The 72,089-nt window shown below is 41.8% G+C and overlaps 1 protein-coding gene across 2 annotated transcripts; it reads left to right on the top strand.

The window, feature by feature from the left end:
* Window positions 1-26,139: 26,139 nt before the first annotated feature.
* Window positions 26,140-55,035, top strand: SOCS6 (suppressor of cytokine signaling 6). Of its 2 annotated transcripts, XR_007455291.1 has the most exons (4): window positions 26,140-30,046; window positions 47,936-48,067; window positions 49,062-49,175; window positions 53,189-55,035. XR_007455291.1 is itself a non-coding variant. In XM_049619627.1 (1 exon), exon 1 carries the CDS (start codon window positions 28,559-28,561, stop codon window positions 30,164-30,166), a length of 1,608 nt encoding a protein of 535 aa, XP_049475584.1. In that variant the 5' UTR covers window positions 26,140-28,558; the 3' UTR covers window positions 30,167-34,379. The 2 variants fall into 2 exon arrangements, 1 of the variants encoding a protein (XP_049475584.1); XM_049619627.1 differs by lacking the exons at window positions 47,936-48,067; window positions 49,062-49,175; window positions 53,189-55,035 and having other exon boundaries at window positions 26,140-34,379.
* The last annotated feature ends 17,054 nt before the right edge of the window (window positions 55,036-72,089 follow it).

Genomic DNA, 72,089 nt, shown 5'->3' with positions numbered 1-72,089 from the left:
ATCCTGAAGACGTCACTATGCCATCCTGAAATTTTCCCCCGCAGGTAAATTTGGTCATCTTAAGGGGCATCAGTCTACATAGAGCACTTGAGTGACAGCATGAGATCGTATTTAATACACACACTTGTGCTTAGGGTTTCCCTTTTAAGAGAACGAAAAGAATATATGGTTCCTATTAGAAGAGATTTCCATCAAAAACAATTTTAAGAGTTGAATGTTACTCTTTGGAACTATTTAGAAAAGGTGTGTTCATCAAGGACCCTAGGTGGCCTGCTCTTTGGCACTCCTGCTGGTGGTTTTTTCAGTGATTGGTGTTATTCTGGATACACCAATAACACGGGATGGTTGAAGCAACAGGGCTGATATGCCTGTAGCGTAAGGTAAATTCTCATTGGTAGACTTGTTACTTTGTATGATTTTCCTTTTGTGAATTTTGTTTTGGTGTTTATAGTAATGAGATGTTTCTTATTAAGGCTTAATTTTGGTTTTAAAGGAAATATCTTCATTCTGTGACAATAGTCGTTTTCATCTGTTGACATTGCTTTTGAAAGTGACAACCATATACTTAGGGAATAACATTATTACCAAATATCAGAGTGTCAGAATGCGTAAGCGTGTAACATACATGGAATTGTATTAGGATTTTAGTAGTTTTGTATATTTGCGGAATTACTGCATTTTGTTGTTTTTTTTTTTTTTTAAGTTTATTTATTTTGAGAGAGAGCGCACACGTGTGCACGAGTGGGGAAGGGGCAGAGAGAGAAGGAGAGAGAGGATCCCAAGCAGGCCCCACATTGTCAGTGCAGAGCCCGATGCGGGGCTTGAACTCACAGATCGTGAAATCATCCCTGAGCCGAGATCAAGAGTCAGACGCTTAACCCACTGAACTACCCAGGCACCCCTGCATTTTAGAATTAGAAGGAACCTTCTGATTATTGGTCAGCTTCATCTTTACACAGATGATGAGGAGACTGAGACTAATAGCAGTTAACTAATCTGCTCAAAGTCATGGACCACATTTCTAGCAGATTTCAGGAAGGATGGAGTCTGATGTCGGCGACTCTTCTCGTGGTTGATGCAGGATGTTTTCATTTGCTCTTAGGTGGTGAGGAGTTTGGATTGTGTCTTTGCGGATGATGTCACAGTTGAGCTGGCTCTGGGAAGGTGACCTTTGTTTGGGAGGAGCCCTGGGTGGCGGGGACGTTATCTCAAACAGGGTGAACAGCAGGAGCTATAACATCAACGTAGAGATTCTTTTCTCCCTTTCCTAAGCAAGGTTACCTGTGTTCTGTTTCTTAGTTTGCTTCCTTGATTTGATGGAGCTCATTCTTCTAATAACTTCCTGAGAAAGGAGATGGGGGAGGTGTTTTTTTTTAATGACCTCGTGGGAAACCATGTATGTTTCACATAATCTGACTTCCAGTCTGGCTGCATACACAGTTCTGGGTGATGAGTTTAGTCAGGACGGAATGGGTGCTGCTGCAGTGACAGATGAACTCTGGGGTTCGCGTGTGTAAATACAGGCTGTTTCTTACTTTCCCCATGTCCGCACTGGGCCTGGGGCTCCTCTGCCGTTTTCCTTTGGACCCAGTCTGCTTTCGCCTGTGGTTCCCCGTTGATCACCCGTGGCTCTGAGGCACCACAGCAGGTGCAAAGGGGAGCCGATGGGTCGTATGCTGGCACTGAAATGTTTGGCCCAGAAGTGACACATGTCATTTTTCTCACACATTTACCAGAACCAGTCACGTGGCCCTGCAAGGGTGCTGAGAAGTGTGGAGGTGCGCAGGAAGTCACTGGCTGTAAATGTACGCTGTGCTGAAAATAAATGTTCCCTTGGAATTTTGAAGACATTGCACCACCAGCTTCCAGCGTTACTGAGTTAGTTGCTATCTGTTTCCCAGTCGTCTGTATGTATTTTTTTCCTCTTTTTTGGGGAACTTTTGGTACCTTCTTATTATCTCCTCTCCTTCTAAATTTTAAAATTTCATTACGGTGTGCCTGATTATATCGTCTTTTCTTCTTTGGCTGTACAGAGCATCGCATGGATCCTTTCAGTCTGTAAGCTTGTGTTGTTCGGTTATGGGAAAATTTTTTAAATTTCTTTTATGATTTCTTCCCTTTCGTTTCCTTCTCTTGACTGAAGCTCTTCTTCATCAGATGTTGGACTTCCAGGATCGGTATATTGATTTTCTTAGTTTTTGCCTCAATTTTTTAAGCCAGAATAAAAATGACAACAGCAAACATAGATCTTTGGGCCTTCCTTAATTGTTAGTAGTTTGTAAAAAAAATTCTCAAAGGGTCTAATCTACTGGATACTTTAACCAGTGAGGCCTTACTTTGTCATAGGCAGTGAACACAGTGAAATTTTGTAGGGAATTGACAGAGATTTTAACTTTTTAATACTTTAAATGTATAAATGTATACCTTAAAAATTTAATCTGTATATACCTATAGACAGTGATGAACGGGTGTAGAGGTGTGCTACTTTTTTTAAAGATTTTATTTTTAAGTAATCCGTAACCCAACATGGGGCTCGAACTCACAACCCGACCCCAAGATGAAGAGTTGTATGCTCCATCCAGGCACCCCGAGTGTGCTACTTAAAAAATTTTTAAATACTGAAATCTGAATTACAAAATTAAAGAGTGAATTTGCTTCATTAATCAGTTCTTAGGAGCCAGTTCGTTAGCATTTTAAATGATTGAATTTATGAACATTTTCATATTCAACTTAATAGAAATATGTTTGACACAGTTAAAAAGATGCTTTGAAATGCTCATGGAAAATTTGTTCCCTGCAGGTTAAATTTCTAAGTCTCTGCATATTTTTACTTCCATTGAATCAGGTACTTTTAGGGGTGGATGTGCTTTAGAGGTCAACCTCTTTATTTCATGTGGGAAAACAGACTCAGGGAGGAGATTCACTCAGTGTCACCCAGCAGACTGGTTCTAGTGCTGCCCTCTAGTTTTGTGTCAGTAGCCTATAAAGTGGGAGTGTATTGGGGTGCCCGGGTGGCTCAGTCGGTTAAGGGTTCGACTTTGGCTCAAGTTGCGATCTCGCGGTTCGTGGGGTCCGCGTCGGGCTCTGTGCTCACCGCTCGGAGCCTGGAGCCTGCTTCGGATTCTGTGTCTCCTCTCTCTTCCCCTCCCCCACTTGTGCGCTCGCTCGTGCGCTCTCTCTCTCTCTCTCTTTAAAAAATAAATAGATGTAAAGTGGGAGTTTATTTATCACTTGAAAATTTACTAGAGCTTCTTAACTCACTAAATTTGAAATTATATGGCAACTTTAAGTCCATTTTTCTTAACTTTGTTACCTTTAAATTTCTTTACCTTTGTAACCGTGTAAATATTCGTGTTACTTTTTAAAATGAAGCTCATTGTGTAAGATCTAGAGGCCCTGAAAGAAGTCAAAGCAGTTCTCGTAACGACTTTTCATTTATCTTTATTTACACGTAGTCGTGAAGAACTGACGAGTAGGAAATCTCACCCTGTGCTCAAGCTGGCAAGTTAGCCTTGATGGGTGCTGCCGCAGGACATGATGCCCCTGGGTCAGAGATACAGGACTTCATTACGCAGGTGCGGCACCGTCAGCCTTCGTGCCAAGTCCCCACGCACCAGGGCTGTGTTGGGAAGGGAATGTCGGGGCAGAGGACAAAGCAGGAGACGAGTTGGGTGGCGGTTAAGTAACGTGGACAAGACGGACTAGTAGGCGTGGAGCAGTGTGGCGGTAACAGGTGATCGGGCTCTGCGTACATTTCGAAAGTAGCTGAGACGCGACCCTGGATGCGGTGTGTGAGGAGAGCCCCGGATGGTTGTGGACGTTTTCATCTGAGCGGTCGGAAGGATGGAGTCACCGCAGACCAGAGAGGGAAAGGCTGCAAGCAGAGCAGATCTGGGGCTGGGACCGGAAAGAGCCAGAGTGTATTTTGGAACATGTTACCTTGGATATCCCTAAGTCAGTGAATGGCAGTGTCGAGGAGGGAGCTGCCCGAAACCAGGCTGAATAAAGATGCAGATTCGGGAGTGGAGGACACAGCGGTGGTGTTTCGGGCGTGAGGGTGAGCGACGTCACTGTGGGGCGTGAGTGAAGAGATTGGAGGCACAGCGGTCTGAGTAGGACTGAGGAGAGCGTCTCAGGTCGGGACTGAGGACGGGTACTGGCTTGGCAGTGGGGACGTCATGGGTGGCGGTGACCAGAGCTAGACGTCTAGCTCTGCCGTGCTAGAGGTCTCTGGTGTGGGTAGAAGGGAAGATGGGAGAAAGGGAATAGTAGGCCTCGTGTGCCTGTTTTCCCAAGGTGTTTTGTGACAAAGGGGATTAAAGAGATGGGACCACAGCTGGCGGAGAAAGGAGGGTCAGGACAAGTGTGCTTGTACAGGTATATGGGAAATGTCGTTTTAGGAGCGATCCGGTAGAGCGGGGAAATGGTTGGGAGGTGAGGGAGGTCTGGTCCATGGGGGGGGGGGGCTTTAGAGAGGTGTGTGGGTCGATAAAGTAACAGGATGGTTCTGTCCGATTTTCTCCTCACATCCTCAGTGCTCTCAGTGAAGTAGGAAGCTGGGCCATCGGCCGAGACTAAAGATGGAGGAGTAAGCGTTAAAGGTGTGAGGAAAGATGTGGGCTGGTTGGTGGGGGGCCGAGTAGAAATGCGGTGTGATTTCCAGGCGGCATTAAGGCGCCACCTGGGAGGTTCATGGTCAGGACTGTGCAGTGGGGCCCGGCAGAGCGGCTTCGTGTTTCTCCAGCCACATTTCCCTGTCAGGCGTGGTGTGGGCGGAGCTGCATGTCGCCAGTGCTGCCTCTGGCCAGGCGAGCGTTTCAGAGTGAGCGTGGGGAAGGGACTTGAGGGTATATGCTACGAGGGACTGTGATTTAGCGGGGAATGTAAACCGAGCAAGGAGTCAAGAGGGTCATTGAAACGCTGGTGGGCTTATTGCTCGTTCCGAGTTCGTAGTCTATACTAAGTCTGTGTTAATTAACTCTGCAAAGCTTAGATTGACTATTTCAGGCCAGACCCTGTATGCACTCATCACAATTAAATGTCAGATTGGCAGAAACTTGTTTTCGGTGGGGTGAGGAGAAAGAGAAGGCTGCCTGGGTTCTAATGAAAGAAAAATAATATAATATTCTTACCTGTTGATTTGTGTTTTTGTACGGTCATGGCCAAACTGAAAGCCAAGAAAAGGCCTTGCATTTTACTCACCATACCCTTTAAAAAAGTAAGTTAAGAACGAACAAACTCACAGACTTTATTCTTTAAAAAAATTTTTTTGTTGTTTTTTTTATTTTTGAGAGAGACAAAGACAGAGTGTGAGCAGGGGAGGGTCAGAGAGAGGGAGACACAGAATCCGAAGCGGGCTCCAGGCTCCGAGCTGTCAGCACAGAGCCCGATGCGGGGCTCGAACCCACGGACCGCGAGATCACAACCTGAGCCGAAGTCGGGACGCCCAACCGACTGAGCCACCCAGGCGCCCCGAGACCTTATTCTTTTAAAAATTCTATATTCGTTATAGAATATTTTGAAAATAAAGTATTGAAAACAGTATTTACAGAGCATTCTGTGCTCCAGATGGCTGTTCTGCTCTATTTCTTTCTGGTCTGCTGTTCCCCCCTATTCTTTCTACATAATCGAGACCACACTGTACATATGATTTTGTTTCCTGTGTTTTTGCACTTAACAAATGAACAATATGAACTTCTCCCTCATGTTATTTATAACCCTGTATAAATTCAATGTTAGCGGTTCCCTAAAGTTCCATTGTGTAGATGTGCTAGAATTTTGTTTACAGTTCTCACACTGTTGGAAATTAGAATGTTTCTGATTCTTAAAATTTATTTTTTATCATATATAATAATGCAGGAGACATTGTTATGCTTTGGTTTTATGTTATTTCTAGAAGAGTTATAAAAACGGCATTATGGTGTCAGAGGATGAATACTTTTTTTGAAGTTTATTCTGAGAGAGAGACTGTGGGAGCGAGCAGGGGAGGGGGGAGAGAGAGAGAGAGAGAGAGAGAGAGAGAGGTTAAGAGAGAGTCCCATGCAGGCTCCGCGCTGTCAGCACAGAGCCCAGTGGTGGGTCTCGAACTCATGAAACTGAGAGATCATGACCTGAGCCAGAATCAAGAGTCGGACACTTACCTGACTGAGCCACCCAGGCACCCCCAAAGAAGATAAATATTTTTAAGAGTTGCATAAACCAAGTTTTTTTTTTTTTACAACTATATTAAGACATTTTCAAGTGATAAATATCATCATTTAGAAAAACGTTTGCTGATATGAGTTGTGAAAGGTCATTACTATTTTAATTTGCATTTCGTTGATTCTTATCGGGGTGAGTATTTTTTTGTGCACATGTTGAGCCAGTTGGTTGTCCGTGTGGAAAAACGCAAATTAATCCTTTCTATAAATCAATACTAGATTAATCAAGGATGTACACGTGAAAAGCAAAACTTCAGTACTTTTATAAGAAATACAGAAAGAGTGTATGATTTCAGTACTGGAAGGATTTCTTAAGACAACAAAAGGGGCACATGATGAAAGAAGCCAGACCCAGGCAACTGAAGTAAAATGAGGAACTTCCTCATGGTGCCACAAAAAGAAGAAAGTCAAGGTACAAGTTACTGTACAGCTGTAGGAAAAAGAAGGTAGACGGTTCATACGAACTGATGCGGACTGATTTCTAGGTGTCTGAAATGTACCTGCTGTGTCTTAAATCTTTTTGTTCTGTGTATTTAATCCCTCGTTTAATCATTTTCCTCACAATAAAGAAAACAGAAAAATGTTTGAACGTCACACCATTTTGTATTCCCACCAGCGTGGTTCCAGTTTCTCTACATATTTGCTTACAATGTGTGTGGTATCACGGTGGCTTTAATTTACGTTTTCTTAATGACCAGTAACATTAAGCACCTCTTCATGTGCTTATTAGCCATTTGTACGTCTTTGATCTGATCCTGTCTTCTGTTCATTTAAATTTTTTTTTTTTTTAAGGTTTATTCATTTTTGAGAGATGGAGAGTGACAGCACAAGTGGAGGAGGGACAGAGAGAGGGAGACACAGAATCCGAAGCAGGCTCTAGGCTCTGAGCTGTTGGGGCCCAAACTCACAGACCTGAGAGCATGAGATCATGACCTGAGCCAAAGTCAGACGCTTAACTGACTGAGCCACCCTGGTGCCCCTCTTCCGTCCATTTAAAGCATCGGTGGTCTTATTCAGTTAAAGAGTTCTTTATCTGGGTGCATGTGCTTTATCAGATATGTGATACACAAATATGTTTTCCTGGTCTGTGACTTGCTCTCTCTTGATGTGTTTTGGAGCGTAAAAGTTTATAATTTGAATGAAGTCCTGAAGTTGAGTAGTTTTCTTGAAGTAGGTTTCTCGGTTGCACGCTGTTCGACCAGCGTGATGGAGAGAGGATTTATCAGCCTTCTCGTTCTGTCATGCCGAGAGAATACTTGCTTGACTCCCGTTTCCAGATGAGGAAACTGAAGCGCCGATGTCCCGGTCATTAGGAAACGCTGGCTGTGATTTGAACTCAGACAGTGTGGCCCTGCGATCCGTGCTCTGGGTCGCTAGGCACCTGTCCCTGGTGTTATGCTAATACAGTCAGAAAAGGTGGATGTTTCTAGATGATGCACCCCGTGTCAGCGCTTGTCTGTTACTTGGCCCCTTCCCTGTGACTTTGGGCAAATTGTTAAACTTCCTAAGGGTTGGCTTGCCCTTCTATAAAATGGACATGAAGATAGCACCTTGCAGATAGAGCTCTTGTGAGGATTCACGAAGACTAACGTGCATCTTTAAGGACAAAGTCACCTCCGTATGGGCGGCGGATGTGCTGGTATTGCTAATGGAAGTCCTTTGGGAGCAGAGGTGCTGAGAGTGGTGGCAGGACCGGCTCCTCTCCTTCCCGGGTGTCCTCTGGACGCGGATGGACATAACTTCCTCCGCAGCGCTTCCCTCAGTCTTCTGCAGATGTCTGTTTGCTTACCTTCTGGACTAGAATCCAAGGGTCCTGGAGGGGAAGGACTTCATCTGTCATCCCCGTGTTTTTACTAGGGCTGGAGGCTAATCTCCTTAGACTTTTCAAGCAGGTGCCGTGTTCTATCAGTGTCAAGACAAGGATGTCACCTGGAGTGATCAATGAGGCAGAAGAGGAGGCACAGAGATGGGCGTAAGTTAAGGAAACTTAGAGAAATCCTCGTGAACGATGAGAATCTGAGCAGCACTTGCTGTATGGGGCGAACCCCAGGGGGGCATGGTTGTCAGGTGTCGGGGATTGGGGCTGGATGAGGTATCCGTTCCTGGTATCTGTAGGGAGCAGAGCCACTGGAAGGGTCCCGTGGTGAATAGGGAAGCAAAAAGACTGAAATGTGAGAGTGAGGTACACGGAATGAATGACACAGGGCATGAAGGGGAGGAATTTGCATCTTGAGATTAGCAGCTAGGGAGAATGGAGAACGGTTTGGGAAGATTTAGGGAAAGATGGATGAGGAAAACTGTGAGACCTTTGACCCTGAGGGCATCAGACCCCTGCTTTTCTTGCTAAGAGGTTACTGAAACACACAAGTACATATTCTTTTCCCTAGACAGACTATTGTCTGTTAATTTAAATTTTTTAAGAGAGAAAGGGAGAGAATTGTAAGCAGGCTGCACACTCAGCGCAGAGCCCCATGTGGGGCTTGAACCCGTGAACTGTGATACCATGACCTGAGCTAAAATCAAGAGCTGGCTACTTAACTGACTTAGCCACCCAGGTGCCCCCAATTTTTTTTTTTTTTTTTTTTTTTTTAGAGCAAGCAAATGGAGAAGGGCAGGGGGGGAAAAAGACAGAGAGGGAGAGAGAGAGAACATCTTAAGCATGTTCCATGCTGAGCATGAGCCCAACGTGGGGCCGGATCCCACAATCCTGGGATCATAACCTGAGCCAAAATCAAGAGTCGGACACTCAGCCGAGCCCCCCCAGGAGCCCCCAGGCCTGTTTTCTCAGTGTGCAGCATGGTGGTGGTGGTTTTGTAGGAAAGTGAAATGCGCTTACTGGGTACAGAAAGATCTAATGCAGGATTCCCCTACTGTCTGAAAGCAGAGCATTCCTACGAAACCTTTTGTAAGCCAAAATGGTGCAAACTGAAGAAGCAGGTATCATTAATTTATATGGAAAATGTTTTGAGCGTTTCCAGACCCCCAAAATAACCTTTTACTTCTCCGATACCTTAGAACACATCTTGCAAACAGATGCACAAAATTAATCGAGATAAAGCACACGTGCTCGCACAGTTCACAGCTCTGGCAGCTGGATGCTGAGATGCTGAGTGTGTTTCCCGGGGTTCCCGGGGTTCCCGGGGAAGGAGCTGGGTGGCTCCGCTCCTACCGCCTCTGTACCGGCCCGCTGCAGAACACACACCGAATGCTAGTTTTGCTTTTCGCCTTTTCCGCAAAAGCAGAAACCCTCTCTGGGTTTCTTCCAGTCGGCAAAAGCAGGTACTGATGTAGGTCTTTTTGTGAAAGCAGCATGGCCTAAGGCACAGTTTGAAAGCGGAGGATACCTGGGTAGAAAACGGCGCTCTCTTGGCCTTCCTGACCCTGTCCCTGGTCACTGGAGGTGTAATCATCGATATGTGGATGTTCTTTGAGAGGTTCACTCCGTGTACGTAGGCATATAAACACGTGCACACCGGGACCGTGCACGTTGGCGTTTCACTTTGCAGCTTGCCCTCCACCAGCCGTGTATCTTGGGCCGCTTTGTTTATCTGCATAATACTCCATCGTACTGCTGGGTTATCACGTACTAAACCAGTCCACTGATTTTCGATGTATATTATTCTTGTTACCTGATCTCTAGGCTAACTAACTCCGCATTTTTGCCAAAATAAATCATTCCGTAAATGTCTGCATAGTGACTAAATGGGCTCATTCTGTAGAATCCGTTCTGTGATCTTAGGCATGTCCCTTAATCTCTGCCTCAGCTTCCCCATCCATAGAGTGGGTTTATTATTGTTTTTACTAGTACTCTTAGCTGCAGACACCTGTGTGGCCTGATATGTGCCAAGTGGTGTTGTGAGGACACATTTAAACCTCACAGCATCCAGCTTGAGTGGAAGACACTGTTATTTCTAAGGTCACACACTGGTAAACGGTGGAGCCAGGAAGTATGTGAGTCGCGCGTTCGGGTTCCACAGGAGTGCTTGCCACTCTGTGACACTGCTTCCTGCGCGGTACTGGGATGACAGGGTTAGAAGGGTTAAATGGGATGCACTATATTCTGAAGGCTTAAACCAAAGCCTGGCATGTATCAGGCCGATATGTGGTCTGTACTTACCAGTACTGGGTACATGATCAAGTAATGCTAGCTTTTGAAAAGATTTAATGCTGTAGGGAACATCAGTTTCCATATGTCCTTGCTTTGGCATGAGTATATATTGAAAACGCAAATTCCTAGTCACGTAATTACTTGGTTAAAGCATATGTGAATTTAAAATTTGATAAACATTTGCAAATAATTCTCCACAAATTGTGCCAGTTTAAACTTCAACAGTAAGTAAGTGCTCAGTTTTTCATACCCTTGCCAACATTGTTACTGATGTACCTTTTTTCAGACTCAGCGGTAAAATATATTACCTCGTTTTTTTTAAATTTCCTTTTCAGTGGCTTTAAAAGAAAAATGTTTATTTACTTACTTTTGAGAGAGAGAGAGAGCATGAGTGGTTAAAGGGGCAGAGAGAGAGGGAGAGAGAGAATACCAAGCAGGCTCCACACTGTTAGTGCAGACCCCAATGCGGGGCTTGATCCCACGAACCGTGAGATCATGACCAGAGCTGAAATCAAGAATTAAACGCTTAAGTGACTGAGCCACGCAGGTGCCCATCTTTCAGTGGATTTTTAAAGTTGAGATTGAATATACCTACAGTTAAAGTCTGTGGAGTTTTAACAAGTGTATTCAGTTATGTAACCGTGGCAATCAAGATACGGAATAGTTCCCAGGACCCCAGATTTCTTTAATTTCTTTGTTAGGAATGAATGGAGGCTCCTCTAGGATGGTGATGGGTCACTTGAATTTGTTTTCTTTCCCTCTCCCTCCCCCTCTTCCCCCTCCCTCTCCCCTCCCTCTTCATATCTCGTTTTCTTGCCATTCTTACTTCTGTTATTCTTTTTTTGTGAACTGTTCTTTTGTATATTATGCCCATTTGCTTACAGGATAATGTGCCTTTCTTGTACTGATTTCTAAGAGCACAGTCTGAGTTACAGAAATTAGTTCTTTGTCATGTGTTTGCAGTTTTCCTCCAGTTTATCTTTGGGCTTTAATTATGCCATTCTTTTGGCTGTCCAGAAATTTATAAATTTTGCGTTGTTAGATTGTCAGTCTTTTCCTCTACGGTTTCAAGGTTTTATGTTATGCATAGAAAGGCTTTCTGCAGTGCTGAGATTTTCAAAAAGAGTTTTCTCCAACTTTTGTATTATTTTTATTTGTAATTTGATCCTTCTGCACAGTATTTTTGTATCAGAAAATAAATGCCTTGCTTTTTCCACCACTTCCAAATGGTTATCCAACCTGTTTGTCATCATTTCTTGGATAATCCGTCTTCCCCCAATAGTGTCACATGTTCTCTTGGCCACATACTCTTTTCATCTGTGTCTTGGCCTATTTCTTGGCTTTCTAGCCTTTTTTTCCCTCCCAGTGGTAAGCTATCTCATTCTCCCTCAGTTGTTCCTTTAGATTTTTTCTTAATCTTTTCATTGTTCATATGTCCAAGTTTATTTCAATATCATTTTGTCTGGTTTCTTGCAAAAATATCATTGATGTTTCTGTGGGATCTTGAGTTAATGTTTTGACAGGATTTAATTGTTTTTACCTACGAACAAGATGTGTCTATGTATTTGAGTCTCTTATGATCCTCTGAGGAGTTTTAAAGTTTTTCATGTAGTTCTGGACATTGTTTAAAAATTAATTGAATCTTTTTTGAAACTATTATAAATAGGATCTAGTCTTTTATTATGTTGGCTTACTAGCTTTTTAAAAGCAAATATTTACTAGTGGTTTTTACATCATAAATTGTGTAAGCAGTTGGTGGAGTGAGGTTTTTTTTCCCTCTTTTTTCCGCTCTTGGCTGTTCAGCCACATGTGTTATATTCTAGGTGTTCAGTCATGCCATCTGTAAATAATGCCAACTTGTCTCCTTCTTTCCAATATTTATACTTCCTTCTTACCCTTATCTAATTAATTAGGTAATATGTTGGAAATAATGCTAAATAACACTTGATAATTGGCATCCTTGTTGGCTTTCAGTGTTTCTTTTTTACTCATGTGAATCTTAGTTTTGTTATATATAGCATGTTAAATGTCCATCTACTTCTGTTTGAAGGAGTGTTTTTGAGGGGGTTCGGGTTGATGTCATTTTTTTCTGATCCATTTTGTGATTTATAGCTGTGGTCATATGATTTTGCTCCTTTGCTCTATGGTAAATTATAAATTTGTAAGTTCTCAGCCGTGCTGGCAGTCCTGAGATGCGCCTTACCTAGTTGAATCCTTTCCCTCAACACCCCGTTTTTTGCTGATATTTGAGATTTGTTTTTCAGGGACGCCTTGGGGGCTCAGTTGGTTAAGCATCTGACTCTTGATCTCACCTCAGGTCATGATCTCACAGTTTGTGGGATCAAGCCCCAGGTTGGGCTCTGCACTGACAGTGCTGAGCCTGCTTGGGATTTTCTCTCCCCCTCTCTGCCTGCTCCCTCTATCCGAATAAATAAATACAAAAAAAAAGTTTTATATATCAGCATTCATCAGTGAGATCAGTGGGTGTTTCTGGTTTTGTTTTTTGCTTTTTTTTAATGTGTTGTCTTTGTCCAGTGGTGATATTAATGTTCTTTGGCCTCAGAAATAAATTTGGGAGGTTTCTTTTTCTATGTCCTGACGTAGTTTAGTGAGTATTTAATGTCTTTATTGACTTGTCCCTTTTTCTCCCTGAAGAAAGAGAGGGCCTTCGTGTTCTTTGAGAACTTTCTCAAGTTCTTTGACAGCTTTTAGCCTCTTTTGGATTCCTATCTCTTCTAGTGCAAATTTTGGTAATATATATGTTTTGCCGCAAAATTAGCCATTTTATCTGAGTTTCCAATTTTTACTGAGTTTTCAAAGTACTCTTAACATATCTTGATTTCTCACAGATCTGTAGTTACTACTGTCTTCATTTTAATATTCATGTAAGTGTGTTTTTCCCTTTTCCTTGACTACGGCAGCCAGTTTTTCACCAACTTTTTGTTGTTTAATCAAAGAATCAACTCTTGTTTACTACTACTTTTTATTTTCTATTTCATTAATTTGTGTTTTCTTTCTTTTTTTTTTTTTTTTTTTTTTGTGGCTCAAACTGCTGGTTCCCTGAATTGAATGCATAGTTTGTTTCTTATGATTCCTTACTGTTTAGTTTTGTAAATGTTTAAAACTTCTTTAAAGTTTTCTGTGAGCACAGTTTTAGGGTCTTTCAGAATCGCATTGATTTTGATCTGTAGCATTTTCATTATGTTTGTGAAGAGTATGCCATTTTTGTTCTCATTGAGATTTCTTCTTTGATTCAAGAGAATGTTGGGTAATTTTTACTTATTTTTTCTGCTTTCCTTTTCAGTTTTATTGTCTAGTAAAGTGGCTAGTAGTCACTTGCCGAGGTATTTCTGATTTTTTAATTTGCCAACATTTTCAGTGTGGCCCACTCTGTTGTTACATTTAGTAACGATTCCATAAGTTCTTGAAAAGGAGATAATATTCTCACTTTTTAGAGGATAGAATCCCAATAGAAAAAGTAATGTAATTTAAATCTATATCCTTCATTTTTGTTTATTTTATTTTCTTGGGCCGAAAGAGATACTTTAATGCTGTTCCATTTTGTGTGTAAAGATTTTTGGCACTTTTATTTTCTTTGTGGATTATACCTTATGTAATGTGCCCTGTTTTATTTTTGTATGACGATTTTTCTTGAACGTAATGCTGTCTTATGTTATTATTGTTACCCTAGCTTTCTTATTGATAGCATTTTCCTTTTTCATTCTTTTTCTGTTAGAATATTTTTCCTGAAGCAGTTAGGATCGGCGTTTGTCAGTTCATTGGAAAACTTCACTGACGTATGGATCCATGTACTTTTAGACATTTTATTGTATTTTTAAAGTTTATTTGGGCGGGGTGGGGGGGGGGGGGCGCAAGTTGGGGAGGGGCAGAGAGAGCATCCCAGGAGGCTTGGCACTGTCAGCACGGAGTCCAGTGTGGGGCTTCAGCTCACAAACCAGGAGCTCGTGACCTGAGCTGAAATCAGGTGTTGGTTGCTTAACTGAGTGGGCCACCCGGGTGCCCCTAAACATTTTATTTTGAATTCAGACAAGCAGATATACACTCTTTCATTAATGTCCATATGTGGGACCAGTGTTTTTCTGTATCTATTGACTGAACTCTGTCAGCCTGAATTATGTAGAATCTGTCCTTAAATAATGCATTATATGTTAGTTTCCAATTTGGCACTTCGAAAGGTAGAATTAGAAGTTAGTTACATTTGAAAAGCAATCTTTGTTCTGCTCAGGTCTGATCTCAGGGTCCTGAGATCCAGCCAGGTATTGGGGTCCGATGGCACAGAGCCTGTTTAGCATTCTCTCTTTCCCTCTGCCCGTCCCCCACTTGCGCTCTTCCTGGGGCTCACGCGGGCTTGCTCTCTCTCTCTGTCTCTCTGTCTCTCTCTCAAAAGAAAAAAAAAAGGAAAGCAATCTTTTTTTTTTTTTTAATGTTTATTTATTTTTGAGAGAGGAGAGACAGAGCGTGAGCAGGGGAGGGGCAAAGAGAGGGAGACACAGAATCCGAAGCAGGCTCCAGGCTCCGAGCTGTCAGCACAGAGCCTGATCTGGGGCTCGAACTCCCAAACTGTGAGATCATGACCTGAGCTGAAGTCAGATGCCTAACCGTCTAACCGACTGAGACACCCAGGCACCCCAGGAAAGCAATCTTTGTACAAAGGCCTAGATTTGTTTAAAGTAATTTTTTCTAGGCTTTTGGAGTGGTTTCGTTTACACTTAAGTCTGCAGAAGATTTTTTTTTTTTTAACCAGCTGCATTTATTTAGTGTTTACAAATCAATTGACTGTTTTCATAGGAAGAACTTTAAAACAGAATTTGTTTACATGCTTAAAACATGCAGTGAATTTAAATTCAGAAAAATTAGGGTGCACATCAGCCATGTCCAGGTACTATTTTAGGTACTGGGGATATAACTGTTGACAAAGACTGATCGCATTCCCGATCTCAAATAGAATGTGAGTAAATATAATTCAGCTGATAGTATAGAATGATCACAGGAATGCTGAAGAAGAGGATAGTTTAATAGAGGTGGCTAATAGAGATTTTACCATATTTTGAAACTTTCTGAGATGGTTGGTTTTAATGTGTTTCTATATATGACTGGATTTTTAAAAATATTTCTTTTTTGTTTTATTTTATTTATTTTTCATTTTGAGAGAGAGAAATAATCTTAAGCAGGCTCTACGCTCAGCCGGAGCCTCACATGGGGTTTGATCTCATGAGCCTGGAATCCTGACCTGAGCTGAAATCAAGAGTTGGACACTCAACTGAATGAGCCACCCTGGTGCCCCTGGATTTTTAAAATCAGATCTGAAAATCTTTTTTCTAATAGTTGAGTTTATCCCACTCATACTTAATAGCATAACCAACACTGAGACCTAAATTCTATCATATTTCATGTTATATTGGCCATTGCCCTTATTTTCTCTTTTATTATATAGTCTATTTTCCTTACTTTCTACTTCTATCTGGAAACTTTTTTATAAAGTTAATGGCAAGTAGTGTAGATTCAGGAACAATGGAGAAGAATCCAAGGACCTACAGTGGAAAGTCATGAACCATGGCTTCCTGAGAAACTGGCAACCTTTAGGGCAGAGAGATATTTACAACAGTGAAACTCTTTATCTTGCTAATGTTTTGTGTGGATGCCTTGCTTCCATTAAAGTCTTTTTGTTCTTGTAAGCTGGTAGCTCCAAGTATGGTTTGTGGATCCTCTTTGATAATAATGCTAAAACATTATTTGCCTCTTTCACTGCATTGCCATTTTTACCAAGGGGGCAAAAACAACGGTGGGTAAAATTGAAGGTGCCTTTCCACGGACAAGGAGTGGCACCAACTGTTGTGATGGAATTAAACTTCCATAGCAGTTTTTTGTTTTTTTTTAAAGAAAGTAATGATTTTTAAAATTTTTAAAATATTTTTATTTATTTTTTGAGAGAGAATATGCTAGCAGGGAGAGGGGCAGAAGGAGAGAGAGAGAGAGAGAGAGAGAGAGAGAGAATGAGAGAGAATGAGAGAGAATGAATGCAGGGTTTGATCTCAAAACCCTGGGATCATGATCCGAGCTGAAGTCAAGAAGTCAAGAGTTGGGTGCTCAACTACCTGAGCCACCGAGATGCCCCTTTCATAGCAGTTTTATATTCCTTACTTCTAGACATTTGTGGTAAAAAGAAAATTACAGTTACATTTAAGAATGTCACTGATGAAACTGTAAAAATGACTGCATTTATTTAATCTTGACCCTGTGTACACATCTTTTCAGAATGCTTATGATGAGATGCAGACGTGTAGAACATGTTCTCTTCCACATGCTGACCGAAGAAGGGAGCCTTGTGCTGTTGTTGTAGTTGCTGAGATAGCTCGTGTTTCGTGAAACACCACGTTTACCTGGCTGGCTCAGTCGGTGGTACGTTGGACTCTTGATCTCGGGGTCATGAGTTCAAGCCCCATATTGGGCGTAGAGCTTACTTTAAAAATAAAACAAACATTAATAAGAGAATAGTTGATGCCGAGATCCAGCCCCAGCAGGTCCAGGGGTTCCCGAAGGGTGAGAGGCGTCGGCGAAAATAACAAATGGACACAGACAAGAGCAGTGGGTTCGACTGGCTGCTTTACTGTGGCAAACGTGGCATTATATTTGTTAGCAGTTTCCTTGTCGCGTGCGTCACCTACGCTTCTCGGCTTTACCTAATTCTAAAAACGTTCCTTTGTGTAATCACCCATTAAGGAACCTCATGGTTATTTCTTTGTAACGTTTCCTCCTGCCTTTTTGCTTATTGATTAACTTCTTCATACTACTTTCATTACGTTTATTTATAGTTTTATAAAGCGTTTGCTTCGCTATTTTCATGAAAGGTCATCTAGCTCTCAACACCTCAAGTGGAACATTTACAGGGACATGACTTCTTAATTGTTCCTTTGAACCATTTGCGGTACAAGGAACAAAAGTATTCACTTTGGTCTGGAGTGCCGGGAGGGAGCCAAGAGGGCCCTAGGAACCCACTCCTTATGCGCTCCCAGAGAGACAGTGTATACCTAGGAACTAATGAACCATTCTGTACCTTAACCCACCGGGTCCAGTTATGCTCTGGAATGCCTCCTGGGGGCCAATTGGGCCTAGGGGTTTGAGTAACTTCTACCCACAGAGACATTGCTTTGTTGCCGGAGTGGGGCTTTCGAACCCACTTGCCCCCCTCCCTGGCTGAGAGATATATGGGGCTCTCCTTCCTTTAGGTAGGGGACGGGCAGGCGGGGGTGGCACCGGCTGGATATAAGGTTTCTTTTTTGTCCTGGGGGTCATCCCCAGGAAATATCCCCGAGTTTGCCCCCATGGGTTTCTTTTGAATCATCAGTGCCAGTTGGACCATGGGGATGGCCATGATGAGTAAGAGGAGGGATACCAGTAGCTTCCCATTCGGAGGGTCGCTGTGCGTTGCCCTTCTGCCAACCACCCGGGCTGTGCCATCAGAAAGGCTGGATGGATCGGCTCCCGGCAAGTTGACAAACCGTGGTTTTTCAGCTTGAGCTTTTAGTAGATATTTTCTCACAAATTCACTGACAGGATTGGTGTCAGTGATACATCCAAGCTTTCAAGCGAACATAGAATTGCAGAGAACTTGGGTCTACCACTGTTAGCTTAACCGGCTTCCCAGTGCTGAGACTTTTCTGATGAGATCAGTGGTGATGTTAACAGATGTGATTTTTTGATACTATATTATGAAATCTCTAATACCTGATGTTCTAAGATCGTACATACCTAGAGGACTGATTCAAAATGCAAGCTAGACCAATGGATTTGAACGTAATAGAGTAAAAAATTATTGAAAGGGTTTCAGATTTCTCAGTGCAGCTAACTTTTTAAGGAACTATCACTTGTTGATTTTTGGTATAATATCACAGGAAAGAATATCCACAGTTCTATGAGAAGTTTATTAAAGGAAATATTTCTCCCTCTCCCAGATATGTATCTGTAGGCGGTTGGATTTTCTTCTTACACTTTAACTGAAACAACATAATGTAACAGATTGAAGGCAGATGGAAACGTGAGAGTCCTGCTGTCTTAAGTCAGACAGAAAAAAGATTTACAATAATGTGAAACAGCACCACTTCCCTCGCTGAATTTTTATTGTTTGGGTAAATACATTTATTTCTTGGGAAAATGTTATTTACATTAACACGTGATGAGTATATTATCATTTAAAAACAAATATTTTAAAGTCTCAGTTTTAGTTTCTACTAGGGTAAATTTGAGTAGATAGAACCCACCTAGACAAAGCTTCTTGTCTATGCTTTGGACGAGGATAAAGAGGTCCCCAGCCTGGAGACTTGGGGGAACCCTGATACAGCAGCAGGAGGACTGGCCTGGCGGCTTGTCGCAGGGGAAGAACGTGAGCTTCGAGGTGGCAGCCGGGTTCAGGCTGCACATCTGCTGTCTCCTCATGACGGATTATTTAACTTTGTTGGGTAGCTTTCAATCTCTGAGACCCAGTTTCCTCACTTGTTAAACTGACAATAACAAAACTATTTTATTTGTTGATGTTAAGTAGCTGTTCCATGTTGTATTTTAAATGTTTTCTTTAGGTGTTTTAATGGCCAGCACGACTAAGTCCAATCATTCCTTAAAAAAAAGAGTCTGTGAAATTATTTGAAGACGTTATCTGCGGCCCATACAGATCACGTATGCTCGTCTAGAACCTTTTCCCTTGAACTTTTTTATACACATTTTCAATATGTGTAAACTTCGAATTTTACAATTAGAAAAGCAGTAAAACTAATTCAGAACATTTACTTAGGCATGATGAGACAGATGGTAATCCTATAAAAAGATGGCATATATTTTTGGAAGTGCAAACAGAAAAACAGATACTCTTAAAAATTCCAGAGTGATCTTTGCCTAGAAAATGAAGGGAAGAGAGAGAAGGCCATATGTTCTAATAGAACTTTTTATAGTTCTTAATGCATAGGATTTTTGTTTATTTAACGTTAGTGTTGAGTTACATATGGATTGGCAGTTCAAGGAGGAACGATTATCATGTAGATAATTACCAAATACTTTTACTGTGGTTGTCAGTCTTTTGTTTCTACGAAATGGATGCAGTAGCGGGAAGTAGAAACCATTTGAACCCAAAATTTAGCAAGGTTGTTTTATTAAATAAAAAAACTTGAGTTTATTTACTTATTTTGAGAGAGAGAGCAGGCAGGGGAGGGGCAGAGAGAGGGAGAGAGAGAGAATCCCAAGCAGGTTCCTCACCGTCAGCACAGAGCTGACGTGGGGCTCGGATCCACAAACTTCAAGATCGTGACCTGAGCTGAAACCCAGAGCTGGCCGCTTAACCGACCGAGCCAGCCAGGCGCCCCTCGTGAGGTCAACTGAGATGTGAATGTGAGTCACCTCAGAGTCAGTCACCAGGCCTGCTGCTGGGGCAGTCGTGGGCATCAGGTCGCCTGTCGTGTGAAGCAGTGTCCACGTTCGTTTCACTGTGCTGTGCACTGAATGCAGTTGTATCAAGTACCTTCTTTGGACCAGGTACACGCTGCGAGCTGGGGTTGAGATGTTGGAAAAAATTGCCGGGGTCTTTGCTTTCACATGGAGTATGGATGGTCTGCTGGGCTGAGAGTCGTTAATCAGGTAGTTGTACAGACAGATCTAAGTGCACATCCTGGGAGAAGTGTGCAGGACTACGAGATCCTGGAATCAGGGGATGTCACCTACTCAGGAAGAGCAGGGTTCCCCGAGGAGTTGGTGGATAACGTGAGGTGTGAAGGCGTTAGTTGGAGAAGAGACTGGAGCGAGCATTTCAGATCGAAGGGGCAGCACGTTGAAAGTTCTGTGTAGAGTGAGGATGTGGTGAACATGAGCACTTCCGGTGTGACTGCAGCAAAAGGACCAAGTAGAGAAAGGCCAGACTGTCGGGTTTTATTGAGCACGATAAGGAGCTTTGTGACTTTATTCTGAAAAATGGCAAATTATGGCTTGAGGGTGGGAGTGTGGGAGGTGTAGGCGGGCAGGGCATCCGATTAGGTTTGCACGTTTAAAATGGTTTTACTCAGGGGCGCCTGGGTGGCCCAGTCGGTTAAGCATCCGACTTCGGCTCAGGTCATGATCTTGAGGTCCGTGAGTTCGAGCCCCACGTCGGGCTCTGTGCTGACGGCTCAGAGCCTGGAGCCTGTTTCAGATTCTGTGTTTCCCTCTCTCTGACCCTCCCCCGTTCATGCTGTCTCTCCCTGTCTCAAAAATAAATAAATGTTAAAAAAAATAAAATAAAAAATAAATAAAATGGTTTTACTCACAATTACTGAGCACCTCCTAGGCCCTTGGAATGGTCCTAGACTCTTAGGAGACATCAGTGAATACAGTGGAGTTAAAATCCCTGCTTTTTTTTGGGGCGCCTGGGTGGCGCAGTCGGTTGAGCGTCCGACTTCAGCCAGGTCACGATCTCGCGGTCTGTGAGTTCGAGCCCCGCATCGGGCTCTGGGCTGATGGCTCGGAGCCTGTTTCCGATTCTGTGTCTCCCTCTCTCTCTGCCCCTCCCCCGTTCATGCTCTGTCTCTCTCTGTCCCAAAAATAAATAAAAAACATTGAAAAAATTAAAAAAAAAAAATCCCTGCTTTTGTGAAGCTTATGTTCTTTTTTAATGTCTGGAGGGGCAGAAAGGCAGCGGAAGAAATGAGAAAGTTTTATTGTATGCTAGAAAACACTAACTCGATTCAAGAGGGTAAGAGGGTCTGTATTGCAGCTGACGTGCCGGGTCAGGGCAGGTGACCTTGAGAAGGTGGCAGTTGAGCAAAGACTGGAAGGAATTGCGGGCTCGGCCGTGTGCATCTGCAGCGGCACCGGTGCCCCAAACGGCAGCGTGTTTGTGGCATTCTCAGAGCATCGAGTGGAGGAGTGGAGAGGGCGGGTCGTGCAAAGACCGGAGAGTCCTGTCAGCTCGGGCCCTACCGCTGTAGAGACTTGTGTTTTTCACTGAGTGGGGCGGGCAGCATTTCAGGGTTTTACTGTTCCCACGGTTTGTCGGTTGGATGCGAGAAAGAGCAGAGTGTATGTGGACAGCAGATTGGGCTGTGTCGCCTCCATAGGGGCCGCCCTGGCCCTGCCCCTGTGCTCTCCACATCATGCTCTGGGGTTTTCTTCATCGTCATACCTGCTTTTCAGAACTTACCCAGTTAAGGATCTCTAAAACTCAGGCTTATGGTGTGTAGCATGCCCTCCAGATGTTTTCCACCCGACCCCGAGATGAATCTGGGTTATTTCTACTGTGTTATCTGAGGCCACACAGCTACACACACGTACACGTACACACGTACGCACGTTTCTGATGTAATGGCTTGTGTGTTCGTAACTGGCGAACCCAGAAGCGTTTGCAACTATAACCGTTTCCTATCAGAGGTCATGCTTCAGTCAATTAACAATTTTTAATTGAAGTCAAATGTTCATGTCACTAAAACTGTATCACAAACTGGGACATTATAAAGAATGACTTGGGGCGCCTGGGTGGCTCAGTCGGTTAAGTGGCCGACTTGGGCTCAGGTCATGATCTCGCGGTCCGTGAGTTCTAGCCCCGTGTCGGGCTCTGTGCTGACAGCTCGGAGCCTGGAGCCTGCTTCGGATTCTGTGTCTCCCTCTCTCTGACCCTCCCCAGTTCATGCTCTGTCTCTCCCTGCCTCAAAAATAAATAAATGTTAAAAAAAAAAAAAATTAAAAAAAAAGAACTACTTTAAAAAAAAAAAAGAATGACTTGTAAATGGAAATTAGGTATTAATAAAACCTTCGCAAGAAGTTGATTCATTTTGACTCTCTCCAGTGCTCATATGTTGACCCTGAAACTCGCTCAACCCAGCCATTGTTAAAAAGTCTAAGAGGAGTGTGGTCTACTAGGGACACGTGGACAGTCCTCTCCAACAGCTACACGTAGTTCCAAGTGATTGTTTTAATAGCTTACATTTTATGAAGAAAGTGCTCATCTGTTCTTTGGAGAAGGTAATTGGAGACCCCAGGGTTTTTGTTTTTTGATTTGCTTTTTGTCTTCAAAGTTACAGTCCTGGTGGGTTTGGATGTGTATGTTGGGGAGGATGATCCGTGGGCTCAAAACTGGGAAGTGCATAGTTAAACTAGAGCTTGTGCTTTTAAAACCTTTTCATTCTTCTGAGCGCGCTTAGAATCCAACCCAGACACCTCGGTGTGCCATCTCATGCCCCCCCACCCCCCCCAACCCCCCCACCCCCGCTCCTTCACACCATACGGTGTCGGGCACGGTGGGCTCCCCAGTGTTTCCGAGTTTCTGCAGTTTCCCACCGCAGGACCCTTGCACTTGCCCTTCCCTCAGTCCAGAGAGTTGTTCTTTCCACCTCAGCCTTCCTTTGCATGACTGGCCTCTTATCATTCCAGCCTTGGCCCAAATATTGGCTTGTCAGGGAGGCTTTTTGGAGGGGTCGTAGGTGTTGGTGGATTCTAGAGTGGGAACCAGTGTTCTCTGATTGCTTCCTTTCCCACCATGGTATCTGTCACAGTGACAATTATCCTGTGCTCCTTGGTTCACTCGTTTACAGCCTTTCCTAAAATAGTGACCATGATGATGGCAGGGCCACCCAGCTGTATCACTACCAGGGTGTGGTGTTCTTTCCACTTACAAGGTTTTCTCTGAAGACGGACCTTTTTGTGGGTTAAGACTCCTTTCAGGATCTGATGATAGTGATGAAAAGAACGTGGACAAAGTATTTGGTCTGTGAGTTCAGGGGCTTCAAAGAGCCAGTAAGACCTGCTTGTGGATTTTACTTCCAGATGTGCTGCCAGTCGGCATGCAGCCAGGAGGCAAAGTTAGGAATCCCCAAATACCGTTCCCTGTTTCTTTGTTTACAGCCTGGTCTGACTTACATAAGCTCTTAATGGTTGGTCGTGTTCAAAGTTTACTTCTCAAGAATACTATATTAGATTGTCCCTGTCCAGCCCTTTCCCGTCATTTCTTTGATCTGTCTTGGAGCCCACAGATGTCTTCTCTTAGTTTTGTATCAGCATAACTTCTTTTTTTTTTTTTTTTTTAATTTTTTAATGTTTATTTTTGAGAGAGAGACAAAATGCAAGCAGGGGAGAGGCAGAAAGAAGGAGACCCAGAATCTGAAGTGGACTCCAGGCTCTGAGCTGTCAGCACAGGGCGCGACATGGGGCTCGAACTCACCAACTGCGAGATCATAACCTGAGCTGAAGTCTGACGCCCAGCCGACTGAGCCACCCAAGTGCCTCAAACAGCATAACTTCTCTTGGATCTAGTAGAGTACTTTTTTTTTTTTTTTCAGGGAACGTGCGTGTGCGCTTTCATGGGGCAAGAGACAGGGGGAGGGAGAATCTTAAGCAGGCTCCATGCTCAGCGTGTAGGCAGACACAGGGCTCAATCCCAGAACCCTGGGATCATGACCTGAGCCTAAGTCAGGATTTAGGACGTTCTACCGACTGAGCCACCCAGGCGCCCCAGATGCAGTAGAGTAGCTTACACATGGAGTGTGGAAAGGCCCATACAGAGCTTTATGAAAAATAGCTTACAACAGGAAGGACAGTCCGTAGTACCTGCTGTAAGATTCAGATGCTTAGTACAACTTCGATTTCCCGATGATACGATAATCCATATGTAGATAATGCCATGGGTTCTGTACTTTTCACTCATCTTCAACTTTTCAAGATCAAAAAAACTTTATTTTTAAAATACTTGTATAACTAGGGGTGCCTGGGTGGTTCAGTCAGTTGAGGGTCTGACTTCAGCTCAGGTCATGATCTCACGGTTCATGAGTTCAAGCCCCACGTTGGGCTCTGTGCTGACAGGTCAGAGCCTAGATCCTGCTTTAGATTCTCTCTCTCTCTCTCTCTCTCTCTCTCTCTCTCTCTGTCTCCCTCCCTCCCTCCCTCCCTCCCTCCACTCTGTCTCTCTCTCTCAAAGAATAAATAAACATTAAAAAAAATTAAAAAAAAGAATAACTATGTGGAACTGAGTCATGGGGGGGAGTATTTACTGTATTTACTTCTTTCTCTTTACTGGTATTGATTTGGTAGAATTTCGATAGCCTTTGCATATCTGAATGCATACCGTGTGAAAGTACGGGAATAGATTCTGTATGGTAGAGCATGTTGACTCACAGGCAGGTGTTTTTCCATGTGGCCTTTTTAGATGGAATTGCCGGTCCTGGATCACTTGTAATAAGGGCTTCTTATAGATGTTAGATTGCTCCATTTTGTTAAGAGATTTAGCCAGTTTTGCGTGCTGTAGTTTTCCTGTCCCATCATTCCTATCATTTACTTGATAGTGAAGGAATATTTATTTGGTATCAAAGAATTTAAGCAGTATATATTAAATATGTAATGGTACCTCCTAGTTAGGAATAAAAAAAATGAGTAAGACATTTCTCATTTCTTTCTGTAATCCTCTCTCTTCAAGGATTACAGTCTGGGGAGATACGATGTGAACAGAACACAAGCAATTCTAGGGCGCTGTGTGACCTACTATTAAGTAAGAGCATACGGAGTATTTGGAGTTCAGAGAAGGGGGAGAGAACTCTCCTCCAGCTGGGTGATCAGAGTAGATTTCAGGAAGAGATATATTCTTCTAAGGAATTCTCTGAAAGGTGGACGACAGAAAAGAGCATTTAGCAGGAGGAGGGAGTAACCATAAACAGGCACAGAAGCAGGAAAACAAAAGCCTTCATAATTAAGATTGAAACTGAACTAACAGTTTACACCATTCCTAGAAAGTTGTTCCTGACCCTCTGTGGTCAGGTTGATTGACCTGCTTGGGTTTGAGAGACGGGGTGACATTCAAGACAGATCATTAGAAGTCATTCTGGTTGTTGATCCATTGATGTAGATCATCAAGAATTTGCTGATTTTCAATAATCACTGCAAACATCACTCTTACTGGGGCTGAACAGGTTTGTTTTGTCTTGTATTTGCATCCTTTAGTTTTATATTTTATAGCTATTGGTAATTAAGCTTTCTTAATCTCTGTGTGAATTGATGACCGGTCCTTTGTATGAACAAAATTGGATTCGTCGCTAATGAGCCGGAAAATTATCACTAACACAGGCGGCTTTATTAGTCTTCAGGTCACCATTTCAGCCTGTTAAGACAAATAAATGCAATTTCAAATATTATCGAGAATTGTACTTAAAAGTTCTCTCTGATTAAGAGAAGTTAATGGGACTTTTGGTATACTTGGGTTGTCCTCTGTTTTCCTTAGCTTCACAAAAAATTTGACAGTTCTCCATCCCTTTGTGGTATCTTTTGAAGTTTTATTCTTTTCGTGCCTTGCTTAAGAAATTTTATTCCTATCTCAAAGGCTTAAAGATATTTTATATTTTATTCTAACTAAACAGATTTTCACTATTAGATTTTTAATTTACTGGCAGTTTATTTTCATTGATGGTGTGAGATATGGACTCCAGTTTTCTCATTTTTCCGGATGCATAGCCAGTTATCTTAGCACCGTGGACTAAATTGTGTCCTTTGCCACTGGTTTGCCTTCTCTCGTGCATCAAGTTTCCATACATGCACGGGCCTGCTTCTGTGTGTGACAGTTTTTCTGTTTGCAAAGATTTCTGCAAATATTTCCATGGTGCACACGTATGTAATATGACAAAATTATTTTATGTTATTCTGGAATGGTATTTAGTTGCAACAGAATTTAAAACTGATTCTCAGGCATTTTTAAAACTTCATACTCTGATGAAGGAGTGTGAACATGCAATGTACAGATTTTCATGAAGACACTTTTTTTGGCCTTCCTAAAATATTTCTGTAGAAAGGCTAGTTGATGTGAAGTTAGTATGTAAATGCTAAGCGTGGTAAGTTATATTAAGTCACTGGTTGTCAACTTTGGGAGTAGCCACGTAGTCTGTTGGGCTGTGGGGTTCCGTGGTCAAGGTGTGGGGTTCCGTGGTCAGGGTCCAGGACTTGGTCATCCGCGAGGCCCATGATTTGGGCTCACGTCATACAAACACGTTACGCTGATTTTTGCCAAAAGCCACCTGGTTCACTTTTATTTACTATTTATTTATTTCTGTGGTGAGTGGGATATTGTCTCCTTTCTGTTGATCTTTTTTTATACTTGGTGACGTTTTAAAATTTCGACATAATTGTACACATACTGTTATTCCCAAGTGAACAGCTTATTTTACTTCGCTTGCATTTCACGTTGGCCTCTTTCTCATGGCAGGTTGTAATTCATCCTAGTCATCTATCACCAAAATATCTAAATTCCACTACATGGCGGTTTTACCTTTTCAGATGTACCTGTCACAGTCAAGTGTGGGGACTGTTATTCCTGTCAAAAGAGATTAGATATTGGAATCTGGCTTTGGCTACAAAACCTATACTTCGTCTACTTCGTCAACTCCAAAGGAGTGACTTACCAGCTAAAGAATAGTGTCCTTATATTCTCCACTTCACATTTATGAAATGGCCATGTTTTTGTCAAACAAATTAAAAATGTGAATAACTTATATATTACATGTTAATGACTTAGATATTAGGTAGAAAGTAATGGTACTTGGATAACGAGTTCATCTAATCCACAGCTTAATATGATGTTTAAAAGTAACTGGTGCTCCAAGTACTTACATGCATTTTGTTTCCTACAACTTGCTCAAAAACATAGTACGTGACAGTACGACTTTTTAAAATTGCTTTTTCCTTTATGGAGATGATATTGCTGATCCCCTGATAGGTTGTCTGATCTCAGTGGTTTTTATTAAAAATAATTTCCTGCCGATTCTGTGTGCACAGTAACCAAATCCTATCTGTCCCTGAAGTAAACATTTAAAGATACGTCTCCCCTCCGTTCCCACCATATTATCGTCAGTATGTTACTAATAGATTTGTATTATAATTTATCCATTCATAGATGTCTCTCTGCCACCGGGTTATGAGGCCAGAACTGATTTATTAATCTGCATATGACCATACAGTGCTGGGTTTGTAACAGGGGCTTAGTAACTGCACAGTGAAGTCATGAATGTCGTCAAGCTTGGAGCCTGTAGTCCTTTGGCAGGAAACAGAGTGGTGGTAAACTAGTGGTTGGGGAGTTGGAATCTTGCTGTTCGTTTTATCAGCATTTTGCTCAAGTCCAGCTAATCATCTTGTGATGGCATTATACTTTGATGCTTGCAGAAACTGCAGAGCACGGACATAGAGGAAATAAATATAAAGCATTGTGCGTAGTTTCAACAGAATGTCTTTGCAAAGCAGTTATTACTGTTAATATTACTTCTGGGGCAAACTTTTCCCTGTAAAACGACAGTCAGAAAGCCTTCACAGAATTGAAATCCTATCTTTTCAGTGATGGAATGATGTACAAGATAGTTTAGAAAATGTATTCCTGGATACAGAGGTATAAAAACTTGCCAGGCGAAATTACCAAAAAAAAAAAAAAAAAAAAAAAAAAAAAAAAAAAAAAAAAAAAAAAGAGAGAGGAAGAAATCCTAACTCGGGAAATGTGCTTCATAATCTTCAGAATAGATCCACACCTACACATACCTAGTTTTCACGGGTCGTCCCGGCTGCGAGCGTTGGGCGTCTCTCCTCTGTGCGAGGCGCTGGGAACACGAATGGGAAGGGGCCTTAGTCTCAGGAAACGCAAAGGTGTGTTCTAAAGGGGCATTTCTAGACTTTTTCCAGATCATCACAGATCATGGGATTCTTTTACGTAATTTTACAGATGCCTCCGTATTTGAAAGCGTGTGTAGATTGTGGAGGGGTCAGGCCGACTCGTTCTCCCGCCGGTGGGACTGGGCGTCTCCACCGAGCGCGTGTCGCCGTGTTGCGGCCTGGGGCCGGGTGCAGGCCGGGGAGTGCCGATCCCTGCGGTTCGAGGCTGAGAGTGGGTGTCGCGGGGGCGGTGTCGGCGAAGGCCGGAGCGCGGACTCCTGTCCGGAAGCCGGGTGCGGAAGGAGAAGAGGAAAGTTAGGGTTTGCCCTCGCAGCATCCTGACAGGCTTGGCAGGGGCCGTGAGCAGGGGACTCACGTGTCCTCGTGTGGAGGCGAAAGGATTGAAACAGTAAAGTAAAACTTCTGTGGAAAGATTTTTTTTTTTTTAATGTGACTTTTTTTTAATTTTATTTTTTATTTTTTAGAAAATGGCTCCAAAGGGTATATGAAGCTGGAAAAGTACATAGATGCAGCATTGCAGCCTCTCCAGATGTTTGAGGATAATATTCCGGAGAGAAATTGATCCCCTCGGATTAGGTAACTAGTCATAATGAAGAAAATTAGTCTTAAAACCTTCCGAAAATCTTTCAACTTGAATAAAAGTAAAGAAGAAACGGATTTCATGGTAGTGCAGCAACCGTCACTGGCCAGTGATTTCGGGAAAGATGACTCCTTGTTTGGTAGCTGCTACGGTAAAGACATGGCCAGCTGCGATCTCCACAGCGAAGATGAAAAGGGTGGGAAGAGTCGATCCAAGAGCGAAAGCCTGATGGGTACGTTAAAACGACGGCTGTCTGTGAAACAGAAGCAGAAAGGCAAGGGCGGCGCGCCCTCCGGGAGCTCGGCTGACGAGGACACCTTCTCCTCCTCCTCGGCGCCCCTGGTCTTCAAAGACGTGAGAGCCCAGAGGCCCATCAGGTCCACTTCGCTCCGCAACCATCACTACAGCCCTACGCCGTGGCCTCTGCGACCCACGAACTCGGAGGAGACGTGCATCAAGATGGAGGTGAGGGTCAAAGCCTTGGTTCACTCTTCCAGCCCGAGCCCAGCCCTGAACGGGGTTCGGAAGGATTTTCACGACCTCCAGTCGGAGACGGCGTGCCAGGAGCAGAGTAGTTCACTCAAGAGTTCAGAGTCTCACAACGGAGACTTGCATCTTCACCTTGATGAACATGTGCCTGTAGTTATCGGACTTATGCCTCAGGACTACATTCAGTATACTGTGCCTTTAGACGAGGGGATGTACCCTCTGGAAGGGTCGCGTAGCTATTGTCTGGACAGCTCTTCTCCCATGGAAGTCTCTGCGGTCCCTCCGCAAGTGGGAGGGAGCTCCTTCGCCGAAGACGAGAATCAGGTAGACCAGGACCTAGTGGTGGCCCCAGAGATCTTTGTGGATCCGGCGGTGAACGGCTTGTTGATTGGCACCACGGGAGTCATGTTGCAGAGCCCGAGAGCGAGTCACGACGATGCCCCCCCACTCTCACCGTTGCTACCTCCAATGCAGACCAATCAGATCCAAAGGAACTTCGGTGGGCTCACCGGCACAGATGCCCACGTGGCGGAAAGCATGCGCTGTCATTTGAATTTTGATCCTAACTCTGCCCCTGGGGTTGCAAGAGTTTACGACTCGGTGCAGAGTAGTGGTCCCATGGTTGTGACGAGCCTTACGGAGGAGCTGAAAAAACTGGCGAAACAAGGATGGTACTGGGGACCGATCACACGCTGGGAGGCAGAAGGGAAGCTAGCAAACGTGCCGGATGGTTCTTTTCTCGTTCGGGATAGTTCTGATGACCGTTACCTTTTAAGCTTGAGCTTTCGCTCCCATGGCAAAACACTTCACACGAGAATTGAACACTCAAACGGTAGATTTAGCTTTTATGAACAGCCGGATGTGGAAGGACATACGTCTATAGTTGATCTGATCGAGCATTCAATCAGGGACTCTGAAAACGGAGCTTTTTGTTATTCAAGGTCTCGGTTGCCCGGATCTGCAACTTACCCGGTCAGACTGACCAATCCAGTGTCACGGTTCATGCAGGTGCGTTCTTTGCAGTACCTGTGTCGTTTTGTTATACGTCAGTATACCAGAATAGACTTAATTCAGAAACTGCCTTTGCCAAACAAAATGAAGGATTACTTACAGGAGAAGCACTACTGAAAGATTATGAGAACCCCCGCATCTTGCACTTTGGGAATAAGAAAAAGAGATTGAAATACAGTTTACAAACTTTCATTGCTATCGAAATCTTTTGCTGCCATACTATTTCAGTTTTATGTGTAAAAGTAATCAATTTGTTTAGTTCGGGGTGGGGAAGTGTCAGCAAGGTGTCTTGGGTTTATTTTGGTTCTTTAAAAAGGGAAGTCTCGAGGTTTCGGAAGTGTGAATTATCTTTCATCAATGTGCAGAATAATCACAATGTGAATTATCAGATTCTCCTTAACCACCCCCCCCCCCAAGTCCTTTGCTGCTATCCACTGTGATTTTTATGCATTAAAAGCACATTTCATGTGTATTCAACCCTAAGTAAAGTTGAATGAAACTTACAGAATGAGTATTGTTATGTCTCTTTAAATGGCCCATTTTCAAAGATAGTGTTGAATAAACATACCCGTGTGATAAAACACAGAATTTACACGTACACTGAAAATGATTTTTACTCTCCTACTTTAGAAAGATTTATTTAGAATTATGATTGGACATCATCTTGGGTGTTAGAATGTAGACCCGCAGCATATCTTTTACAACACCTACTCTAAATTGTTTCTGAGGTTGTGCTGTGTTTTGGTTGTGGAAAGTGGAATTTTTCTGTTGCCTTCATTTTCATCTTGTGGTTTGTCTACTTTAATAAATGGCCTTACATTAAAAAATCATCAAGAAGTATATAACACCAACGTAAGAAAGCGTTGCCTTTTCTGTCATTAAGCTCTGGTACAAATTGGCATAACGTGAAAAGATCTGTGGGACTAGAACTATTACTGAAGAAATTACTAGATGATCATAGTTTCCTGTGATGATAATTTTTTTGTGTATTAATTATACTTTCCTTCGGTAAAGTGTTTTTTCTGTGATTTCTTTCGCTTAGCCAACATTTTCTTTGGGTGAACTTGACGTAGAACCGATTTTCATAGAAAGAGTGGGTTCTCTTGCATCATTTAAGTTTATATAAAGTTTTAAATTGATTTGAATAGAAAACATTGTTTTAGAGTTGGATTTTTATTCTTTTATGTAGTCACTATTAAGATATGCTAGGTTTGACCCTTCTTCCTTCTCCCCACCAAAAACCAAAAAAACCCGATGACTTTAGTTGAAAAATTGTGGAAACTGTGGAGCATCATGTAAGAAGAGTATTAAAACCATATCAGGTATATGGAAGTCTTGTCACCTGCCATATACCGCTGTTTAAAACTAATTTATTGTTTTTTGGTTTTTTGTTGTTTTAAATCTAGCTGAGTCTTAAGTAAATTGGCAGGCATCGTTAGGTATTGTATCTCTAATTTAGTCACTTGGATTGGGGGGTGGGGGGTGGGGTTGTCCCCAGTACTTTTGTTATTTTTGACATTCAGTGTTTATTCGCTGCACTATTCTTTAGTGAGTATTTTGGAAGTACCCCATGTAGAAAATGTTTCCATCTCAGATGAAACATACAATTTAAGACATTTCTTCCTTTGTCACTCAGTTTTCCTGTCTCTTACCCGTCAATTAAAAACAAGAGTAAAGGTCTTAGGTCAACCCTAATGGCTTTGTCATTCAGTATCCCTGTTTTTTTGTTTGTTTTTTGTTTTTTTTTTTCCTCTCTGTTTTTTAGGGTCAGAACTGAGAAATACCAAGAAAAGGCACAATGATATCGTGTTATGGTATTTTGACATAAAGGGGAAAAGGTACTTAATTTTGGTGGAATGTTGATTGTACCTTGTCATAAAGGCTCCTCTTGAATTTTCTGATGTTTTCACCTAATAAGATGGAGTATACTGTAATAATATAATTTAAGTGTTCACTATAAGCTATTTGGATTAAGAACTATTACAGAGTTGTAAACTTATCAAATTAATGCAAGACATTTAAAACTATTTTTTTGCAAAACTATTTATTTTTAAACAATTTAAAATATATCTAGGGTGAGTTAAAAGTCCCTGTGCATCTATATTAGATGGCAGGTATTGTCACAGAGTCACTGTGTATTAATAATAAATGTTGAAATGGCTTCTCCATGTTTCTAGAAGCATTTACATGTACTCTTTGTGAGACCATGGTGCACAGAGGTCTTTGGACTGCCCTGAACCCCGTCTTCTTGTGTGGACATAGCCTGTTCCCCACGTGTTCCTCATGATACCATGTGTTCAAGATTTAGCTATTTAGTTTCAAGATTATTTTGATTTTCATCTAATGGTTTTTAAAATCATATTTTGTGTTTTATGAAGGGCAAGTCTAGATGCCGTTCTAATTCAGAAAGCCAGTTTTTTATGTGCTTTTTGTATATTCATAACATAAAATACTTTAAAATGCCCCATTCTAATCCAATTTGAAATTTCTAGGGTCTGACAGTGTATCGAGAAAAATAAAAGTATTTGTCAAGAAATTATTTACAAACAAAGGAGTATTGCAGTATTTTCTGCTTTTGTGTAGAGAGAGCCATTTGGCATAGGCAGCACAAGATAATGTGAAAGATCGGCTTTATAGGATACTAAAATAGTCTGCTTAAAAATGGAAGGGAGAAAAGAGGGAAATCTCCATCCTGTAGTTTGGTCTAGAAACCATTTGTGTAAACTTCTGGATTACCCTGAGTGGCAGCTTAGATGACATGGACACAACCTGTAAGTGACATTTAAAGATATGAACTCAAGGCAAGAAAGAGAAAACAGGAAAGCCGTATCCTTTTGCCATAGTAAATGAATCAGAGTTGTTTTCTTGAAGATTTCACCACAAAATACAACGGAGGCCAGAAGATAATTCTAGGCTTCCTAGGACACTTTTGTGCATTTTTATAAATAATAAAAAAGCATAGAAAGTACTTGAAAAATATCTCCCTCTTTCTCTTTCTAAGGAAATCTTCTCTTTCTACTTGGTGCAATAATCTGAAAATCTAGAAGGTCAAAAATATATCACAGGAAATGATCATAGAACTAAAAATAGTTTTTAAGGAAACGAGTTACAAGGGCAACCATCTTGCTATTGAAGAAAATTGTGTGCCAGAAGGCTAAATCGTCGGCGTATTAGGAAATAAACACAAAGTATACCTTATAATTTCTGAGCCAGTATTACCGAAACAGGATAAAAATTACTAAAATCTTAAATAGGTTCTATGCAGTGTCCCTGCTAGTGCTGGGTCTAAATATCTTAATGCTTTCAGAAACGCCAATTTTAATCATGGACATTTCACATTATATACGAGAGATAACCTACATGAGTGATTCAAAATAGTATATATTAAATCTTAATGGCTGTTCATCGAATGCGAAGTCTTAATTTGAAAATGAAATCACACTACCAGCAAGACAGTTTTGTTGAAAACTCTAATAAGAAACAGTTGCCAGTTCCATAAAAAACTTTAAAATTCCAAAATAAAGTATTGGTACGCTAGTAATCACAAATTTGATTTCTTTTAATACTTTTAAAAATCCTATTAGGAAGGGTTTTTTTTTAATAAACGTTCTTTTTATTAATTAGTCATAACATCGTGAATGTGTAGTTGCTGTTTCTGACAAGTGATCCAAACTCTACATCCAGAGATGATGAAAAATTCTTATAGAATTTTGTAATAAGTATACATGTTGGGTTTAAAGACATTTTATAGTCGTTGGGAGTGCCATGAAATTAATACTTGCAATCCAGATTGCTGTACTTTACACTTTTTCTGTATGTTTCAAGTCAGGTGTGTACCATTTGTACTGAGAACACCACAGAATGAATTATCCAAAGTCCATTGATTTTAATATGTGTTTTGGTTTGTAAACAAATTATAGTAATTTCTTGCACATTTTTGGAAATTAATTGTATAAGGATTTATGTATCTGCTTCTAGATACAGTGTGTAAATAAAAATTTCGTTCACAAGACCTGCCTTGTAGTTTATTTATATTTAATATCTGGATTACAGAATCTGATTTTAATTAAATCAGGTTAACTAGATAGTTTCTGGATGTCTCATAAACTTGCAGAGACTGGAGGGTAGGGACCAGCAAATTTAGTTAAAAAAAAAAAAAAGGGCAGAAAAAAAAAGCCAGGAAAAAGTAAAATAGTGTTGCTCACAGGAGATAGGAAATGAATTTAGAATCAGCAAATGTTGCTAATATCCTAAAGCCTTTAACATAAAGGCTGGAGTGAACTGACAAACCATAACAAAACCTCTCCTAAACAGACTACTTAACATTAGCACAGTAATAAGACTTCACTAGAAGTTTGTACTGGATGATGAAATGTTTGGATCGTGACATTTTTTTAAATGTCCCTATTGATAATATTTCATAAAAATAGAAGCAGGCTATCAAATTTTCTTTAATACTTGTAACTTTTTCCAGTTACTGGTTCTGAGAGTACCTTAACCTTCTGAAACCTCTTAAAAATTTTTTGACTCTTGTTTTCTTGTCTTTTACGTGACTTGTCTTGCCTAATGGATGTTTCACATCAGCTTCTCTGTTCCCACTCTCCCTACCCCAAAGCCTTCTCCCCAGAGTCCATGGCCCCCTGTAAGGCCAGGCCTGATGCTGGCAGAGAACCCAGTAGTGGTGGGGTCTGAAAATATGCATTTCTGAACACTGGACTTTGCAGCCAGATTCCTGGGGTTACACTTTTTGTCTTAAACTGCATATTCCCTACTTCCTACCAGGCAACTTTGCCACCTTCTCTGAGGAGTGAGAGGGTCCTCTTGGCAAAGCCCTCCCATAGGTTGTACAAGCCAAAGAGGTTGGCCAGAGCAGGGGTTGTTTCCAGAGGGTTTACAAACAGGGCCAAGTGCCTTATGTAGGAGTCACTTTGGACCATCAGATCCTGTGCTTGGCAACTGGCTTGCAAATAATGGTAAATCTTAAAAGGGAGACTTTTTGATCATGAGACATGGTTTTCCCCACACTAAGAAAGTTCTAGGAAGTGCAGATCTATATATAAGGCTGCCTTTTTCTGGTCTCTAACTTGGGTCTGTGAGTCTAACAGACACTTAGGACTCCATTACACCAGCCTGGGTCACTAGTGAATTTATAAAGTGTTCTCATTTTAGTAGAATCTTACTAAAGAGAACTTCTGTTGCTTTGTGTAAATAATCTGCTCTTTGGCCCTGCCTTGCCCCTAACAATTTTAAGAGCTGGCATCTCTGATTCCCTCCACTGAGAACTCGTTCTGAAGCCACCTGTTCACCTAATTCCTTCGCCACGGCGCATTTCTCTCTCCTCGCTGTAGTCCTTGGCATTCTTGTTTTCCGGTGGCTGGCAAGTGGTGAGCATCATTTGGCCCAGAGAATTACCATCCCAGTAGTGGCTGTGGGGTGTAACAATTGCCTAGAAAGCCGGTAGATGTGTATCTTTTAACACAGAAGACTACACTACATGGGTTCTTCTGGAATCAGCAGATGAAACTCGAGAGCTGCGTTTTATATCACCCGCCCCTTAAGAATCATAACAAACATAAATTGTGCTGCCATATCTACTGCTAACACTTAACATATATTTTACATCCTCAAAACAGCCCTATGCAAGGCAGGCACCTTAGCATCATAAAAAAAGACACAAAGGTGAACTTCACAAGGTCACAAGATAGTGACAGAACCAGGTTACAAGTTCATGCAGTTTGGTTCCAAGATCCATGCTGTCATGCAATATGATACACTTCCTCTACTTGGGGTTTCCTATTATTTAGAATGTTTATTTCGGATTGTCATGGGAAAGAACTTCAGCACAAGCAAATGAATTACCTACTGTGGTCTTCTTCAGGCAACTACTCTGTAGCTTAAACAAGATGTTCTGTCTGGGCACTGGCGGGTAACCGTTTATGGGGCCTGACTCAGTGTATCTTATGGGCTTCATCTTTTAATCCTGAGGAAGAGAACATGGCTTTCCCTTGCATGGCCTTGGAAAAGTTCACTGGAAAGAAAACTGCCTAGGGGCGCTTCTGTGGTTCAGTTGGTTGAGCGTCTGACTCTTGGATTTTGGCTCAGGTCAGGATCCCAAGGTCGTGGGATTGAGCCCACGCTCAGTGTGGAGGCTGCTTGGGATTCTGTCTCTCCCTCTACAGCTCTGCCCCTCTCCCCCACTAACACTCTCTCTCTCTCTCTCAACCCCCCCCCCCAAACCCTGCCTCATAAGCTAATATAGGAACACGATTTGGAGGAGTTGAATTGTAACTCTTGGGAAGCCTTCTCCACGTGTTTGGTACATAAGGAAAAATGTTCTCTCTGGGCTTTTGGTAATGTATTTGATCACACTGCCTGAGACGTTATTGTGCCCTGTTGTACCAGGAGTCAGTTTTATGCTTTATGGCACACAAAAGAATCCACCCCTTCCTTCTCATTTCCCACAGCCATGCCCAGCCAGTTCTCTTAAACTTCCTGTCATTTTGTAGTAAGCACATCCTGAACAAGAACTTCCTTCTGGAAGTAGTTCTAACTGGAACTCTGTGTTCTAGCTTCTCGCCTGCACCTTAAGTGGGTAGAAAAAAAAATCACCAGCTCTGTTCATATGGTAATTGTTATGATGACTTCAAGGTAAATTCCCCTCCCCACTTCTGGGAAATAGCCACTTATATTATACCTAGCCCAGTATCATTAAAACAGCAATAATCTTGTTGTTACAAACTTTGAATAGTTTCCCTAAACCCTATCAGCACATATGACTAGCCTAGGAAGTTTAGAGAATTAAGACAATTAAGTGAAACTGAAAGTAGCTAAATCCCTTTTAAAATGCATGTCAGTGTTTTCTGTGGTGTAAGTCTACAGGCAGTGAATTCTCTCACCTTTTGTGTAACTGAAATGTGTTTATGTTGCCCTTTGTTTTTGAAAGATATTTTCACTGGATATAGAATTCTGGATTGACTTTTTCTTTTCCTCTGTGAGTACTTTTAAAATATCAGGGGCACCTAGATGGTTCAGTCGTTGAGCGTCCGACTTCGGCTCAGGTCATGATCTCACAGTTCGTGGGTTTGAGCCCCGCGTCAGGCTCTGTGCTGACAGCTCAGAGCCTGGAGCCTGCTTCGGAATCTATGTCCCTTCTCTCTCTACCCCTCCCCTGCTCGCTCCCTGCCTCTGTCTCTCTTTCAAAAACTAAAAAAACACGTTAATTTTTTTTTTTTTAATCATTCCATTGTCTCCAGGACCCTGTTGTTGCTGATGAGAACTTAGCTGCCATTTGCATTGCTGTTTTTCTGCAGATTATGTGGAATTCTCTCACTCCCCCTACCACACAGCTTTTAAGATTTTCCCTTCTCTTTTTCTAACCCTTTCTTGTTCTCCTTTCCCTGCACTACTGATAATTCTTGATTGGATGATGAACATAGTGGATGAAACATTTTAGGAACTCTGGGCTGTTACTGTTTTCCCCTGAAGGGGGTTAAGTTTTCTTCTGGAAGTCAGCTAGAAAATGGAGAGATCGTGGGGTGCCTGGGTGGCTCAGTCGGTTGAGCGTCCGACTTCAGCTCTGGTCAGGATCTCACAGTTCGTGAGTTCGAGCCCCACATCAGACTCTGTGCCGGCAGCATAGACCCTGCTTGGGATTCTCTGCCTCTCCCTCTCTCTCTCTCTGCCCCTCCCCCACTCAGGTGCTCTGTTTCTCTATCTTTCAAAATAAATAAACTTAAAAAAAAAATTTAAAAAAAAGAACCAGTTAAAAAAAAATGAATAAAGATTCAGGAGCATTCAAGAGTTCCTGAGGAGCATTAAGGTGAGGACCAGAGAGAGGGGAGGTTATCTGAATTTTGCTACTGGTTTTACTACATTTACCTTTTAATAAATATTGTCTAAACTAAAATCATATTTAAAAATTCAAAAGTACCTTAATTAAGAATAATGAACAATCTTTCAATAGCTAGCAATTTGCAGATATATGAATTGCATAATAGAAAAACGTTCCTTTGACATAAAATTTCCCATAGCATGTACATTGCCCATTTTCATTCAAAAAAAATCGTCTGCAGTAGTGTAAAGATTCTGCTGTGCACAGAATTAACTCTATAGGACAGTATCAGGTGTTGCTTTTACCTTTTGACCCATTGATGAAAATAAAGAAAAGTATTTGTCTTACTGGATTATTTAAAGGGGCAACTTTAATGATAACAATTTTAAGAACTCAGTATTGCCTAGTGGGTAGAACTGAAAAAAAAAAAAAGTTTTTCCCCCACTTAGTTAGATGTTTAGTTGTAATGATATTTCTCAGGGGCATATGACCCTATAATGGTATTTTGGTTTAAAAATTCTGGACAAACCCAATCCATAACCGAGAGAACTTTTTCCCCTTTCGTTGTCAGTAAATGAATCCACTCTGGATGGAAAACATCCTGCCATTACTCTGCTTTGACTCTGCTCTTGGGGCCTCCATCCCAGGGGTCTTTCAACCCCAACCCAGCCTTTGTTTTACTCCAGAGAGAGAGCATTGCCACTATTTCTGTTGGCGCTTGGGTGTGATGCTCCAGCATCTAACAAAAGTCCTGTTTCAAAAACAAAAATTGATTTGTTTTCAGGGGAGAGATTCAATCCCAAAATATTTCCTCCAGTCGTAGCATATGAATAGATTCAAGCTAAAAGGAAATTTAGGTTGCTGAAATCATTCCATCAGAGGTTAAAATGTACAACCCCTTTTTCCTTCCTTTGGTGGGGCACCGCTCTTCCTTATGGATCTCCAAATGAAACCACTGTAATGAAAAAAAAATGTGGCCAAGCATGAGGCAAAACTATGCATCTTTGCTGCGACCTTGGGGCTCTCGTGAAAATGTGCTTGCAGGGTCCCTACACATTTACGAAACGATTGTTTTCATGGCTTTGATCCTTTCTGAGCTGGTCTCTCAATTTACCCAATGGCCTCATTTTCGCCAGAGAATACCTCTCCAGGAAGCAACAAGATTGTGAAAGGAAACTTTGATCTGTATCCTTTGATTATGGGGAAAAATATAAACGTAATTCACTTATTAGAAACGGTGTAATTTTGGGAGCCTTCAGCTGGCAAGTAGCACCAAGGCGTGGGACGTAGAAGCTTACACTTTGAGGCCTCCCTCAAATCCTGACTAGTTATTTCCCCAGCAGTGATGTTTGATGGTTGGTTTTGATTGCTTCACAAAGTGATTTAGTTTTCTTTTCCTTCCTTTCTTTTTTTCTTTTCTTTTTCTTTTTCTTTTTTTTCTTAACTACTTCTGAGGAAGTAGGTTTTCACTGTTTGGAATTTAAAGACAATTGGTGGAATCCAGAAATTCAGCAAATGCCAACTGGAAAGGGAAATCTGAACTTTAGGTTTTAGAACAATTTGGACCAGAGCTTGATTTTATTTTCCTTTCTGCCTTACAGACTGATATTCCTGAGCTTTTATATTGTTTCTAGTCATTTGTGGCTTTTTAAGCTGTCTACCTCTGCCGTGTGATAGGGAGATAAAATGTGAATTCTGCATTTAACTAAATTAATTTAATTAATAGGAGTTGTTAGCTCAAGGGAACGAAAGAGTCCATCTAAAGTTCATTCAATATGTAACATTGATCAACTGCTAAATTGCTAACCTTCATCATTAATTTATAGGATCTTGGATTTTAACCTTGTTAACTGTTTTAGTTGAAAAGATTTCTCTATACAACCGACTGATAAGACTGTAACAGGGTGGGAATATATTTCTATTGTTCTCAGAGGAAGTTAAAATGCAAGAGGTTTAAATGCGCAAGTAACAAAACTCATAGTAAAACTCTGGGTAAAAGAAATAAATGTACTTATTTTTTTTTCAGTTTTCATTTCCATGTTGGCCTTAGGGTAAAAATTCAATTTTAATATCATAATGTTTGTTTCTATTCAGAACTTGTGGGAGAAATGAATATGCTGGGACCCAGAGGTTGAATATATATTAAGATAATCTGTTTGAATTTTAGTAATTTAAATAATCTGTATGAATTTTTCAATTGCATTTCTCACCAACTTACAGATTAGTAAACTTTATTTTTCATTTAAGTAGATTACAGCACAAAGTTCTGGAGCAAATTTGCTAATAGCCTAGCTCTTTCGTGACACTGAGTCAGATATTATATGTTTATAGCTCTCATTTTAGCAATTAATTATAGACTGCTTAACTGTTCACTGTAAAACTGTCTGATTCCCACAAGGAGATTATAAAATCCTGGAGAGTAAGGTTATAACATTGCCATATTATCCAGTGTCTGGAACTTGATTACTTTCTTTAAAACTTTACTAAAAGTAATAATAATTTTCATTAGCAGGCACATATGCCAAAGTTGTTTATGATAAAGATAAAGGTGATTGGAAAATCTTTGAAGTCTTTCTTTTTCTCTTATCTTGAATCTTTGCAAATCATGAGTCTTTTAAAAAAAATTATAACATAAGGGCATCTGGGTGGCTCAGTGAGTAAAGCATCCAACTCATGATTTTGGCTCAGGTCATGATCTCACCGTATGTGGGAAGAAGTCCCAAGCCAGGCTCTGTGCTGATGGTGCAGAGCCTGCTTGGGATTCTCTCTCTCCCCCTCTCTCTGTCCCTACCCCACTTGTGCTTGCAGAAGTGCTCTCTCTCTCTCTCTCTCTCTCTCTCAAAATAAATAAACACTTTTAGAAAATTTATAATGTATATATTTTTTTAATGCTTCATATCTTACAAAGGGGACCATGTGAGGTTCTGATATAAATTTCAAAAGGAAAAATAAATGAAAATTATCATTGTTGGTTACATTTGAGTATTCTAGACTCTACAGAAATTTAGGTTATTAACAACAGAATTACAAAGAGACCACTGAACCACTTTTATAGGGTAGAGGAGGATGTGATACAGAAGAAAGAAAAAAACTCTTCTAAGGCTTTTTGTTTCTGGTCTTGAGAAATGATAAGTAAAATGAAGGAGAGACTGAGAAAGCCAGCATTTTATGTCTTTCTACCCCTGGGATCCCCGACTTCCTGGAAGAGTTGATGCTTTAGAATAGCAGTGTTCAAATTGTTTAAGAATGTTAAAGTCTAGAGTCTAAGTACATGAAAACTATTCTAAAATATGTAAGCACAGGCAGTTTAAAGGAATCATTTTGCAGATACTCAAATACCATCTGTTCTTTTCAGAAAGTGACGTGCGCGAGAACATACTTGTGGTAGAGAGGTCATTCTGGTTAACCCCCCGTTCACAACCGGCCTTCTCTGTTCCATTGCTATAAGATACCAGCTAGGCCACTTTCCACACCATCCTCACTCAAATCTCAACATCATTTTAAAGATGCGGGGAGGAAGATTTCCAACCTTGCATACTATACTATACGGAGCGTAAACATTAAGCAAATATGAGGGTGGAATAAAAAAACATTTAAAGACATGAGAAAAAAAAAAAAAAAAAAAAAAAAGAAAATGGACCTTTTCTCAAAGAATTACTGGAGCATATGCTCCAACAAAAAGAGGGAGTAGACCAATATTTCTGGGGTGCCTGGGTGGCTCAGTTCGTTAAGCATCTGACTCTGGATTTCAGCACAGGTCATGATCTCACAGTACAGAGCCTGTTTGGGATTCTCTCTGCTCCTCCCCAGTTAGCGCGCTCTCTTTCTCTCTCTCTCTCTCTCTCTCTGTCTCTCTCTCTCTCTCTCTCTCTCTCTCTCCAAATAAATAAACTTTAAAAAATGAGAGAGAGAATATTTCCACGTCAATAGCTATACTAGATTGGAGAGCAGTCAATCCAAGTTCTAATGAAAGGCAATAAGGCCAAGGAGGGATGTCTTTAAGCAAGGAGAAAAATTGATAGATTTCTTGCTGTGTTCAGATATATTGAGAAATGATTTCCAATTCTGATGAAAACTTCCAAGATGATCAATATATAGAAAATTAAGCGACTGAAAGTGAAGTGACAAATAGTGAATGCAGTTATACAAGAAAGAAAGAATCATAGCATAATATATGTTTTTAGTTAATAAAGATATTTTCTTGCTTATAACAGCGTAAACAGCTGGATAATGATTTAACCACAAATTGTGATACAACTTTTTTAAGTTTATTTGTTTATTTTAAGATAGAGAGAGAGTGCATGCATGAGCTGGGAAGGGGCAGAGAGAGAGAAGGAGAGAGAGAATCCCAAGCAGGCTCCACGCAGTCAGCATGGAACCGACTCAGGGCTCCATGTCACAAACCGTGAGACCATGACCTGAGCTGAAATCAAGAGTCAGACACAACCAACTGAGCCACCCACGCGCCCCTGATATAACTCTTTTGGGAGAATGGGGGAAAGAGGAATATGTATGTGTGTGAATGTGTGGGCGCATGAAAGAGTTAAATCGTTATCTCTGTCTTAATGTTAAGGCTTTTATTAAACAAGAAAATCCAGAAATCGTGGCGTACAATGGTAATATAACAAAAAAAGACTTTGGAATTGGGATGGAGAGTAGTGAGTCTGGTAGGCAGAACCCCCCAAAGATGCTCGAGTCCTGGTCCCCAGAAAACATGGCTATGTTAGGTACCATGGGGTAAGGGACTGTGCAGATGTGATTTAAGGATTTTGAGATTAGGAGGTTATCCTGGATTTTTTAAGTGAATCCAATCACATGAAGCTTTGAGGTCAGAGAGAGGACAGAGAGAGAGAGAGAGAGAGAGAGAGAGAGAGAGATGTGACCGCAGGAGTGGTCACGAACCTAGGAATGACCCTAGGAATATGGGCCTCTATAAGTTGGGAACAACCCTCATCGAACAAACAAGAACCTCAGTTCTATGACCTCAAGGAACTAAATGTTGCCAATAACCTGCAAAGGAAACAGATTGTCTCCTGCAGCCTCCAGAAAGGAAGTGCCCTGTGGACATAAAGATTTTGGCTTGGTGAGGCCTGTGCCAGACTATGATCTATAGAGCTGTAAGATGATAAATATGTGTTGTTCAAAGCCACTGAATTTGTGGTACGTGTTATAGCAGAGCCAACGGAAAACGACTACAGTGAGGAAGAGATATTTTATTTAAGCTTTGGGGAACATTTTACTTTTTAGATAAATAAATTTGTTTTAAATATGTACAATTTTGAAAGCTTTAGTAAAGTAAGAGTTGATATTTTTCTCAATGTAATTAAAACCGGAACGAAGCCAACAGTCAGCCTCCTTCGGGCTCCCCTTCCATTAGGCATATTATCTCTGAATTCTGGTGGCTTATGCAGTCCGTGAAATCGGAGAAGGGCCCTTGAGTTTCAGTCCATTTTGGATGTTGCCGTGTCTATACAGTTGTGGTGGTTTAAGATTGTGGCTGTGAAGACTTCGGCACTCCCACTATTCAGAGGTGGGGGTCATGTGCCCTTTGCTTTTTTTTCTGGGCTGGCTTGTGATGGTTTTTACCAGTCAGTAGTAGAAGAGACACAAGGTGACATGTGGGCCTAGATTATAAAGGACTATGCTGCTTTTGCCTTGTTCACTCCTGGAGTCTTGAGGCACTGGGTACAATGTCTGGTTACACTGACATCACACGTTGGGAGGTCACGCGTGGTGCGCTACTTAAGACATCCAGCTCTACTGGTTCTTCAGCCATCCTTGTCCAGGCATGCGTGCCTGAGTCTTCACGTGCATGAGGCCATCCTGGGACCCTCCAGGCCAGCCCATGTGCCCTGAATACCAGAGTCATTTTTGTCACACCCACATAGAACAGAAGAATCACCCACCTACTCACATTCCAGACCCACAAAACTGTGAGGTATAGTAAGATGAGCTTTGTCTTAAGTCAACAATTTAAAGTTTGGGGATAGTTTGTTATGTAATAATAGAACACCATAAGATATTTTATTAGAAGGCAACTTCTGATGGTAGGTAGCTTCCACACCCACAACATCAAATTTGGTCTTGCAGATCCTGGCATGAAACTCCAAGACCCACAGTGCTTGGTTCCTTCCTGGGGTCCAGGGAGCCATCCCACAGCCAAGTCCTACAGACGCCCCCAAACCTTGATCTATGGAATCCACCAGTCTCTCCAAGAAGGGCCACCTTCTTCTATTACTCTTTAAGCAAAATTTATTTCCCTTAATGCATCTCACAAAACAAAGTTAGCCTTTTTCCAGGCAAGAAAATCCTGAACTCAAGGGCTCTAAAACCAACTATTTTGCTTAAAAGAGAAAAGGGGAGAATTTGTCATGCATAAATAGCAGGAAAAACAACATCACCAATCATCAACCAGCTCCCCACCCTCATAAACCAACATGTCTAGGGTTAGAAGTAGGGTTAGGTGGAGGGGAGAGGATATTTAAATTTTACCAATTAGGGCACCTGGGTGGCTCAGTCGGTTAAGTGTCCGACTTCGGCTTGGGTCATGATTTCTAGGTTTGAGTTCAAGGCCTGTGTCGGGCTCTGTGCTGACAGTTCAGAGCCTGGAGCCTGCTTCAGACTCTGTGTCTCCCTCTCTCTCTGCCCCTCCCCCACCCACATTCTGTCTCTCTCTCTCTCAAAATTAAACATTAAAGAAAATTAAAAAAGATAAATTTTACCAATTAAAAAAAAACTATTGGTTACTATAATTTTTATAATATATTAAGATGTTCTTAATGTCTTAAGATATGATCAATTCTTTAGCTCTTCCAAATGTTTATATTAAATAAATATATGTTGAATGTATTTTTGAAAAATCTGTTAATTGTATTATTGAATTCTTCCAATAATAATAAACAGTTACATAGTATTTACTGTGGGTGAGGCATTGCCCTAGAAACTACAGATAAATTAACTCTTCATCGATTTACTTTTAATCTATATTTCTTTATATTTAAAGTGGGTTTCTTTTTATTTGAAAACAAATTTTCTAACATTTATTTATTTTTGTGAGACAGAGAGAAACAGAGCATGAGAACGGGAGGGGCAGAGAGAGAGGGAGACACAGGATTTGAAGCAGGCTCCAGGCTCTGAGCTGTCAGCACAGAGCCCGACATGGGGCTTGAACTCACGAGCCATGAGATCATGACCTGAGCTGAAGTCAGACACTTATCTGACTGAGCCACCCAGGTGCCCTTAAAGTGGGTTTTTTATAGACAACATATAGTTGGGTCTTCTTTTTTAATCCAGTCTGACAATCTCTGTCTTTTAATTGGTGTTATTTAGACCACTGACATTCAAAGTGATTACTTGTATAGTTGGATTAGTATCGACCGTATTTGTTATTGTTCTCTGTTACACCTTTATTATACCTATTTTTGTCTTCCATTCTTTTTCCTGCCTTTTGTGTTTTAATTGAGCATTTTCTATCATTCCATTTTCTCTTCATTTTTATGACATCGGTTGTATTTATTTATTTATTTACTTATCTACTTCTTTATTTTTAGTGTTTGCCCCAGAGTCTGTGATATACTCTTACAACTAACCCAAGTCCACCTTTAAATAACACTGGATTGCTTCCTGGGTAGTGTGAGTGCCTATGGAACAAAATAATCCTAATTCCTCCCTCTTATCTCTCGAATCATTGCTGTCATTAATTTCAGTTATAGGTAAGCATATACAGGCATATGTATATACATAAGGTGTAGACAGACGCCTACATAGTTGAATACATTGTTCTATTATTGTTTTGAACAAACTTGTATCTGTTAGATCAATTAAGAAAAGTGTTTCTTTTACATTCACTTATTCCTTCTTTGATGATCTTCTTTCGTCGTTTCTGACCTACATCATTTTCCTTCTCTCTGAAGAACTTTTTTTAACATTTCTTGCAAGGCTGGTCTGCTGGCAACACATTCCTTCAATTTTTGTTTGTCTGAGAAAGACTTTATTTCTCCTTCGCTTTTGAAGGATAATTTTTCAAGGTACAGAATCCTAGGTTGGTGGGGTTTTTTTCTCTCAACATTTAAAAATATTTCCTTTCACTCTCTTCTTGCATGATATCTGAGGGAGGATGGATATAATTTTTATTTTTGTTCCTCTAAAGGAAACATGATTTTTCCTTTGACTTCTTTCAGGATTTTTTTTTTTATCTGTGATTTTCTGAAATTTGAAAATGACATATGGAATGTAGTTTTGTGGGTATTTATCCTGCTTGGTGGTCTCTGAGCTTCCTCTCCTAAATGAAGTAAGAATCATCTGAGGTTGTTGACATTATTGCTGCCAGAGTAGACTTGATCAGCAAGGCCCAGATAGTGAGGGGTTAAATGACACAGCTAGTGGGGGCAGGGGGCCTAAGGTGGGGGGTTGCACCCAGACAGTGTTATGCATGTTCTAAAGGCCCCGTGGCTCATGTAGACTATTTCAGACCATCTCACATTATTTTGAAAAACTCATAGCATGCCTTGTTAGCAAATAAGTCCCATTTTATTTATGAAAATAAAATGCTGACTTAACCCCAGTTTACTCTTGAACAATGAACATGTTTCTAAAATATTTCTTCCCTCTGCTCCTTCTAGTTACTCCATTCTTGCTTGCTTTGAAGACACCACTTGGAAATCACTTTGACTTTTCATGTTCTTGTGTATTCTTTTATACTGGTGCCTTCCTTATATTTTTTTCCTCCTTTTCTGTCTTTTTTTATTCTAAATGTTTAAGAGTCAAAAATGACTAGGGTACTTTAATTACAATGATTTGAATGAGTTGGTTTGATTTGCCTGTTTAATCTGTATGGTGGCCCGGCTTCTGGGAGGTGCAAGGAACAGAATGAGTCACTGCATCATCGGCTGCATCATCGAGACAGAGGGTGGCCAAGGGATGGAGGCTAGACTGAGATTTGAAGTTTCTGGATTCTAACTTCTGCCAGCTCACTGGGCATCCGTCTCTACATGGGGCTGGTTTTGACTATGGTTTATAGGTAATCACTTAATTTCATGTTATTTGTATCTTTTCCTTTCAAAAATGGCAGTAATTGTCCTTTGTCCCTCCACATTCCCACCAGGAGATAGCAAAGATTCATTATTATTAAAAACAAAGTGAAATTGTCAATCTTTCCAGAGGTGTTTGCTATATAAATAGAGAAAACAATTCTAACGATTTCCTTGGCCTCTGTGGCTGTGCCTGTAGGGTAAATAAGCACTTTCTCAATGAAGGGAGCATTTTGAAATTCCTTCCAAAGAAGTCTGGCATTCATTCTAAATTAACCTGGAGGCTGGGGAGCCCTGGACTTATTCCAGCTGATTTGAATTCTGCCAGGTAAATATTTCCACGAACTAACAAGCTGTGGTAGACTAGTTATTCATGGACTTGGCTGTTACCGTGGCATTGTTCTTGAGTTACTTTTGTGTTATATTTTTAGAACCTCTATAATTTTATAGGTCCTGATGCTTAATCTTAGTCACTTTGTGTTCTTTTAGATGCAGAATACTAGAGCTGGGCAGAACAATCTACATTTTAAGAAAGGCCATTTATTGTAAACTTAAGATGTTTAGAGGTAGGTAGGTGTTTTGAGATAGTGACAATAGCATGGGCGGTCCCATGCTCTTTTTTCCTTTTGCTCCAACCTCTAGCATGTTTAGTTTTTATCCTTAGGTTTGATGCTTCCTGGCACCCCATGGTTGCTATACCTTGAGACAAGTCTTCACATGGCAATTTATGAATGTAGACATAGGGGGTCTATCAAGGTGGCAAGAGAAATCTGTCCTCTTATACCTGTCTCCTTTTATGCAGGAATGAAAATTTATCCCCAAAGTCCCTTTACCTGACATATATTTGGGCAGAAGGAGGTCTCATGGCCTCTCTGAGCTGCAACGGTGGCTGGAAAAGGGAGTATTTTGCTTTTTCAGTATCTACATTGGGGGGTGGTCAAGGAGAAGGAATGAGGGGTGACAACCAAAGTGTTCGTCACAAGGAACAAATTATTTTTCTTTCTTTCCCTTCTGTCCTGTTCACAGAAATAGCCTGCCTCCAGCATCCCACCGTCTTGGGACAAACTTACCATCATAAATTGACCATCATGACAGCTGATGCTACCCATCCAGGATGGAAGAATGGGTCTGCACACTTCGTTACACTGTCCTCAAAAGGTAACCAGCTGTTGTGCATGGGTGAATGGAACGGGTCTATTTAAGTTGCTTTGAAGTTTACCTAGTTGAGCACCACAACCCGTGTCAGCGGAGGGATTGAGGAGGAAAGGTTACACGTGTCTTGATCTGCTTCTTACAACTGCCTTGTGATGGCGGCAGGCAGCCATTAACACTGATGATGTTATAAATATAGGATGAACAAGTAAAGGGGTAGAAGTTCTAATTCTAGGAACTGGGTGTGAACAGTTTCATTTCCAGGCTCTGAATGACCAAAGGTGCCTGGACTGTAAGTTTTCTGTTTCAAACACAGTTGGCACAGGTCCATTAGTAGCCAGAGTTTATCATCTGAAATAGATGGATCTCTCCTTTTAAATTATTTTTTCCGTTTCTTGCATTTATATACAAGTTTGTATTGGTTTGCTATAAATAGTTGGAGAATAGCATGTGATGACCTTGTAGAAGGCAGTATATGATACAATCAGCTCTATGTAGTCATTCTAAAAGACTTTCTCTTTGGCAGGAATGTAGGAAACATATACTGGAGGCATGGACATCATTATCATGGACATGTCTCTGTTTTTATTGTAGCCAATAAAATATTCAAGTCAGCAGGTTACCTTGGAAGAAAAGTGTGATGAAGTTGGTCTTCTGGTTTTGACTTTATTACCAACATGTCAGGACCCAAATACTCTTAGTGTGGTCAGGTTGTTGTAATGATGCACGAAGGCAACCAGCACGTCATTCTGAACATGATCTCCTTTATCTGAAAACAAAGGGGAAAACCTGATAAAACCCGAAGAGTTTTGGAAAAGTTTAGTGTTTCTTGATTCACACTCTCCACTTGGGAATTAGCTGAGAAACCTTGGTACTGCTTAAATAAATAAGGGTTTACTTTTTCTTGCAAAGAGTATTGAGGTGGTCATCCCAGGGGGCCAGTGTACTGCTCCGTGGCCAGGTTCATTTTACCTTTTCTGCTCTGCTGTCCTTCAAGCAGAAAGGCTGAGCATCTAAGAATTATATCAGCATTCCAGGACAGGAAGAAAGACAAAGAAGAAAGGATAAATGGCCATATCAGGACTCTGGAGCGTCCCCAGAAATCCCAGTAAAGGTACGTCTTGTTGCCATGCACCATGTCCCACAGCTACTGTTAGCTTCAAGAGAGTCTGGCGACTGCAGTTTCTTAGCTGATCATGTTTACGTTGCCTGAAAACTGGATGAAATAGGGAAGTGATACTGTCTAAACAACTAGCAACCTATGCCACCACACCCATCATCACCAAAATATGGCATCTGTGTAATGCCTGTTAGACATTACTTTAAACATCTATTGCCTTAGTAAGTGTAGAGGCAAGTGATTAGATATCAAAAAATAATCCACCATTTTATTTTCTTTTTCAAGTTAGCAATAGTAGCCTTCTCATTCATGTTTAGTTTGTTTTCTGATTTATGTGCACAATTTTACATATATTTCCCTTTCTTCGAGAGGAAGTGAAAGTTCGTTTGGCTAATAAAGAGAGTTCTGGAGAGGCCAAATTCATTGGATTGTTAGAGGTCTAGAATTCATGTCGGGACTGCTCTGCTCCCTGCACAGTCCAAGCATCCTGGCTTCCCTTTTGGAACCAGCTCCTCATGCTGACTAGACCTGGAGGCATTTTGAGTCTCAGGCTGAGGAGTAGCTTCTGAGTCACTAGGTGGCCCATTTCCTGCTGTGCCCAACCCAACTGTCTGGGTTCATAGGAACGCTCTCAATGGTGTCGTAGACAACAGATCAACAGTGTATTTAAACAGAGCCAAAGAAATCCTATATCACAGCCCAACTGCATCACAAATCCAAGGCTCTTAGAAGAGCCCAAATTGTACCATGCATTCCAAAACAATGGACACATTACAGAGTCAGCCTTTTGCAACTGTGATACAAATTTGAACGTTTTTTTTCTCCTAACTTTTCCCCTTCCTATTCTTTTCTTTTTTCTTTTTTTCCCCTCTATTTAGGTTTTGTCTTAAAGACCTTATTTGAACTTTAAAGTTAGCAAGACTTAAAGAAGTCACCTTTCCTAACTTCCCTTCTGTAGGAATCCTAGAAGACCACATCTGGGTTCTGCATGTAGACTCATGATCCCACATATCAGTCAGTTCTGAATAACACGTCAGAATGCTGTGGGTTTGTATTAGGCTGACCTCTCCTATTAGATTTCGTAATCTCATACCAACAGTGAAACTCCAATATCCCCTTTGACAAACGACAAAAAGGACTAATGTACTGACTAGGCATTACATTGCTGGGGCTTCCCTTTTGTAGAAGCTTTGTTGACTCAGAATTGAGTGGTAGTTCATGAGTCTCTATGAGGAAATTGGAAGGAGAGTATACATGAAGAACAGCAGCAATTCTGGGTAAAAGTTGAGAAATGTGATGGTTGTGAAGGAGAAAGAAACTGAACAGTGTTATTTGCCATTCTTTTTTTTTTTAATATAATTTATTGTCAAATTGGTTTCCATAATACACCCAGTGCTCATCCCAACAAGTGCCCTCCTCCCTGCCCATCAGCCACTTTCCCCTCTCCCCCACCCACCATCTACCCTTAGTTTGTCCTCAGTCCTTAAGAGTCTCTTATGGTTTTCCTCCATCCCTCTCTGTAACTTTTTCCCCCCCTTCCCCTCCCCCATGGTCTTGTGTTAAGTTTCTCAAGATCCATATATGAGTGGAAACATATGGTATCTGTCTTTCTTTGCCTGGCTTATTTCACTTAGCAAAATACCTTCTAGTTTCATCTACTTTGCTGCAAATGGCCAGATTTCATTCTTTCTCATTGCCAAGTCATATTCCATTGTATATATAAACCACATCTTCTTTGTCCATTCATCAGTGGATGGACTAGGCTCCTTCCACAATTTGGCTATTGTTGAAAATGCTGCTATAAACACTGGGGTAAAGTGCCCCTATGCATTAGCACTCCTGTATCCTTTGGGTAGATTCCTAGCAGTGTTATTGCTGGGTCATAGGGTAGGTCTATTTTTAATTTTCTGAGGAACCTCCACACTGTTTTCCAGAGCGGCTGCTCCAGTTTGCATTCCCACCAACAGTGCAAGAGGGTTCCTGTTTCTCCACATCCTCGACAGTACCTATAGTGTACTCATCTGTCCATCTCAGCCACCCTGACTGGCGTGAGATGACATCTCATTTTAGTTTTGATTTGTATTTCCCTGATGATGAGTGACATTGAGCATCTTTTCATGTGTCTGATGGCCATCTGGATGTCTTCTTTGGAAAATGTCCATTCCTGTCTTCTGCCCATTTCTTCATTGGATTCTTTGTTTTTCGGGTGTGGAGTTTGGGGAGTTCTTTATAGATATTAGATACTAGTCCTTTATCCGGTATGTCATTTGCAAATATCTATTCCCATTCTGTCCATTGCCTTTTAGTTTTGTTGATTGTTTCCTTTGCAGTGCAGAAGCTATTTATCTGGATGTGGTCCCAATAGTTCATTTTTGCTTTTAATTCCCTTGCCTTTGGAGATGGGTCAAGTAAGAAATTGCTGCGGCTGAGGTCAAAGAGGTTTTTTTTTCCTGCTTTCTCCTCTAGGGTTTTGATGGTTTCCTGTCTCACATTCAGGTCCTTCATCCTTTTGGAGTTTATTTTTGTGAATGGTGTAAGAAAGTGGTCTAGTTTCATCCTTCTGCATGTTGCTGTCCAATTCTCTCAGCACCATTTGTTAAAGAGACTGGTTTTTGTCCATTGGATACTTTTCCTGCTTTGTCAAAGATTAGTTGGCCATACATTTGCGGGTCCAATTCTGGGGTCTCTATTCTATTCCATTGGTCTATGTGTCTATTTTTGTGCCAATACCATACTGTCTTGATGATTATGGCTTTGTAGTAGAGGCTAAAGTCTGAGATTGTGATGCCTCCCGCTTTGGTTTTCTTCTTCAATATTACTTTGGCTATTCGGGGTCTTTTGTGGTTCCACACAAATATTAGGGCTGTTTGTTCTAGCTTTGAGAAGAATGCTGGTGCGGCAAGGTCAGCAGTGCAGTGTGCAGCATGAAAAGTTGGTTCTTTATATTCCCAGGTTTAGAGAGAATGTGTGGCCTGGCAACTTGAGGGACAGTAAGAAATGAAAATGAAATAGGTCAGCTTGTGTTCATGGCTTAGCATTGCATTTTAATTAAAACAAAATCATAGTCTTTTTTTTTTTTTTTTCCTTGTGGTCCAGCATCTTAACTGGTGGCTTACTCCAGCTCAGCCAGGGGACGGATTTGGGGGATGAGGTCAGCATATGACACACGCCGCCTCCTTTACAGGTTCACTGAGAGCCAGTGCAGTCCTACCAACCATGGTCATTCCTTAGCTCACAAGGAAGGAACAGCCCAGCGTCATTTTCTCCATCCAAATCTGGCTGCAATGCCTGATCCTGCACAACTGCAGGCATCTTCCCAGGAGTCCAAAGTCAGGGAACTCTCTGGAATGCGTGGATGTTGTGAGTTTGGGTCCAGAACACTGGGACAGGAAGGCTGGGCCACAGGGGAGAGAGAGCCAGGCTCTGTGCCAAGAGAGGACGTTCACGATGCTGTTCTGTTATTTGCCATTTTGACCATCATCTTTAAACGTGAAATGTTGAGGTTATATCCTTGCAAGGATCTTTCATTATATTCTTTTTTCCATTTTGCACAAGACTATAAAACAGGTTTATCTTCTCCTTCCCTGTCTCCCTCTTTCCATGTTACTCTTTCTTTCTCTTTCCCTTTCTTCCTTCCTTTCTTTTCTTCTTTTTAAGCCTTATAACTATGAGCATTTTAAGGAGAGGTTAATCCCCCTGATTTGGCATGATGAGGGGAGGCATCATGTGTGAAGTGAGGCTTGAATTAATCTTGCAGGATCAGTATTTGAGTGTTTGTCAGATGGGAGGAGACAGATTGAATAAAGACAGATGGACCAATGTAACAATTTTTATTGAGTCTGCTGGAGTGATTCAGTCATGATTATTCAGGCTACTGTTGCATAAATACACAGCCCACAGGTAGCCATTACTGTTCACACTTCCTTTCTTTCACTATGGGGAGGGCAAAGCATTTACTTTGTGGAGTTAAAGTTGAATACTCAGTGACTGTCAATATTTTTCCCCAGGAGACCTGCATTACAGATGATCTTCCCAAGCAAGATGCTCCAAAGGAGGTAACGGGTTCTGTGCCATTCTGGGCAAGCTACTGCTAACTTTACCCTTTTCTCTCTTAAAACCAATACAAAGAAGAGTAGAATTATAAGGGAAAACAAATATAGGTACCATATTTGTTTTTTAAGAATTGTCACAACTGATTTTAACTCACCATGTAGATGATGGTAGTTGAGTATTATCAGAAAATTGAAGTCCACTATGGACTTTGTCCACATCTGTTTATTGAAAGTTTACTACAGTATGGGAGTTAGCTACTATTACATTCCTTCTGCTAGAGACTCACAGGGATTTAAAAGGACAATGGGTTTCACGGAGAAAAAGGAGGAAGTGTGAAGACAAGTCTTTGGTCACTTTCAAAGTGACATAAAGAGGGACTTTATGTGGGATTTTTGAAAGTGCCATGGAGGTGGTGGGTATAAGTAGTAGGCAGGGGACTTCCTGATTGACTTTCAGATTCATTTTGCCATCTTTGATTGGTTCACTATCCCCAGGCACGTAACTGGGTCCTTCCCAGAATTGGTAGGCTCATAGGGGTTTTCCTGGTCCACTGAAAGAATATCTAGTTCCCTACTTTGGGTTCCAAGTCTACGAGAAGACAGTTCTGGATAATTGTTGCATTAAACTCTGAGGTCCTTTTTCAGCATAGACCAGTGCCTGGTATATAGTAAGGAGTCAATGTATGTGGAATATATACCAAATATTTTATAAGAGGGATTTTTCCCAACATTTTACTGTAAAAACTTTCAAATGTAAAAGTTAAAAGGATCGTACAGTGAACATCCATATTCCCACTACCTAGGTTCTATAATTAAAATATTACTATATTTTCTTTATCAAATATCTATCCATGTATTCACCTTGCAAGAGGAATTCTCATATGACACATTTGATTAAGCTAATAAGAAAATAGTTTATTGTCTTACTGCTTTCATGGGCAGAGATCTAGTCCAAGGGCATAATGAGTGATATTCCAGAGATGTCTTAATTGCCCTTATAAACCACTATTGTTTGCCAAAGATGGGTGGGACTCAGGTCTTATATGAGGCTGTTAATGTTCAAGGACTTCAGTCAGTTAAGGTGTGGATATGCTAAAGGTTTATTAGTTGATAGTATTGTAGAGCCAGGATTTGCCTTCACCTGTAAAAACATATATTAAATTGGTAGGTAGAAATGCCAATTAAAAAAAAAAACAATACTAGAGAGTTTAAGCTTAATGGGGCTACTACAATCAATTTGTCATATGATTTTTATTTTAAAGATTCATGGAAGTCAGCTTCATACACAAATGAAAGTTAATTCTGTAGGTTAAATGAGGTAGGCGAAAGTTGAATATGCCTGCTGCATCGAAGTCTATTAAGAGGCTAGTCATCAAAATATATTTGCTTGTTTTTTCTCTATTCTGTTTTTTTTTTTCCCTTGAGAGTTAATCTGTGTATGCATTATGACTCTTTAGTGCAAGATATTTGTGTACTCTGGAAAGTGCCGCATATGGCCTCTGACCACGTTTTTGGAGGGAGTGGTGAGTTGTGGACGTCCCTGGGAGCCAGAGTAGCCTTTTCGTATAGAGTCAGATGCCTTGAGTTCGGGTCTGGCTCTGTCCTTCATATTTGGGGCCTCACTTTTGTAATTATAAAATCAACTTAATACAAATGGTATTTACTTTACATGGCCGTGATAAAGACTAAATGAGATACTGCATGTAAAATGCCTGGCTCATAGTGACAATCAGTAAATACTGGTCGTCGTCTGTTAAAATGTGGCAAAAGCAATGTACTTGGGAGGAAAATTAAAATACGCATGTACTGGTATAGTAGAATTCTTTTTTTAATTATTAGTTTTTAATTTTTATTTTAGAGAGAGAGAATGAGAGTTGGGGAGAGGGACAGAGGGGTGAGAGAGAGAGAGAGAGAGAGAGAGAGGGAGAATCTTAAGCAGGCTCCATGCTCAGCATGGAGCCCAATGTGGGGCTTGATTTCATGAACCCTGGGATCATGACCTGAGCTGAAATCAAGAGTCAGATGCTCAACTGACTGAGCCACTCAGGTGCCCTAGAATTCTTGTTTTGAGCTGGAAGTGACCTCAAATATCCTCTACCTCAACCCCTCATTTTACAAATAAGAAAGCTGAAATCCAGAGACATTAAATAATTCCCCCCAAATAACAGTTGAAGGTATTCGGGAATAGGATGAAAACCAGGCTTTTAAATTTCCCTAGTAAAGCTCTTTCCACCACACCAGGCAATCCTGAATTGAGGATACTGAAGGAGGCCTGCTATAGTAATAAAGCACCAGCCTTGGAGACACTCACATCTGAATCCAGCTCTCATTATGTGGCGTGGGTGAATTATACCTTGGTTTTCTCTTTGTAAGTGGCTTTTGTAATCCTGCCAGATGGGGCTATTCAGAGATTAAATGAGATGATAAGAATGAAACACATTGCACAATGCTTTGGTATATAGTAAATTCCCCATCTGTTCCTATTGTTTTATTTTAATGTTTATTTATGTGTTTGAAAGAGAGAGAGAGAGAGTGCACATGGGAGGGAGTGAGGGACAGAAGATCTGAAGTGGGCTCTGTGCTGACAGCAGAGAGCCTGACGTGGGGCTTGAACTCACAAACAGAATATGGTATCTGTTTGTAATGAGAAATGGTAAAAGATGGAGGAGGAGGAGGGGATTTATTTATTTATTTATTTATTTATTTATTTATGTATTTATTTATTTAAAATGTTTACTTATTTTGAGAGAGACAGGGAGCATGAGCAGGGGAGGGGGCAGAAAGAGATAGAGAGAGAGAATCCCAAGCAGGCTCTGCACTCAGCACAGAGTCCGACTCGGGGCTCAATGCAGGGTTGGGGAGCTCACTAACTATGAGATCGTGACCTGAGCTGAGATCAAGAGTCAGTGCTTAGCCATATGAGACACCCAGGTGCCCCAGATGGAGGGGTTTTAAAGGAGGAATAGTCCCTAATTCTCATAATAGAACATGAAAAACTTGCATCCTGGAAGAGACTGTGTCGCCACTTTCAGATAGGGGTGGAAGAAAAGAAGAAACAAAGTGGAAGAACGGAAGATGGAAAGACGAGTAGAGAGAAAAGATGCCCGTGGAAAACGAGTGACCGTCATCAGGCATGCCCGCTGCCTGGGGGTCTGTGACTTCGGTTAGGGATCGAAGATCACAGTCGTGGAGCTTGACTCCACTACAAGATCTGCACAAACAACCCTCGGCCTCATCCCGACGCATGTTGTGTTTTCTGGACTCCTACCCGAGTTGAATTTTGGGGTCACTTAGATGCAAAATCATTGTCCCAGAAGGACCACTATTACAAAGAGTTTCAGAGCCACAATGTACCTCCGAGGGCCTTGGCCTGCATGCTTTCACTTCACAGCTGATGGAAGGTCCCGTGGTAACAGATGATACAATGCTTCCGAGAAGTCACGGGTTAGGTAGGCTCCGGTCAGATGGGATGAGGACACAGCCACCATGTGTGGCAATGATTCTGTGGGAGGATGCTTTTACGGTTCTAAGCAACAAGAGTGCAAGAAAGGATTTGGAAGATAACTTATGATTAGCTGGATTTGCCCATCATGAGATGCCTTTGACGATCCTTTACGTGTTTTTCCACCAGAAAACAGCATTGCCCGATTGTGATAGGCATCTGAGAATTCAACTTATTATTCAAGGAGATTCTGAGTTTTTCAGGGCAGGGTATGTGTTTTCTAATTGCTTTGCAACCTTTGCTACGTTAGCTATGTAAAATGTGGGCCCTGAATATGCTGCGTGTTCAAAGAGAAAGAAATAACCTAATTTTTTTTTTAATTCAAGCGAAACTATTATAATAGACAAGCAAAGCAGAAAGACTGCTGGAGTCCATGGGAGAGCGAAGTGTCATGGTTAGCCATACAGTGCTGCAGGACAAGTGCCTGTGATGATGGAGATGTTCTGTCTGCACCGTCCAGTGGAAGCCATGGGCCACACTTCAAGTGATAGCACTTGAATTACGGTTAGGACAATCGACGAATTGAATTTGTAATTTTATTTGATTTTGATGAAGTTAATTTAAACTTAAAATATGAGTACGTGTGATCGGTGGCTACCGGAATGGGCAGTGTAGAATGTAGAGGGTGATGATGGAATGCAGATACTGTGGCACATGCCCAGGGTTTGCTTCCCAAACTTGCCTTTCCTACTGTCTGAACTGCTTAGTTCCAGTGTCCCCATCCGTAAGAGCCATCATAAAGATCATGAGTCAATATACGGAGTCAATATATGGAATGAGTCAATGCATGGCAATGAATCATTCCATGAAAAGTACTTAGAACAGTGCCTGGAAACAAATATATGTGTGTGCTCCTGTTTTACTACTTTTATAAGGAGGCTATGAGATCTGTTTTAACTAACTAGATCATTAAATAATTGTTTGGCCTGATTCTTGCCCTCTTTTGACTTTCTGGGTCTCTGTAGTTCTGTTAGTTAAGCTGTGGGGTTAGTCAGGGCAACGTCTGGCTCCGAGAATTGATGTTCCTGTATTTGGCAGTTTTAGCTTGTGTAGACAATTCGTAGGAAGAAGCCTGGTTTTTGGTCCTGCAATAGACTTCTCTGTGGGTTATGTTGTCTTCTATCCTCAGTTTCTGCATCTGACAGATGAGGTAGCTTGGCCTCATTTCTCAGATCTACACATTTTAGTGCCACATGGGTGATATGGAATAATGTTTAAATAAATGATTGCATTTCAAGTGTTTGGAACACATTTCCTATGAACTATCATAATCATAACATAGCAACAGGATTTACTGAGTGGTTTTTCTAGGCACTGGGCCAAGTGGTTTATAGGCATTATTTCAGTTGATATTCAGTACGACCCCATTAGGAAGGTATTGTCACTGTTCTTTTAATGGGAGAGGACAGAGGGTGCAGGCTCCGGGTCACTTAGCCAGTGAGCAGCAGAAGCAAGCTTTGTTCTCCTTGACTCTGTAGCTTGTAATCTGAAGCTTGTAGAAAGGCCTCCTCTTACAGTTTGAGAGCATACTCGTTAACGCTTTGTGTGGTTTGCCCATAGGCATGGAAAAACTCAGTACCTGAAGAATCATTCTTAAGCTTGGAAAAATCTTGGAAGTGGGAAGCCAGGTGGCTTTTGTGAAATGAAGAGATGGCAAATTTTGGTCATTGATGCCCCTTCGGATGGTGAAACTTCAGTCACTTGGAATTTGCTCTGGACAGTTTTTCTCCAGAAAGTCTCTCCCTGGAGGGTTTCTTACGCTCTTCTGAACACAGAGACCCTTTCCTGTGAAAACATACTCCTCGTTACCCTGGTTAACAAGTGAAGAATTGTGTGGCCATTTGACAGTGTTGCGTCATGTTTCAAGACGCACACCTCTAAATGTCAAAAGGGGGGGGGGGTATCTGTGGATGAATTCCTTGAGATAACACTGGCATATTATTTAGCTGTCTCTTGCCCAGAAAACTGTTTCCAAGGGATCTGGGGCTTCTCACAAGCCGCGGGCCTATCTTTGTAGGCTTGTCTTCCTTCCTGCACTCTTGTTGGGTCATCCCATCGTCCTAGTCTTTCTGACTCATTCAGTGGATGAGTTCCGAGCACATTGCCCACATTCTCCCTTCCAACAATCATTTCTTCATTCCTTCTGACAGGAGAGCCACGTTGGTAAGATTGAGTGGCTTCAAACACCCAGCACTTAGCACTCCTTTTTAAAAGTATATAATTGCCAAGCCCTAATCTTGCACCAAAACGCTCCTGCCTTGTACAAGAGCCAGAGAGACTCTGAGGTCTCTTACTTGAGATCTCTCAGAAATTCATGCTTGCACTGTGTCACATAAATTTAAAGCCCAACAACACAGCAAAAGGAGGAATTTTCACCGCCCTCCCCCACCCTGCAAATAATTAGGACTTAAAGCCTAGAAGCCCTCCTAATTGGAGTAAGTACCACTTTATTCTTGCATACCTCTTTTTCTTTTAGTTGTATTTTGAACGAGTGGCTCTCATTTTCCCAGCAAGAAAACTACCTCAACTTTGCTTCTTAGCTCTGGGCCTCTCTGCTTTATTCTCTGACCTCATTCTGCTGGATTCAGTGATTCATTTTATTTTGGTGCAAGACCTAAGTCAGCCCAATAAAGACCGATAGTTATCACTTCCAGGAGTTTGAGTAAGTTACCAGAGACTTAAGTAAAGAAGCTTGTAGTTCTAGAAACTACTGGACGTTGTCTTCGGAGCAAGAAATTAGGGGTCAGAGTTATCCAAGAAGAGTAGAATTGAGATAAGGAAAGAAATTGGGTCCTTGATAACCCAGCCTTATCTGAAGTCTAAATCTGGACTTTTCAGTCAACTGGACCAATAATTCCTTTATTATTTAGGTGAGTTTGAGTTGCATTTTCCTTGACTAATAATGGCAAGCACCTTAACTGATGCAGATGATATACTATACAGGCTAGGAAGCATGATAGCTCCTGCGGTTACAAAGATAAGTGAGACATATTTACTGTCAAAATATAGGAGTGCATACTTTTAGAATCTTCTTTCCCCCATTTGGTGTGTCTCTTCTTGCAAGGCAATGGGCAGGATTATTTTTTATGATGTCATTAATTTCTTTAAATATGTATTTGAATTGAGATATAGTTCATATGCCACAATATTCACCCTTTTAAGGTGAGCAATTCAGTAGCTTAAGTATATTCACAAGGTTGTGCAACCATCACTGTCTAATTTGAGAACCTTTTCATCCCTTCTCTGCACCCCTCCCCACCAAAAGAAAACCCCATATCCATTAGCAGTCACTCCCTATTCTACCTTCAACTTTCTCTCTTCAGGGATTTGCCTGTTCTGGACACTCCATAGAAGTGGAATCATACAATATGTTGCCTTTTGTGACTTGCTACTTTTACATGACATAATATTTTCTTTTTTTTGATTTAACTTTATTTTTTATTTTTTATTTTTTTTTTTTAAATTTTTTTTCAACTTTTTATTTATTTTTGGGACAGAGAGAGACATAGCATGAACGGGGGAGTGGCAGAGAGAGAGGGAGACACAGAATCGGAAACAGGCTCCAGGCTCCGAGCCATCAGCCCAGAGCCTGACGCGGGGCTCGAACTCACGGACCGCGAGATCGTGACCTGGCTGAAGTCGGACGCTTAACCGACTGCGCCACCCAGGCGCCCCTATTTTTTATTTTTTAAAATTTACATCCAAATTAGTTAGTATATAGTGAAGCAATGATTTCAGTAGATTCCTTAATGCTCCTTACCCATTTAGCCCATCCCCCCCCCCCACAGCCCCTCCAGCAACCCTCAGTTTGTTCTCCATATTTATGAGTCTCTTCTGTTTTGTCCCCCTCCCTGTTTTTATATTATTTTTGTTTCCCTTCCCTTATGTTCATCTGTTTTGTCTCTTAAAGTCCTCATCTGAGTGAAGTCATATGATTTTTATCTTTCTCTGACTGACTAATTTCACTTAGCATAATACCCTCCAGTTCCACCACATAGTTGCAAATGGCAAGATTTCACTCTTTTGATTGCTGAGTAATACTCCATTGTATATATATATATACCACATTTTCTTTATCCATTCATCCATCGATGGACATTTGGGCTCTTTCCATGCTTTGGCTATTGTCGACATGGCATAATATTTTCAAGGTTCATCGTGTTACTGCATGTATCAGACCTTCATTCCTTTTTATGGCTGAATGATATTCCATTGCATAGATATACAATACTTTGCTGATTCATCAGGTGATGGACATTTGAGTTATTTCCATTTTTTGTCTATTATGAATAATGTTGCTGTGAACATTCATATACAAATTTTTGTGTGGATATATATTTTCATTTCTCTACGCCTATGAGTGGATAGGTGGTCATATGGATAGTGGATGGGTCATATGGTAACTTTATGTTTAACTTTTTGAATAACTACTAGACTGTCTTCCAACACAGTTACACTGAACAAGAAGATAAGACTTCTGTTCTCAAGGAGTTTATAGGTACTGATGTTATAATAGATTGCAACTTTGGAAAAAAACTAGACCAGAAAGAAATCTTACAGCATCTTGACAGAGCATGAGCAGGGGAGGTACAGAGAAAGAGGGAGACACAGAATCTTAAGCAGGCTCCAGGCTCCGAGCTGTCAGCACAGAGCCCGATGCGGGGCCCGAACTCACGGACCGCGCGATCATGACCTGAGCTGAAGTCGGACGCTCAACCGACTGAGCCACCCAGGCACCCCTACAGTAGTCTTTAATACAATAAAAACGTCATCTGAAATTCTTACTACAGAACAGAGATTTGGTCCCCTAGCTGCCCTACATGAATAGTGATGTGTAGTCTATTTTTTCCGTTATGACACTAAAAGCCTTTCAACTGGGTGTTTCAATTCCATCACAACTAAGAAGTTAGACATTTATAAATCCTGCTAAGCATCTAATTGAGAATTTATTATTACAGCAGAACACCAAGGAGCTGTTAAGTCAATAAATTCTTTAAGAATTTTCAGAGAATTGGAAACAAATATTGGCAACCTTATTTGGATTATAGGGATGAGAAAATATATATAATTATCCATAAGTGGAAATAAAATGCATAAGATGACAATCACTGCTCAAGAAGAATACGGAACAAGAAGGTACAGAAAGCATATTTAGTACAAAGCACATTTGCTTTTTAAAAATTATTTTATTGCAGTTGCTAAAGTATGTGAGCTTATCTGTGGTGCTGTATAAACAGTACTAAGGGCAAGGCAGACATTGGACTCCCAACAAACCAAACCCGGCTGACCTTTATCTTCAATGCCTCATTTCATGATAGCTGTGACTTTCCCAAAAGGTATTTGAAATCATCTTATGACAATTAATTTGTGACAATTAGAAAAGGCTTGAGGACAGTGCCAAGGAAAAATCTGCATATCGTGGTGGTGGAGGGGAATCATAGATTTTAAGGGTGGAAGGGACGTTCAAGTGTTTCCAATGTACCTTGCCTTCCTTCTCCCGCCTCTCGCCTGTCCCCCTCCCCCACACCCCCACCCAGGTTGCCCGAATGACAATGACAAACCTGCTAAAACATTAGCAATCTCTGGTTACACATGCCTGTTCTAGAAATGTGAAGATATTAACTGCAACCCCATCTCGAAACGTAAAACATTGGAGTAACCAACACATCTAACACAGCAATAAGTCACTATTGTACAAATGGAAATTAGATCTGTGGACATTTGTGGAAGTGTTTCTTGTGATTTTAAATGCAAAAAAGCAGAATATAAACTTGCATTTAGATTATACTTAAAACTGTGCCCAGGAAGATGGAAAGATATGCAGAATAGAAACAGTTGTTTTGCTTGGGTTATGAGGGTAATTTTTCTTTTCCTTTAAACATTTATAAATTTTCTATAATTTCGCTTATTCAGTGTTCCCATATCAAACTAATAAACATAAAAATATGGCTTTCCTTTTTTTTTCTTTTTGTGCTTGAAAACAGATAGAAGTAAAAGGGGGCTAATGTTTAGCTGTGGAGATAGAAATTTGCAATGGCATTCTCCAGGAGTCAGAGGCAATGATCAAAAAATATATATACATAAAGTTTTAAGTTCATTTGGTAAAGCCGGGAAATACTGCATACCTCCCATCCTTTTAAAAACCATTGTAGCTGTTTGTTGAATTTATGTTTGCAATTTAATAGGAGCCGGGGGATCATTAAAAAAGAACAGTTTTAAGAGAAACCACAGCACAAGAGAAAAATGTTAGCCAATTCTTAGGACAAACCTAATTACATTTTTACTCATATCCTGAAAAAAAAATCTCCTGTCTTACACTGCACCATATAGCTGATTGGCAGAAAGAGTTTCCCTTCGGCTTATTTTAATATATCTTTATTACTTGGATTTCTGCAGTTTAGTGTTTAGATGCAGGGACACATGATCTTTCATTGTTGTGTCTTCTATTGTCTGGAGACCCATAAAACCAGAGGGTTGACAGGTTCAGCATTTTGTTCTTATTATCTGCCCAAGCCATTCGATAGTGTGATTGGTGCTGGTGCACTACAGACGTTCATAAAGGATAATGTCTTTAATCTTAGGATGCAGATTTTCAAATAAGAAGAATCTAAGTTTTTTGGATAAAAAAGGTCAACCACGGCAAACTCAATTTGAAATAAGCTGCAAAACAATATCGCTGTCAATGTGGAGTGACTAGATTGGACATCTTTAATTTCAGCCTCTTTGACAATTTATGAAAATTAACATTAAAGTTTTTAAAACCAGATGGAGATTAGCCATTCGTGTAGTAAGCAAAAATAAACATACTCTATTGGTATTCAGAGAACAAAAGATACATTCTAATTTAGAGGAAGAATATTGTTTTCCCCTTTTAATATATCTGAAGTCCATATGATCTGGTATTTCTTTTTTTTTTTTTAATTTTTAACGTTTATTTATTTTTGAGAGACAGAGATAGAACACGAGTTGTGGGGGCGGTGGGGGGGTGGTTGCGCAGAGCAGAGAGAGAGGGAGACACAGAATCCGAAGCAGGCTCCAAGCTCCGAGCTGTCAGCACAGAGCCCAATGTGGGACTCGAACTCACGAACTGTGAGATCATGACCTGAGCCAAAGTCAGACGCATAACAGGCTGAGCCTCCCAGGAGCCCCCATCTGGTATTTCTTAAATAGCAAAAATATACTGTCTTTTTAGGGGCTGACATCAAATAAAGGACAAGTCAAATATTTTTTGGTTTTACTCTAATGGGTTGTATCAGACAGACTATAATTTCTTACTTTTCCCCCTTAGAATAATCCAGCGCAATTGTATTGAAGCCCTTGGGGCTTTCTGATAATTAGAGAGAAGAAAAGAGCTCCTAATTGGCATGGTGAGGTAAGGGACACTTTGAATAAATGATTTTGGTTTTCTTTTTTGTTAAACTTTGCTTTCATCTTAGTGCGAGTTGTCCCGCTCCTGGCTATTCCTGGTTTCTTTTTGTTTTGGCTATCTTGGAGGGTGACCAGCTTCCTGAAGCGGTAACTCTTTAGGATTTGGCAGGGATCGGCAGTGACTGACTGCCAGGGCCCCTCCGTCTGTTGTCGGCGGTGGATGAGTCTGCCTGACAGAAATCTGGTCACAACTGAATCCCCACAGGGTGACTGGGACGGCACTGGGAACAGAAGACCGAAGAATGAAATGTTTTGAAAGAATTTGAGAGTTTGCCAGTGTGCATTTAGTGAAAACATTTTCATCAAAAATGTTTAATTAAAAAAAAAACAATCAAGTAGACTTAACAATATGAATTCATTCTTCAAAGAGATGATGAATTAGAAAATTAGGAAAATGCATGGGGTGCCTGGGTGGCCCAGTCGGTTGAGTGTCCGACTTCGGCTCAGGTCATGATCTCGAGGCCCATGAGTTCGAGCCCCTCCTCGGGCTCTGTGCTGACCGCTCAGAGCCTGGAGCCTGTTTCAGATTCTGTGTCTCCCTCTTTCTCTGACCCTCCCCCGTTCATGCTCTGTCTCTCTCTGTCTCAAACATAAATAAACGTTAAAAAAAAAATTAAAAAAAAAGAAAATTAGGAAAATGCAAAGGAAACCACCCATCGGACTGCCCACATATCTAGGCAAAGAGGTGGGTGCATGTGAAGTTCTACCAAATGACACGGTTTAATAGGGTCCCAGATGCTGGTTAACCACAACAGTGTCCTTCTGGTGTGAACTTGACTCTGCTGAGGTTGTGGGCACTTGTACAGAAGCAGCAGCATTGCAAGATCAGTGAGCAGAATACCCGAGCTAGACAGAAACAGACATCGACTCTCTTTGATATGTGATCTTTCGTGTATTTGTGGAAAACCCACTTTGGCAGCTGAGGTCCTGAACATATCACTTAGATTTCATTGTAAAAAGGGAACTCGTTTCTTCTTTCTTACCTCCTCTTCTCAAATGCTTTAGAATTGCATCCACACCCTCCCTTCCTCCTTCTCTTCCTCTCTGTCACTCACACACATGCACACACACAGTCTTTTGATTTGTGTATTTATTTTGTTCCTTTTCGGCTTTCTGTCTGGGACGGTCACATAATCACAGTGCCCTCCATCCACCAAGTGCGGCCGAGACCCCTTTCTTCCCGTAGAGCCTGTCTGTTGCCTCAGCCCTCACCCTGAAGGTATCCTGCAGCCCGGAGCAAGGTCCTCACAGCAGAAGAGTTTCTGAACAGTTCCTGCTGCACATGTCCTTCCTGTCCCACAGAGTTCTCAACAGCTGTCCAGAGTCTGGATGTGCAGGGAGGGTGTGCAGGAAGCTCAGGGGCTGCAGGGCTCGGAGGAGCCAGCCCTGCTTTGCAGGCGATGCAGTCTCTTTGCTTGTCCTCCTCTGGTGTCTCCTCTTGTTCTCTGGCATTTCACGTGTGTTTGGGGAGCCCTCTGGCACACAGTCTGCCTGATAAGAACACGGGGATTAAGGCGACTGTAGTCCCCCCGCCCCAGGCACTAACGTCGATAGTAGAAATGTATTTATACGTGTCAAATAAGTTACGGTCTGGAAGGTGCATAATGAAAGGCTTCTGAGTGAGAACAGTCTCGAATGTAAGTGGAGACAACTATGGAGTCCATTGCTGATAAGGAAGCAACAGGTTTGGGCAGCCTGGAGGCGAACTGGTTTCACTGCGTGTGGGCTTCCTGGGGCCACTGTAATAAAGCACCTAAGACAACTGAAGCCTCTTGTCTTGCAGTTCTGGAGGCCAGACGTCCGAAACCCAAGCTGCAGTCTCGGCAGGGCTGTTTCTTTCTGGAGGCTCTGAGGGGGAGTCTGTCCCACACCTCTCTCTAGCTTCTGCTGGCGGCCGGCAGTCCTTGGCTTGTGGACACATCACTCCCATTTCTTCTTTATTTTACTTTATTTGCTTACTTATTTTTTAAAGATTTTATTTTTAAGTAGTCCCCACACCCATCGTGGGCCTCAAACTCACAACCGCGAGATCAAGAGTTGTGTGCTCCGCTGACTGAGCCAGCCGAGCTGCCCAGCATCACCCCCGTCTCCGCATCCCGTTGTCACACAGTGTTCTCTTCCTTCTGTGTCGGTGTCCAAATTTCCCTCTTCTCGTGAGGACACCAGGTATGGACACCTCTAGACTCCAATACATCGTTGTAACTTGGTTATACCTGCGATGACCCTATTTCCAAATGAGGTCGCATTCAGTGGAGTTAGGACGTGAACATAACTTTTGGGGGCACAGTTCCACCCGGAGCATGGCATTCTCCACATTCTCCACCCCCGTCTGTATTTGCAGCTGCACTTGTCTTGCCCCTTCCTCAGCACCTGCACTCTTTGGAACTATCGACATTTTGCCCAGACGACTCTGTGGCGGACCATCCCGGGCCTTGAGCGTGTTAGCAGCCTCCCCGGCCTCCACCCCCTGGTTCGCACCAGAGTAGCCTTCCTCAGCATAGCTGTCATGGCCCCAGATGTCTCCAGACATCACCATACGTCCCAGGGACAAAATCGCTCATGGTCGACAGCCACTGCTTCACGGTGATTTCCGTTTTATCACATTCCCTTGTCTATTTTAAGAGTTATTCTCATACGTATCTACTACTATGTTATTTTTATCAAAGTTTACTTATGTATTTTGAGAGAGACAGAGAGAGCACGAGCAAGGAGGGGCAGAGAGAGCAGGAGAGAAAGAATCCCAAGCAGGCTCTGCAGTGCCAGCACAGAGCCCGATGTGGGGCTCCCACTCACGAGACGGTGAGATCGCGACCTGGGCCAAAATCAAGAGCTGGCCGCCCAATCGACTGAGCCACCCAGGCACCCTGTACTACTAGGTTATTTAGTACGTAGAGATCCATGACTACAATACCTTTTTCTACCATTGCCAAATTACCCTCTGACTTTTTAAAATTAAATTTCCTATTACTGTTTATTAGTATTGGTATTCCTGCATCTTTTGTTTTTAATTTCCTGACAAATGACTGTCCATCATTTCCTTTTCAACTCATTTATAGAGTGCCTGTTTCTTTTTTATTTATTTTTTTTATTAAAAAATTTTTTTAACGTTTATTTATTTCTGAGACAGAGAGAGACAGAGCATGACCAGGGGAGGGGCAGAGAGAGAGGGAGACACAGAATCCAAAGCAGCTCCAGGCTCTGAGCTGTCAGCACCGAGCCCGATGTGGGGCTTGAGCCCGATGTGGGGCGTGACCTGAGCCGAAGTCGGCCGCTTAACCAACTGAGCCACCCAGGCGCCCCATATTTGTTATGTTTTTTTTTTTTAACGTTTATTTATTTTTAAGACAGAGACAGAGCATGAGTGGGGGTGGGGCAGAGAGAGAGGGAGACACAGAATCCGAAACAGGCTCCAGGCTCTGAGCTGTCACCACAGAGCCTGACGCGGGGCTCGAACTCACAAGCTGTGAGATCTTGACCTGAGCCGAAGTAGGTCGCATAACCGACTGAGCCACCCAGGCGCCCCTAGAGTGCCTGTTTCAACCACCACTCCCCCAGAGCGCTGCTCATCTAGTAAGCTTGGGTCTGCTCTGATCGCACGTCTCTCCAAAGCAAAGGGGGTATTGTGCTGTCAGGAGAGACAGAAACTCTCTTAGCCTCACCTTGTCTGTGTACGAAGATTAAGCTGAGAATCCTGTATCCCACGATATTCTGTGCTTAAGCGACACATCTGTTGGGCTATACGAAGAAGTAAGGGTCATGTTCTTTCCATTTGAATCCTTTGCCAAGTTTGAGGTTGCCAAAGAGAAGGAAGATTCTTTCTTTCTAAGCCTGTGAGTTGGACACGGTTTCTGAGTCAGTTTGTGAGGGGGACCAGGGTGGGTACAGATGTGCTCCACCTTGGTACAGCCCACGCTGGTCCTCCTCGCTCCCGATTTTGTGATGATGCCGCAAAGCTTTGGAGCAGGAACATAGCCTCTAGAAATCTCTAGAAATGAGCACATTTTCCCGGTTCTGCAAGTACTTCTGAAAAGCTCCTTTTGCTTCTGGAAATGCACCAGATACAATGTCCTCTGCAAAGAAACCTTCAGAATGCTTGAGAAGAGAGCAGTAAGTTACACTTTAACATTTGCTATCTCTAACAGGAGGGGACAAATTCCTGAGGCTTGAAGTTTCAAGAGAATAGCAGATGTTTGGTTCACTTCATATCGGGTAATGAATTAGAGGTGCTTTCCTGGTCCCGCCCAGAGGTCCACCCCCGCGGTGCGGACTTCTTGCCACCCACTCATCTGTCATCTTGCTCGACTGTCACCTACACAAAGCCTTTCTTTCCCCTCCCAGGCAGTGCTCATGGCTTCCTATTCTGGGTCCACCAGCCCTTTGTGTGTCCTATATTTAGAACTGAATGAATTGTTGGGTAATGATTTGTTTATGTATCTGTCTCTCGCAGTGGGTGATGAGCTCCTTGCAGCCAGGGACGATGTCCTCTTCATTTCCATACACCCATCTCCTTTTGGTGAATGAACCTCTGATCTATTTTCGCATCTTTCTGGACACCTTTCTGATTCCTGTTGCCATCCACATAAACTCCAGACTTGTGCCTCGAGTGCCTCAAGCCTGTCAGAGTGAAGAAACTCGGCCCTCCTGTGTGGGTTGGGCTCTCTCTCTCTCCGGGCATCCACCCTTCTGTTGGCAACGTATCTTCCCAAATACCAAACCACCCCTCCCTTGCTCTGGGTGAGCCCTTCCTCATTCTCAAGGTCGGTAGCAGCACCCCTGGGTGTTGCTGTAGCATTGTGTGCTTTACCTAACGCATGATTTCACACACACTCTTGTGATGGCCTGCACATCTGCTCTATCCCCTGGACTGAAAGACCCTGAGCCCCCTGTGTCAGTTTCCTGCCTCCTAGCAGGGAGCCTGGTGCTCAGTAAATATTGGTTGAATCACATCGCTCACAAAATCTGCGGGACGTATCACAAAAGTCTGTAGTAAAGTAGGGAGAGAATGTAATCAGAAGTTAGAAAACTTGAGCTCTTGTCCAGGTTACACACAAGGAGGAAAATAAGACATGAAAGTTTGCCCAAGTGTAAGAGCACTTTAGGAAAGAGGGGACTTAGGCCAAGAGAAAGAGGTCCCCACCAGGAAGTGGGACCCAAAGTGCAAGGACAGTGAAAAACCAGACAAGTCAGCTTAGCAGGGACGGGGGTCCACAAGATCCAGTGGGAACACGGCCTCTTCATGTCACAGTGGCTCAACAGTGCAAGCACCAGGGCAGAACTACTCCCAGGCAGCTGGGCTGACACTAAGATTGCCCCAGGGAAGAAACCAACAACAGAAAGAATCATTGTTTGGTTTGGGATAAGGACAGGACATCACACCTGAAGTTGACTTATTTCTGCCTGTCTGCCATTTATTCCCCTGCTGACTCGACGGGAAGGAATCTGTGTCCGCTGTGTGGCCTTGCGACATGGAAGGGACGGGGTGGAACTCAGGCTTTGGCAACCCTTGTGACGTGATTGGCATGTGACGGCTGCCCAGGTGGCTCACCTGGCTGTTGTCCACACTACCAACCGCGTGAAAGGAGGCAGGCCATTCTGTCTTTGAGGCTCAGCGTCCGTCTCTAGAAAAATGAGGACACGTGTTTACATTACAAACCTTAGACAAAACTTAGCTTTGACGTTTTTATGACTATATGAACTTGTTTATGCCATCCATCCATGACCTTGAACATAGCTCTAGGAGGACGGGATTCATCTTGTGTCTTCTGTGCCACCGCTGAGCTGTCCAATTGGCTGTCGCACACAGTGGATATTTTAAAATGGAGTTTATTCTCTGACAAATGTTAAGCCATTTCTCTTTAAATCTCTCTCTCTCTCTCTCTCTCTCTCTCTCTCTGTCTTTCATTGGGTTAGATACCTCAAACCTGTATTTGTCTACCTTCCTTCCTTATCTGGGACCTTGGCTGGGCATTGGTTGGAAAACCTAGATGTGGCCTTTCCATATCGTCTGAGCTTCCTCATAGTGTGGGAGCTGGGTTCCCAGGGCGAGTGCTTCAAGAGAACAGAGTAAAAGAGCATGGCATTTTTTTTTCCTATGGCCTAACGATGGAGCTCATAGAGCCTTACTTTTGCCATACTTTATTGGTAAGGCAGACATAAAGGTCCACCCAGGCCCGAGGAGAAGAACACAGACTCTATCACTCAGTGAGAGGAGAGTTAAGGTCACATCGTAGCATGCAGAATGGGATACAATTTGGTGGCCTTCTTTGGAAGATACAATCTACCGCAATGAGTAAATTTTCACCAATTCATGGTGGAATGAAAAAAAATGAAACCAAATTGTTTCGAGTTAGAGGACAGTCCTTGATTCTGAGCTGGAGTTTTCAGGTTGAAATGTCCTGCATTGAATGAAGTGACAATTATTGTACTTGGCAATTCTTTTTCTTAAGATACTTACTGTGCAAAATAAAAAGCTGGTGACTTTAGGCCAGGCTCCAAGGTTTTGTGAAATTCAGAATCTGGCAGTTTTATTGTATCTAGGTTTTCTGTTCAGTGTCACAAGGTCTTTTGCAGCATGCCCAATAAATGATCATTCATTCTTTGAACACTCCGGGTGACCTTGGGCTCTCCTCATGGAAAGTTTAGCTACTCTCATTGTGAACAGTCCTTATTGGTATAAGTTCTGAGTTACCTTCCTGCTGTAACTCGGACCCTTGATCTTGAATCTTCCTTCTATTCACTTGACAGCTTTTGTATTAGGTAATGACCTCGTTCACCACCGCACCATTATGTTTTCCTTTTTCTAGGATAGACAATCTTAATTGCTGTAAATGTTCTTTTTTTTTTAATGTTTATTTATTTTTGAGAGACAGAGACAGACAGTGTCAGTGGGGGAGGGACAGAGTAAGAGAGAAAGACACAGACTCTGAAGAGGTTCCAGGCTCCGAGCTGTCAGCACAGAGCCCGACGCGGGGCTCGAACTCACGAACCGCGAGATCATGACCTGAGCCGAAGTCGGACGCTCAACCGACTGAGCCACCCAGGCGCCCCACTTGCTGTAAGTGTTCTTAAAGTGATCTGTCCATAGATTGGGTTCTAGGTAAGCTTTAATAAAATGGTGGTATTATCTATCTTCTAGGATCCTGATACCCTCAATTTGTTCTTGTTGGGATTATGGTCATCAAGGTTCATGCTGGCTATACATTTCTGTATTCTACAATCCTGTTTATATACTTCTAGAATTATTACAGTTTGGCAATGTTCTTTTTCCAAAGGTGATTACAACAAGAAAATTGTTCTGAGCGGTACAGAAAACAATGAGACTACTAAAGCTCTTAGAACTTAAAAAAAAAACACAAAAAACAGGTACAGCACAGAGATGGTATATATGAAATATATAGTTAATTAAATTTTTTTAAAACATTTATTTATTTTTGGAGACAGAGCATGAGCAGGGGTGGGGCAGAGAGAGAGGGAGACAAAGAATCTGAAGCAGGCTCCAGGCTCTGAGCTGTCAGTGCAGAGCCCAACACAGGGCTCGAACCCACAAACAGTGAGATCATGACCTGAGCCGAAGTCGGATGCTCAACTGACTGAGCCACCCAGGCACCCCCTATAGTTAGTAGTAAATCCAAATTTAAGAAAGTATAAACTTCCAATTTTCTTCAAGTCCTATCCTTATGCAATTATTTTTACACTCAAATTGGCTCCTTAATTTTATTCCAGTATTTTATTATCAATATTTTACTATTGTTATTACTACTATTGCTGCTAAACACATTTCAACTGCTGGGTTTTGTCTCTCACTTTAGTCTCTCCAGAAGTTGTTTGTTCTGGTGCTTTCCTCTCTAATTGGTCTTTACAGTTTCTTTGCAAATTTGGTATAAACATCTTCTGAACCTTCATCTAAGTCATTAACTGAAACGGTGA

The sequence above is a fragment of the Panthera uncia genome (assembly GCF_023721935.1).
Source record: "Panthera uncia isolate 11264 chromosome D3 unlocalized genomic scaffold, Puncia_PCG_1.0 HiC_scaffold_8, whole genome shotgun sequence".
NCBI lineage: Eukaryota > Metazoa > Chordata > Mammalia > Carnivora > Felidae > Panthera > Panthera uncia.
The sequence above is the reverse complement of the archived record's forward strand: the minus strand, read 5'-3'. Positions and strand labels throughout refer to the sequence as shown.

Excerpts from the sequence above, each read along its gene's own strand:
- SOCS6 (XM_049619627.1), top strand. The coding sequence starts at position 28,559 with ATGAAGAAAATTAGTCTTAAAACCTTCCGAAAATCTTTCAACTTGAAT.